The 72,089-nt window shown below is 34.4% G+C and overlaps 4 protein-coding genes across 5 annotated transcripts; 3 read left to right on the forward strand and 1 right to left on the reverse strand.

The window, feature by feature from the left end:
- Nucleotides 1-16,666: 16,666 nt before the first annotated feature.
- LOC139858341 (protein SPIRAL1-like 1) lies at nucleotides 16,667-18,010 on the forward strand. The gene is made up of 2 exons (XM_071847197.1): nucleotides 16,667-16,983; nucleotides 17,930-18,010. The coding sequence occupies exons 1-2, from the start codon at nucleotides 16,720-16,722 to the stop codon at nucleotides 18,008-18,010; spliced, it is 345 nt and encodes a 114-aa protein (XP_071703298.1). The 5' UTR covers nucleotides 16,667-16,719.
- A 3,799-nt stretch (nucleotides 18,011-21,809) lies between these two features.
- LOC139858405 (RHOMBOID-like protein 12, mitochondrial) lies at nucleotides 21,810-25,101 on the forward strand. The gene is made up of 8 exons (XM_071847259.1): nucleotides 21,810-22,210; nucleotides 22,594-22,717; nucleotides 23,045-23,164; nucleotides 23,580-23,684; nucleotides 23,781-23,825; nucleotides 23,914-24,018; nucleotides 24,112-24,153; nucleotides 24,843-25,101. The coding sequence occupies exons 1-8, from the start codon at nucleotides 21,849-21,851 to the stop codon at nucleotides 24,930-24,932; spliced, it is 993 nt and encodes a 330-aa protein (XP_071703360.1). The 5' UTR covers nucleotides 21,810-21,848; the 3' UTR covers nucleotides 24,933-25,101.
- Nucleotides 25,102-25,723: 622 nt separating this feature from the next.
- Nucleotides 25,724-29,616, reverse strand: LOC139857657 (psbP-like protein 1, chloroplastic). Of its 2 annotated transcripts, none has more exons than XM_071846479.1 (9): nucleotides 29,512-29,616; nucleotides 28,877-28,975; nucleotides 28,683-28,773; nucleotides 28,443-28,526; nucleotides 27,662-27,744; nucleotides 27,426-27,548; nucleotides 26,589-26,660; nucleotides 26,410-26,506; nucleotides 25,724-25,986 (listed from the first exon to the last, which is right to left on the reverse strand). In XM_071846479.1, exons 2-9 carry the CDS (start codon nucleotides 28,916-28,918, stop codon nucleotides 25,883-25,885), a joined length of 696 nt encoding a protein of 231 aa, XP_071702580.1. In that variant the 5' UTR covers nucleotides 28,919-28,975; nucleotides 29,512-29,616; the 3' UTR covers nucleotides 25,724-25,882. The 2 variants fall into 2 exon arrangements, with proteins under 2 accessions (XP_071702580.1, XP_071702578.1); XM_071846477.1 differs by having other exon boundaries at nucleotides 28,443-28,541.
- A 246-nt stretch (nucleotides 29,617-29,862) lies between these two features.
- Nucleotides 29,863-31,688, forward strand: LOC139857664 (small ribosomal subunit protein mL104 (rPPR9)). Its single transcript, XM_071846488.1, has one exon. It carries the CDS (start codon nucleotides 29,872-29,874, stop codon nucleotides 31,417-31,419), a length of 1,548 nt encoding a protein of 515 aa, XP_071702589.1. The 5' UTR covers nucleotides 29,863-29,871; the 3' UTR covers nucleotides 31,420-31,688.
- The last annotated feature ends 40,401 nt before the right edge of the window (nucleotides 31,689-72,089 follow it).

The following is a 72,089-nucleotide window of genomic DNA, read 5'->3' on the forward strand; positions in this document are numbered from 1 at the left end:
AGTGTCCTCGTCAAATTACCCTTATACTCGAAGTCAAATATTCCAACTGATTAAGGATTTAAACTGTGACGCAGTTATCACTTCTGTCAACAATTACACCAGTTATCACTGTATGTAATCCACTCCTATTTTAATTAGTTTATGAATATTAATTCATCCACTTCATCAGAATGAATAATCAATTACCCAACCCAATTGATTAATTAAATGATTATAACAGATTCCATATGAACATCACTAAATAGGACAACCATAATCATTATTAATTATTAGGTTAATTAATTTGAAGATAGGTTCGACAGACTCCAATGAGTTGTCACTCAATTAGACAATACCCCCCATCTATTAATTGTCAATAGTCCAATTTTCACAAGTGTCGGTCTTTTGTCCAAACCCCAATTATGGTACAAAATCCAATAACCCCATCTTAATATTTAGTCCAACATCACGATTACTTCGGCTCAAATAAGCATAATAATAACTTAGTTACGATACATTAATTTAAAAAGGAAGAACATAGCTTACAGTAGTGATTAATCGCGTAGCGTTACACGGACAGAGTTACGACTTTAAAACCCGTAAAACATTTCTTACAATAACTCAATTATTATTAAACTTAAATTAAAATTATAATTATAAATATATATAAATTATATATATAGAGAAAGAAGATTGGAAAAAGGTGTGTCTTTCTTCATTCTCCGTAGTCTCATTTTATAGGCAAATGTTAATTTGAAATTTTCACTTATGACCCCTTAACTATGCTCAATTAACAACTTTTTATTATTTATTATTATTCTTATTATGAATTATTTAAGTATTATATTATATTCTTGTGCATAGTTGACTTGTACTTTCAGCTCCGTTGTGTCGAGCGTTGAAAGTTGGTTCATGTCTCGGTTCCGGATTTTCGAATGCCTTTTCGTGTAATTTAATATCTTGTACTTTGCATTTTGCGGCTTGTACGTTTGTAATTTTTAGACGTTTCTCATCAATATATTGAACCACTTGGATTGTACTTTGTACTTTTTAGCTTTTTGGTCATTTGCGTCTTCAAATCATCGAATCTGCCTTTTGTCTTCACCTTTTATTATTTAAACGAATATCACTTGTAAATAGAACAATTGCAACTAAAATCTTGTCTTTCTTGAGGGATAATGCTATGAAATATGTGTTCATTTTTAGCATTATTAGAAAGGTAATGGAAAATGATCCTTCCAGGTTGCATCGTTTAGTTTACGATAGTCTATGCAAACCCTCCAACCGGTGACTTCCCGGGTTGGAATAAGCTCATTATTTTCATTTTGAAATACGGTCGTCCCTCCCTTTTTGGGTACCACTTGAACAGGACTAACCCATGGTAAATCAGAGATGGGATAAATCAGACCGGCATCCAGAAGTTTGATTACTTCTTTCTTGACGACTTCTTGAATCATAGGGTTGACCCTTCTTTGCCTCTGAACTGATGGTTTGAAATCATCTTCCATGAAGATCTTGTGGTTGCAATAGTTGGGGCTGATCCCTTTGATGTAGGAGATCTTTCAAGTAATTGCCTTCTTATGTGATTTCAAAACTTGAATCAAATTCGCCTTCTCTTGTGGCGTGAGGTCTTTCGATATGATCACAGGGAGTTGCGATTCTCCTTCCAAGAATGCATACTCCAGATTGTCGGGTAACTTCTTCAATTCCAATTCCGGAGGTTCCTCGATAGATGGCTTCATCCTAGCTATCTCTTTTCGGTCTAACGAGTCGTACTTCTCCTGGAATTTTGATTCTTCAGTAGCGGTCACTGATGCTATCTGTTCTTCATTTCTGTAAATTGTCCTTCTTAATGCTTCCTCTTCAGAAACTTCTTCTTTAGTTTCGAAGGTAGGTTCGGAAAATTCCTCACAGTTTTCCCTTGACTGGGGTTCCTAAAATACCGGAATGTAGTCTGTTTCTTCATTCGATCTTCTCCTTAATAGAGGTAAAGGAATGCCTTGTCCTAGTGGTGCTATTTGAATAGTATTGCCAAGAAAGTTACTTTCAGAGAGGGGAGATTCGTGTTGACTAAGGTCTATGGCGGAATGGTTGTCCAGATTTCCTTCAGGAGGTGTAAAGAACATATCCTTAGAAATTTGATCTTGACTGCATATAACCATAGTCTCTTCCAGGTATTCGTTGACGAGTTCTTGAAAAGAATCAGAGAGATTTACATCTTCTTCCTTAGGATGGTTCATGAGGCGATCAACATTGAATGTGATTTCTTCTCCTCCAACCCTTAACTTCAGAGATTTCTCGTGAACGTCAATTACGGCCTTGGCAGCATTTAAGAATGGTTTGCCAAGAATGAGTGGGACCTTCGTGTCTTCCTCAATATCCATAATGATGAAATCGATGGGAAACGCGAACTTATCTACTCTAACTAGGACATCTTCAGCTATTCCCCGAGGAATCTTAACTGATATGTCCGCGAGTTGGATAGTCATTCTGGTTGGCCTTAAGTCATTTAATCCCAGCTTCTTAAATAATGAATAGGGAATTATGTTTACACTGGCTCCTAAGTCTGCTAACGCATTGCTAATTTGAACATCTTGCAGGTAGCAAGGTACCGTAAATCTTCCTGTATCTCCTAACTTAGGGGGAATTCTATGTTGTAACACTAACGAGCATTCTTCACTTAAGGGCAAGCTAACTATCTCTCTTAATCTCTCTTTGTTTAAAGCAGTTTTTTTAAAAAATTTAGCGCAGTTTGGCATCTCTACTAAAGCATCTACTAGACGTACATTCAAATGCAAATTCTTAATAATATCTCAATACTTAGCAAATTGTGTTTCTTGTTTTTCCTTCCTAAGCCTACCTGGGAAAGGTATGCGGGCGCGCGGAATAATTTTCGGGGCCTTAGGAGAGATAGGGTCCGGTGGATTGATGACTGGGTCAATTGACACAGGTTCCTTATCGGAAAAATCTTGTATGGGTATATTGACAGTTGTTTCTTTCCATCCTCTAGTAATTACTAGGGCATCAAACTCACTACAATCTATATCAATTTTAGTGGTTAATCGTTTAAGCGTAAGCTGAAAATTAGTGATTAATTCTTCAAAAGTCTTTATCAAAGTGTCGAACTTGTTCTGGCATTCTATGACTTGAAGGTTTATCATATATTGCTTTTTCATAAATTCAGCTAAAATTTCCTTAGAGTGGAGAGTAGGTTTGTGCAATGGGAAAATTATATTATGATCCGAGCTATTTTGCTATTTGTGCGTCCATCTAGGGTAAGGATACCTTAGATTGGTTCTAGTAGCATCGGAGTTTTTAGGAATTGGTAAACTTTGAAGAGTGAGGGTGAGATCTTGTAACCTGGTTTTCATCATTTTTACCATATGATCTGTGATGACCCGGAAATTTCCGATCAAATTTAAACTTTAATCTTTATATGTTTTCGATACGATAAGCAAAATCTGTAATATTGAGTCTCGAAAGTTTTGAAATCTTTATTCATGTAGTCAATTACCCTTTGACTATGCTCAACGATTCACGAACATTTATGTGTATACTGATATGTATATATAATATATACTTATTAATTGAAAACATTAACAAAGTATTAGATATAAAATACTTTACATAAAAGTATTTGTTTCAATATGTTTATCGATGGAATTAAAAGATAATATCATATGATTAAATTATCAGATACATTGAATTATGATTACGAGTCTCTGTTATGAGGTCCAAGTTGATTTGAGAAATCATTTCTTTTTGACGGTATTCGGAATATTTGGTAACGTGATTTACAAGTAAGAACAAAAGTTCCATTAACGAGAATTAGACAAAAGTTAGTGGAGATTCCTGCTTAACTTTCAATGCATGCTTTACAATGATTGTCTCGTGTCTTTTGGTAAGATAATGATTAGTTTTCATAATATTGAAAACGTTTTACGATATAGATAAAACCTTTTTAAAGAATGATTTGGAATATAATTAATTTTGGAAAACCAAATTTATAAGTACTCGATTTAGTTTCAAGCGTACAAAAACGTTTTCAGTTTAAAAAGAACTTTATTATTAAAACATATATAACTTTGATAAATATCTAGAAACACTTTTGACAACTCATTACTTAACCAGTATGATAAAGATAACGATATTTATATTTTATTTTATTAAATATATATAATGATTTAAATTAATACGCGTATTATACGTACATAGTTTTATACTTTTACTATACTTTAACTTTACCTTTACTTTACTTTTACTTTACTTTAACTTTAATAATTCATACTTTAATAATTCACTTTAATAATTCATACTTTAATAATTCACTTTAATAATTCACTTTAATAATTCAAAAATCTATTATAAATAGAATTCAATAGGTTTCATTATTTCATAGAAACTTGAAAATATATTTCTCTAAACTCTCTCAATCGAATTACATATATATATTTACTTAGTATTATTTCAAGATATTATTAGTATACATAAAATACTACGACGGAGTTATATTCAGACGATTTTAAAATAAGTTTTCAAACGGGATAGAGCTAAGGAAATTATGGGTTATAGCTATGGAGGTTATGGGTATTGTTCGAGGGTATTGCTCGTCAGGTCAACCTAACGTTTATCATTTTCGTTGCGTCTACGTACTTTCCTGCAATATTGAATCACAATATTGATATGTTCGTGAATCCGAGACAAACCCTGCACTTGTTCAGTGCCGTCATATACATAATTGCTACGAAATACAATATTGTGAGTTTCATTTGCTCCCTTTGTAATTGCTTTTGCAATATATATTTTTGGGCTGAGAATACATGCGCTGTTTTATAAATGTTTTACGAAATAGGCACAAGTACTAAAACAAATTCTACGTGGGTTTAAACCAGAAATATACCCTTAGCTTGGTAACATTAAACTACTTGTCTATGTACGGTAGGCGCGAATCCTAAAGATAGATCTATTGGGCCTGACAAACCCCATCCTGACTATGGGATGCTTTAGTACTTCGAAGTTATATTAAACACACCTGGTCTGGTGTACTTCAGAGGGTAAAATATGAACGTTAAGGCTTGTTACCGGGTGCCTACAACTTATAGAATACTTTTATACACTTGCGAGTATACGGATATTTATGGAAACTGAAATCTTGTAGTCTATTACTATTACGGAAATGATTGATTATGATAAACTAATGAACTCACCAACCTTTTGGTTGACACTTTAAAGTATGTTTATTCTCAGGTATTAAAGAAATCTTCGGCTGTACATTAGCTCATTTTAAGGATATTACTTGGAGTCATTCATGACATACTTTGAAAGACGTTGCATTCGAGTCGTTGAGTTCATCAAGATTAATATTAAGTCAATTATAGTTGGATGTAATATGAGGCCGTCAATTTTTTATGTAAAGAAAGTTTGTCTTTTAAAAACGAATTCAATGTTTGTAAAATGTATCATATAGAGGTCAAATACCTTGCGATGTAATCAACAATTGTGAATCATTTATAATGTATATGAATGGGTCCTTTCATGAGCGAAGACGTCATCCTTATCAGCAGCTTCATTGTTCCAATCTTCCTGCTGTGCAGCTATTGTGTCCAAGAGATCCCATGCTTCGTCTGCTGTTCGAGAAATGAAATTGCCTTGCGAGGCCGTGTCTAGGAGAGACATATCATCCTTGGTCAAACCATTGTAAAGCGTACAGATTATATCTGACCGACTTAACGAATGATTCGGACATCTTTTAAGCATCATCTTTACTCTATTCCATGCTAGACACAATGACTCATTTTCTTTTTGAGAAAAGTTAGTGATGTCATTCCTTAAACAGGTTTGTAGGGAGGGTGGATAAAATTTGTTTAGAAATTTAGTGGCTAAATCCTCCCATTTATGGATTGAATTCGGGTTAAGTGCGTCAAACCATGCTGAAGCATGTGTAGAAAGTGAATATTGAAAAAGATGAAGTTTTAAAATGTTTTTCTATTTTAATTCCTTCTTAAAAGAGTCAACCAGACTGATAAATTTGTTTATATGAAAGTTAGGATCGTCAGTTAGTAATCCTTGAAATTTACAGATCATACTAACTAATTTAATCATGTGTGAACTAATTTCAGGAATTCCTTCTGTTCCTAAGGTGATTGGTCCTCCTCTTTCCTCTAAGCATGACTTATGCATAGAAGCAAGGGTGTCTTGTTGTTCCATTTTTAGATTTTCTGTTTAAAAAGACTTAAAAGTAACTTTTAGAAAATATTAATTTACTAAAAGGATCGATAATTTAATAAAAACAATTATTCTTGAAATTCGGTCGCTAACCAGATCGGATATCTTAACTGATAGGACTTTTCACAGATTACTTGTATCGAGGTGGCCAGGTCGACTACGGAGAGGCAGGATCTTTTTGGTACCAATATAATTGGAGACTGTTCGAAAAATCCAATAACCAATTCCGTGTATAATTGTCTTTCTTAGACACCACCAAACAATACTTTGTCTGTTTAAAATCTTTCTCGATCAAAGCCAGAAAACTAGTTACTACTATGATATGGCCGAAACGGACGGTTTTATTCGTGCGGTGTTGTTAGGCCGCAGGACGTCTGATTCAGTTGATCAAGGTAGCACACAGTGGTTTTGTTTATTTATATTTTGCGGGGCCTAAATTTACTTTTACTTTTTAAGGTGTTGAAGGTGTAAGTTAACCTATTGTCGAATTTTATGCTGATTAACGAATTGAAGATCAAGGGGATAATTGTCTTTTAGTTAAATTACCTGGATAAAAGATAGTAGTTGATTTTAGCTAAGGTCCTAAATGCAGAAAAGTAAATAAAGTGGAAGGATATCCGGAGTATGCAGATCATGGAAATGTTGACCAAGATATCAGTATTGGGTTAGGGAAAGGTAATTATGCTTATGTTAAGACTATGCTTTGATTGATGCAGATCTGATTGGATGAGCCAATAACATAGACCTACTTATCGCTGAACTCTCGGAGTTCTCTTTGAGTAGTGAGAAGTATGTCACTTGGTCGTATAACTGAAGTGTAACAGTACCTCGGAGGTTATCCTCAGTAGAGTACTAGGTTTATTAGTAAGTTAAGCACTAATCCTAACCCTCGTTATCAGTTTAGGTAACTGAATAACAACGTGCCGTGTTGATTGAACACTGATCACAAACGGAAGGAGTTCGTCGGTTTAAGTTGGCAAAACCTTAGGTGAAAACTAACAACCATTCCATCATACTAATGAGATCACAACAAATCAAACATTATACAGCATTACAGTTAACATACTGATAGTAAAGCAGATAGAAACCTAATGAATACCTAAACAGTTGATATGACTAAGACCTAAGGCAACAATCAGACAAGAACATGCAACAGGCTTGGGTCATACAGTAAAGGCACTAACTAAATCTTAACAGCTCCTAAGAGGTCTCTTCGGAACAGTCAATAGGCATACTAGGTCATTCATGTCTCAATTCCTAGGTTCCGTGTCCTAAAAGTGCATTAGATGCCTCTCGGGAACTCCGGCCATACCGAGTTCATAGAATCTTCAGATAAAGTATAACCAGGGGTCTTAATTCTATGAAGTAGCTAATTTCATATAGGTGGACAAGTCCTAATCACAACCTAAGTTGGTCAATCCTTAAGATGCTAGCATACAAATCTATCAGACTTCCTAGTTCAGTGTTATAACAGTAATCGCACTAAATTAACATAATTACGCTAACCCAAACTTCTATCATGGCAACATATTGATAAATTAAGCTATCATGGAAATATCCGAACACAGTATTAAACATAAAAGGTAAGAATACATGTTTAATACAAAAGTCAAGCGTTTCGGATAAAAACCTGAAAAGGCCGAACAAATATGCCCGAGATCGCAGGGACTCGCCGGGATATCCTCCGAAAAATAAAAGCTAAGCTAACTACTACTAAAAACTAACTAAAAGATTGAAAATATAAATTGAATTGCAAGTTGAGTGTGTTTTGGAATGGATGGAGAGGGCCCTTTAAATAGACCAGGTTTTTGCCAAAATACGGCTGGCAGGCCGTATGGCAGCCCGTTTGGTGGCCCGTATTTGGCAGGCTGTTTGACTGGCAGGCCATTTCTTGGAGGCGTTTGCTGGGCCGTTTGGCAGGCCGTACTCCATACTGGCAGGTCGTATGGCAGGCCGTATGGTAGGTCGTATCTGGTGCTGGTCAGCCTTGATTCACTGGATCGTAACTTGATTTCTTGTATTTCACCGTTTTCGCTCTAGAGTCTTCGTTTCAGCTCCGTTTTACTTGATTCTTTTTGCATCGCCTTTGTAATTACTTAATCTACAAAATCAACCGAAAAAGCGATAATTTTTCCACAAATTTTTAATCTTTATTGTTTTAGGGCTTAATAAAGGGGGTAAAAATGTGACTTTTTGCCCGATATCAGTGGCATCCCAATACTAGTATGGTAACTATTATTGTACGAGAATTACACCAATGGTAAGTGCTCATCCCAACTACCCCCAAAATCAATAATGCACGCCCGTAACATATCCTCCAAGGTTTGATTCGTACGTTCGGTTTGGCCGTCCGTTTGAGGATGGTACGCCGTGCTCATTCTCAATTGTGTGCGCATATCTTCATGAAATTTATTCCAAAACCGAGATGTGAAATGAGTGTCTCGATCCAAAATAATAGATATAGGAACCCCATGCCTCGATATCACCTCCTTGATAAATAATTTAGCCAAAGTCTTCGATGATATCATTTCCCGAATGGGAAGAAACAAGGCACTTTTCGTTAATCGATCAACTATTACCCAAATCAAATCAAATTGCGTCCTCGCCGTCCTTGGTAACTTTGTGATGAAATCCATGGTAATGTGCTCCCATTTCCATTTCGGTATTTCTAACGGTTGTAACATACCATACAGCTTTTGGTGTTCGGCTTTAACTTGCAAGCATGTGACGCATTGTTCCACATATTTAACAACATCACGTTACATGCCCAGCCACCAATACTCTTTTCTCAAATCAAGATACATTTTCGTCGTGCCCGGATGAATGGAATACTTTGACTTAAGTGCTTCATCAAGTAGCACTCGTCGGAAATCTCCCATTCTAGGCACCCACACTCGTCCATGAAAAGACAACAAACCATGCGGACCTAAAGTAATAGACTTCGTTTGTCCCACGATTCGTTCCACATGCTTATTGTTAATAAAAGCTTCTATTTGAGTCTCGCCAAGCTTTACAAGAAAATCGTTAGTAATAATCATGCGTAACGATCCTACTCGTATCGCCGGATGTTGACTATATCGACTTAACGCATCCGCGACCACATTCGCCTTACCCGTATGATAAAGTATTTCACAATCATAGTCTTTCACCACATCCATCCATCTACGTTGACGATAATCAAATCTCGTTGATCAAAAATATGTCTTAAGCTCTTGTGATCCGAATAAATCGTACACTTGACACCATACAAGTAATGGCGCCAAATTTTCAACGCATGAACAACCGCCGCCAACTCAAAATCATGAGTCGGATATCTCGTTTCGTGTTCCTTTAATTGTCGAGAGGCATAAGCGACGACTTTACCTCTTTGCATTAGAACACAACTGATCCCATTTAAAGAAGCATCACAATAAACCGTCATGTCTTCTACACCTTCCGGCAACACTAGAACCGGAGGTTGACATAACTTCTCTTTTAGCAATTGGAAAGCAATTTCTTGCTCGTTTTCCCAATTAAATCTCGCGTTTTTTCTCGTTAACTTTGTCAATGGAGAGGCGAACTTAGAAAAGTCTTGGATAAACCGACGATAATAACTGGTCAATCCGAGAAAACTTCGGATTTTCGTAGGCATAGTCTGTCGTCCCCAACTCTTTACCGTCTCAATCTTCCCCTGATCTACTTGAATACCATCTTTGTTAACAATATGGCCAAGGAATTGAACTTCCCTTATCCAAAATTCGCATTTGGAGAATTTTGCATACAACTTCTCCTTCTGCAACGTCTTCAACACACCACGCAAATGATGTTCATGTTCCTTCATACTCTTTGAATAGACAAGTATGTCATCGATGAACACTATCACCGACTTGTCTAACATAGGTGGGCACACTCGATTCATAAGATCCATGAATGTCGCCGGTGCATTTGTAAGACCAAAAGGCATAACTACGAATTCAAAATGCCCGTAACGCGTTCGAAAAGCCGTTTTCTCAATATCTTCCTCACGGACCGCATTTGGTGATAGCCGGACCGTAGGTCAATCTTAGAGAAATACGTTGCACCTTGGAGTTGGTCAAACAAATCGTCAATCCGAGGCAATGGATAATGATTCTTTATCGTCACTTTATTCAACTCCCGATAGTCGATGCACATCCGCATACTACTATCCTTCTTTTTCACGAATAAAATCGGAGCGCCCTATGGCGAAGCACTCGGTCGAATAAAACCCTTCTCGAGCAACTCTCGGGTTTGATTTAACAATTCTTGCATTTCGGTCGGTGCTAAATGATAAGGAGTTTTAGCAATGGGAGTAGCACCCGTAACCAACTCAATGCGAAATTCAACTTGTCTTTCCGCCAGAACACCCGGTAATTCGTCCGGAAAAACGTCTTCGAATTCACTAACCACCGTAATTTCACGAATGGATGGTGGATCTTCACGAGTATCAACTACATGCGCAAGAAAAGCCATACCACCTCTATTAAGAAAATGACGTGCCCGTGCAAGAGTGCATAACAGCACAAGTCTTCTTCGTCTCTCGCCATGAATAATTAGTTCTCCCCCACTTGGGGTCTTTACCCTAATAGACTTTTCATGGCATGCAATATCGGCTCTATAATGATCGAGCCAATCCATACCAACGACAACATCAAACTCACCCAAAGTCATCGGAATGAGATCGATTTTAAACGCTTCGAAACTGAACACAATATCACAATCATTACAAACATCAACCCCTAGCACCGTCTTACCATCTGCTATTTCGACTTCTACCAGATGACTTAACTTAGCTAGCGGCTTATTAAGTTTAGGCACAAATTTTGGAGAAACAAAGGATAAATTAGCACCGCTATCAAATAAGATCCTTGCCGGATTAGAGTTAACCATGAAAGTATCTGAGACAACTTCGTTTGATTGCTTGGCCTCATCATGGGTCATCAAATAATTACATCCTCGAGCCGTACCTGCCGCCTTCTCCAACTTCTTAACATGATCGGTGTTCAAATCGGGACACTCCGTCATTCGGTGCCCTTCTTTACCACAATTATAACAAGTGAGTTTGCTCGGCGCCTTGGTACAATCACGGGCCAAGTGCCCCCTTTGATTACAATTAAAACACGTGGGTCCATAACTCAAAGAACCACCCTTCTTCACCCTATTAGCACTTTCGGAACCCTTCTTGCCCTTTTTGTTCGAAAAGTTAGAATGACTCGAACCTTCAAATTTTCTCTTAGAGAAAGAGAAATCGCTTTGCTTTGGGACTTCCGGTTCGAAGCCCCGGGCTAACTCAAACAATTCCTCAAAAGACTTAGCCATTCCTCGACTAATCTTACGCTTTAACTCATCGCTTAGTGTACGATAAAAATTTAGCATCAACTTGTGATCATCTCCAACATACTCCGGGCAAAAACGAGTCTTTGCCAAAAAGGTCGACTTGAGGGTAACCAAGTCCATTGAACCTTGTCGCAAATTGTGCAACTCGTCCCAGATTTTATCAAGGTCGGAAGGAGTTCGGTATTCTTTGAAAAATTCCTTTTTGAACTCTTCCCACGTCAAGCTCATGCATTGCTCTTCACCATAAAACTTAATTTTATCGTCCCACCACAACTTGGCCTCTTCACGTAACATGCTAGAATCGTATCTCGTCTTCTTCTCGGGAGGACATTCGGCGGTACGGAAAGCCCCCTCGATGTCGGAGATCCAACTTGTGCTTTTCAATGGATCTCTCACTCCATTAAACATAGGAGGTTGAGCATCCTTAAAATTTTTGTAATGGAAGTCTCGCCTCCCATATCCACCATTACCATCACCCCCTTCGCCCCGAGGATGAATATCTCTAGCTTCTAATGCCTCTTCGATCGCGGCATTCATTCGCTCGTTTATTAACTCGGTTACTTGCCCATCAACCAATTCTTGGAAAACCTTTCGGACATCCTCAAGGAATTCCGCTCTTTGCTTTTTAATGATGGCCTCGACCTTGGCCGTGAATTCGGAGTCCACGCTCGGGCCTCCATGTTCGGTATCACGACCATTTCTCATCTTCATTCTACAAAACGGAATAGGTTAAACAACGAAACGAAGGACAAGTCATAAATATACCACACCGCTCCATCTTGCTCAACAATCGTCGTACATCGCTTGCTTGACACGACTTGAACCCGTAACAATGGTAGATAATCCTTGTTACGCCGCATTAACTTGCTAGGACAACGTCTATCTCGCTTGATGATTTCAAGACACAACACAAAACAATTAGTACAAGGTTAGATCACATAACCTAGGCACTAACCACACCCGGTCTGACCCGTCTCCTACAAGTCCCGCATAAAACGCATACACAATAAAGTCTAAGTCTAGGCACCTATCTCAAGTCGCCTAAATCCCTTAGACCATGCTCTGATGCCACTTGTAACAACCCAACATCGAGTACCGAGACTCGACACATATATATATTTTTAAAACGGATAAGTAAACTGGCCAGGCCAGGCGCGCGGTGCGCGCAGACATGCGCGGCGCGCATTAAAGCATGAAACCAGGCCAGAAGTAAAACATTGGGTCAGGCACCTGCACTCCCCATTTTGCGCGGCGCGCCCCAGTATGCGGCGCGTTACTACATAAAACGGGCTGTTTGCCAAATTTTTCACATAGAAGGCCAAAACCTCCAAACCCAAAACCACATAACATAAACTCGGTCACAACCCATAGTAGTTTACATATTTCGAAGATTAGAGTTTACAAAAGGGCACAATGACCCGTACAATCACCAAAGTATTTTCGACCCACGAGTTTAAGTGCCAAACAAAAGACGAGCATGTTGTTTGGATTAAACTACTCAAAACCTAAGTCAAAACGCAAAAGCCTCCACTATCGAATCCAAAGAGGTGAAATCTCTAACCCAAACGTATACCTTTGCCCTTATCCACGCCGGAGTCTAAAAAGGTAAACAACGAGAGGGTAATCTAAAGCTTAGTGAGTGCAATAGTTACACATATACATACATAACCTACTTACTTGCAACACTTACACAATACCGTATACAAACTTGTATTTCAATTAGCATGTCATCATACTCGTAATACTAACAAGTTGTACAACATCACAAAACCGCATTAGCATATATTCAACACAATATATATATATATATATATATATATATATATATATATATATATATATATATATATATATATATATATATATATATATATATAATAATAATATACTAAACAATCAACAAACCCCCCATATGGTTAACCATAAACGCTATGGTGCTACCGGCTCGATGGTTCACACCATATGCATTTGAGTCATACTCTTTTATAGTGCTACCGGCTCGTGGTTCACACTTTGTTTTATAGTGCTACCGGCTCAATGGTTCACACTTGATGCTACCGGCTCGATGGTTCACATCATGATTTTATAGTGCTACCGGCTCTTTGGTTCACACTTCGGCGCTACCGGCTCGATGGTTCACGCCTCATTTTATAGTGCTACCGGCTCGATGGTTCACACTTTGACACTCGTCACGTACATGTTATGGCACTACCGGCTCGATGGTTCATACCATAACATTCACAAATAAATACGTCAAATACACATACGTATAATTACTCCACTCACCTTATAGTCTTTTGTGAAAGTTAGCCGAACTTGCAACCTTCAACGTAACGTACCTATTACATTAGGCACATAATCAAACACACAATCAAGTTGGTCAACCAACTCACTCACCAACCTAGCGTCATTTCGACCCTTGGTGCAATTCCGACCCATTTGCACACTTAACCCTAAAATTGGGTCAACTTCGATAAAACCCTATCGCTAGCCAATTATGGTCTTAATACCCATATAATCACAAGTTTAATGTGTTAACATACTTATTTAACAACTTAGGGCATCAACGACCCGTTTGACCCATTCCAAGGTTTACACACCCATTCGGGTCACCACATACCCAAATAACACCCACTCACATAACATCTAGGCTTGCTAGTAGTTAACTAACCAATTTAAGGTTCATAAACACATTTAACATTTCAAAACCCTAAGTTAGTCATCTTTGAGTCCTCAAGACTCAACTTACCCAAAAAACCCCCAAATTACTAACAAATGGGTTTTATGTTCATTACTAACTCAAACCCTAACACTTAAACAATTAAAACAAGGAAATCAAGGTTAAGACTTACCGCTACAATCAAAATGTAGCTAGGGATTAGATGAACAACTTTAAAATTCGAGCTTCGACCCGAAATGAGCTTCTTCCTCCTTTGCTTGAGCTTTCTCACACTAGAACTTCCTCTCTCTCTAGAATTGATGTGGGAGTGATAAAGTGGATGAAAATGAAGTTATGAAATCCACCAAACTGATCTTGGGGCCTTAAACTCGTCCCTTAAGTGAAAGTACCAAATTGCCCCTTTAAAATATCTAATAAGGTGGAAGTGAGCTGTCAGCTCGATATGCGCGCTGCGCATCCAAGTGCGCACCGCACACTTCCACTTTTACAGATTCCAGACTTTATTTTTATATATAAAAAGTACAATTTGTATTCGGGTCTTACACTACCCCTACATATTAGCCATCACAACTTAAAGTGTGAGGATACCACCATTGAAAGTGATCGACAATCGATGAATAGAAAACATGCAAAGCAAATAGAAAAAACGGATGTCAAATCCATGAAGAAGAGAAGCAACAAATTGGGCAAAGACGCATAAGTAGTGCAAATAAACTTAGTAGATGCGAGAAAGATTAGGGGAGAAAACCACATGCCATGACGAAGTGAAACTCCAGTGAACATTCCAAAATGACGACTGAAAAGAAAAGATAAACCGTACGCCATAAATAAACAAGTTAACAAATCATCTCGTAAATGATTAAAAAATTAAATTAAATTTAAATTCGCCTGTCGTGTATGTGTAACTATTTTATTTTAATATATACTAACTTGCTTTTTAAAAACATTTAACATTTAGTAATTTAACAATTTACTTGAAATTCAAGGGATCAAAAAAAGCGCGACAATCACTTGTTATCACATGTAGTCAAAACTACTCAATCACATGTGATTGACTTTTTTAACTCTCAACCCTAAACTCTAAACCCTAAACTCTAAACCCTAAACTAACCCTTAACACTATATCCAGTGTTTAGGTTTAGAAATTGGGGTTTAGGGTTTTATTTTTAGGATTTAGATTTCGTTTTTAACACAAAATTTTTGAAAAAAAATTGTAATAAAAGATTGAATTTTTTTTTCCAATCACATGTGATTATCACGTCAGATATCGCGTTCTCCTTAAATTATTGAATCCAAAGATGACTCTTAACTAATCTTAATTTAATTTATGCTATCCTCGTTCTAACGCCGGGGACATTCCCTAAATTCCCATCCCCATTAAATTTAAATTAACGGATCTCATCTCAAAAGATTTAAATTGAAAATTAAAATTAGAATTAAAAAATTTTAAATGAAAAAATAAATTTAAAATAAAAATAAAAAATATACTACTCCAGTACTCCGTATATGGTAATGTAACGATATATGTATCGTTGTCTAGACCAAATTTTAGGGTCTCACTACACCGCCGCTTCCCAGTCTTCTTGGTAAACTCATTTTCTAACCCCTTTCTCACTAAATTTCAATCCGATCTGTGTTTTATATCAATATAAAAATCAGTGATAAATGTAGTTTCATTTGTTCTGATTATTTCGCTTATTATGATTGATGATTGATGATTTTTGTTAATTTCTTATACTAACAGCTAATCTTTGCTGATATATAGATGAATTGATTGATACAGTCAGTGTTTAGGAGCCCTATTTTCCCCCTAATTTCGCTCGTCTTTCAGATCTGATCTCAGATCCACACTCCAGGTAAAATCTATCTTTAAAATTAAACATTTGCCGTTTAATTTAGTAGAATAACATAAAATAATAATTGTAACGTACCGATGGTTTTTTTTTTTTTTTTTTTTTTTTTTTTTTTTTTGTTATGCGTAGTATTTGAGCTGTTAATTCATCCGTATACACGAGATCTGATACGTTTACTATACGATCCGTCATCTATATGCATGATTGAATTTTGTATTTAATATATTTATTTCTTGGATTTAAAATAAAGCCATATTATAACTGTTTAGGTTGAAGGTCGTTTTAAGTATTTATGTACCAAGTATACAAGGGAAGTTATATAAACTTACTGAATTTTGTTGAACTAGCTTTGGAGGTTGAGTGATTAAAGCATTGAGCTTAAACACATGAATTAAATTACATATTTAGGCCTCGTTTTACAGTGTATTTTAGACAGGGTCTATTTTCACAAATATAAATGATCCAGGTGTTAGCAAAATATAGATCAATACGTTTCAATAATGAGTGTTAATTATCATTAAAAGACATCATTATCCTTGAACTCTATTATTTTTTCTTGAATCACATTCGTGTTTGTTAATTGCTAAACTTACAATGGTTTTTTGCATTATGATCAAGGTAAGCTTTTAGAAGTTTAAAGTAGAGATTATGGGTCGTGGTGTCAGCAGTGGTGGAGGACAGAGTTCACTTGATTATCTTTTTGGTAGTGGAGATGAGCCAAAGCCCGCCACAGTGTCTGCAGCGGCTCCTGCTGCACCAAGCGAGGCCCATGTTGCGGCTACTGCTGAGCCAGCTTCTAAACCTGCAGCGGCAATAACACCCCCCGAAAAACAGATTCCAGCTGGCGTTCAGAGTAGCAAGCTTAACAACTATGTTCGAGCTGATGGTCAGAATACTGGCAACTTTCTCACGGTATGATATTATTATTTATAGAAGTTACTTTGCACTGGTTATGACTCTAAGAAAATATTTAGGTTTTACTGTCTCAGATTTTATTGTGAAGTTTTTGTGTGATACAAAATAGTAACATTCCATAATCTGCTATAAGGAAATGAGTTGTTCAAGGTAGTGTTTTGATGCAGTCTCTACTTTCGGGTAGACGTGTTTGTGTCTACATCTTACCGGGTATTAATCTTGTTTTTTTGGACAACAGTTAGTTGGGGATCACCCAGGGGGGACTTAACCACCCACGTGATCATCTTCCGCAGTTGCTATACCCACCCCCAACTGCGTGCACCAATCCCATACGGGGAATGGACGGTAACCCCCCCCCCCCCCCCCCCCCCCCCCACCCAACCACCCAAAAAAAAAAACCCTCCCAAACGCGAGGCAGGGATGAAATTGCGTGGTTAATATGTAGCCAACGAGGGTTCAGGGTTGAACTCCTGACATCCCCTAAAGGAGGCAGGCCACCAACCGCTGGACCACATCACAACTTCATTAATGTTGTTGTGTCTGGTTGTGCTTTCGTTTTGTGGGCTTAAAATTTACAAATATTTAGTAGTTTTTGGAAAACTGTGATTTTCATTAAACTAGTTACAGATAGGATGACCATAAAGGGGTGCATGTAAAAAAACGATAGGCGTGTTGTGAAAAGGGGTTACATGGTGATTTTCTTTTACGACATATATTGTTCCATATCCAGATTTTTTTTTTTTTAAACCCAAGGAAACTTACTATTGCGATTTTATCGCAAGAATTGTGATAATTAGTACCCAGATGACAAACATACATGCAAAACAATATTTACCTGAAAAAGATAACAAAATTGTTGCTTTTGGTTTATTGCATACGTTGTATTTTGAATATTTGAAGAAGGTTTTTTTGCACGTTGGTTTACATTCGTGATCATGTGCAGGATCGTCCTTCAACCAAAGTTCATGCTGCTCCAGGTGGAGGGTCTTCGTTGGGTTACCTGTTTGGTGATGGAGGCAAGTGATATTGCTGTGTAAAATATATATAAGTATCAAGTATTGTTTGCTATCAGTTTGAATCTGGGTGTGGTTTGGTTTGAAGAAACCGTTGTCTTTTTGGTAACTTTTAACATTAAGAGTTGTAAGAAATGTTTGATCCTAATATCCCAGAATGATGGTTCAATGGATGTTGTCTCATACTCGTGTTTCAAGATGTTTGCAGGGGGTCAAAATTATAATCTTCCAAACCTTATATAATTATATCGTGCAAGAAACAAGTAAAATATAGCATGGAGATTTTTTTTTTTGAATTGAAATTGTAAACTAAAAGGTTACATGAGTGGTTGGCTGATAAAATTAGACCATCAAGTACACAAAGTATATCTTAGAGTTCGAGTCTACGCAAAATATGTCTTACAGCACTATCTAATGGACGACAGTTTAAGTCAAGTAATGAAAAGTTACCGATTACAAGATGCAAAAAAATTGACAATGTACTTGGTATTTAGTTGACTTCAGTTATGGTTTATGCTTTAAAAAGAGGTAATTGATTAAAAATTATGTAAAACTGGAATGGGTCATGTGGGTCAAAAGCTGCCCAAATTGTATTTGCTGAAGCATACAACTGCCTCGTCTTGCTACAAAGCTAATAGTAGTATTGTATTAATGATATTTTCGCAAATGATATTTTCGCAATCACAATTCACTACTCTATTTGTTTACAGAAAAACAAGCTCTATTACCCAACCCAACCCGGACACTTCATCCTAGACCAAACTGATCAACCCATTTTAATTTGTTACCCTACCTGCCCATTTGTCCACTTCTACTCAAGACTACTGAACACAAGTCAACCCAGCATAGAATTTAATATTAGTGAGGCATGAAAGTATCTAGGTCAAGACTTGAGCCTGACTACACAGGAGAAATCAATATAGACCGACAATAAGAAACAAACTACAAGTCGAAAACCAACTAATATGAGGTTTCCTGCATATTATGATCATATAAACTAGTCAATTTGAAGCATATAATGATCACATATGATGACGTGATAATAGGAAGTTAGTGGTGATAGTTATGTTAAGTAGCGTTTAGTTATGAGTATGTGATACCGAGTACATTGTTATAGAGAGGTAACGTTTATGTGAAGTGTGGCGATTCATAAAATTATTAATGATAGTAGTCAAAGAGCACTTTCAATCATCTTTCTTTCAATATAAAATAATATTATTATTGCTTTTTCTAGATTTCTTTTAATAAAATTTAGATGTGACGATGTAAAATCGTCCATTGATTCACTTGATGCATTGTTAGGTGATCATCACACGCTTTTTTTAATCCATATACCCTAAAAATTGGTCGCAACAAATATATCGTAAAACAACATATACAATTAGCATTCTCGTTCTTCTCCCTTATTTCTAAAGTCAGTAATAGAAAGTTAGATCATCTTTATCCCTGAAGGGCGTGTTGGCGTGTTGCTGGGTAGGGGTGGGGTGCTTGATGAACGTGCTGCCAGACTGCTGTATAATGGGTGGCGTGCTGATTGGCGTGTTAGGGGTATTTTTTTATTTCTTTTTCATTTTTCTTTCATTTATATTGATTTTAATTGCTCTTATTATATTACATCTATAGTTTCTATTATATTGCTAAAATGATGATGTCATTATTAGACTAATTCCTTTGTTAAGAAAAAATCAAAAAGAAAAAGAAAAAAATATAAGCATGGTGGGTGATGTCATTAATCTAAATAATTTTGAATTAAAATTAAATCTTATTAATTAATTATTATTATTAAATCTTATTAATAATTATTTTAATTATTAAAATTAAATAATTTTAAATTATTGTAATTAATTATTTTGAATTGAGTACGAGAATGTATAAAAGTTAGGTAGAAGGAAACCAATTTTATATTTATATTTTTAATTTACACTTTTAAAATAAAATGACAACAAATATTATCTCTTATGATTGGATGTGGATTATTTAATATGCATTTTATGTGTTTGATGAAATGTACAGCTGACGAGTTTCTTAGTCGGACTATGTGGTTTCACGGGTCATTAAACTAAATAAGTTTAGCATTTACGTTTATTTAATAACTAAAACATATCATTAAACTGTTTCGTTTAAACAAACCCGTGGTTCCACGGGTCATTTCACTAGTATTTATTAATAATTATAATAATTATATTATATATGTATAATTATAGATACAGTCGTATGTATAATTTTTAATACAAAATAAATTTTCATTTACTAGTTTTGTCATCTACTATACAAGTTTTTAAAGTCTAATTGATAAGCCCGTATTCATATATGGACAAGCCCATATTTTAACACTACCCAATATATATTTTTACAAAACTAGGTTTATTATTTTATCTCTGTAGTCGTCTTTCCCCAAACTCAACTGTACGTTTTTCTTCTCTATTTCTTCTATATTCTTAATTTCTATATTTCTTCTATGTAAATTATTTAAAATATGAATATATGTATATATCCATTGCAAAATTGAAAGGTATATAACCTCCCACGTCACCAATTGAACCAACACGCAGCAAAATGTTCATGTTGGGTTGAAACACGCCAGCCTCCCACCACCGCAACACGCCGCGATAACCCGTACCCGGCGGCGTGTTGGTTCCAAAACCAGCCCAGCACGCCGGCGTTAAAGACGGTCTTAGAAACAATATACTTGGTGTTGGTTGATATTCCTTCTTTCACCATTGTTTTACCTTAATCATCACCATAAAAAGTTGAAACTCACTTGTCTTCTTTCATTTCCTTATTATTATTCTTCTTCATTTCTCCAACCAGTCAATACTCTCACCAAAAATCGATATTGTTCTTAAATCTTATTCATCATCTAAATATATGTTTGCGATTTCACACTTTTGATCGAGTGATTATAAGAATTATTGTGGGTTAATATTAGTTACTACAGAGTTCTTCAGTCTTACTTTAATTTTATAAAACCGAATAGCATTTTTAAAACTCTAAATTTATATATATTACATGAAGGTTAATATTGTGCCTTTAGGATCTTAAAGACCAGGGTGAAGACTGTTTACCTGTGAAATATGCAATACAAAGTGAAAATTTTTTTTTGGGCTTTTAATTTAACTAGTGATACCACTTAACAATTTAAACTTTTTTTGAGTGATAATGTTAGATAATATAATTTTTTTGAATTTTTAACTACTGACACTCGTGACTATACCTAAATCTGCAACTGAATATACATTAACTTGTATTCAACAAACTCATAATCAGAAATTGTAATGATACATTATAAAAATAAAAATAGTAATTATTAGATTAAATTAATGAGTATAACTACAAGTCTACAGAGTGGTTTCCAAGCCTTAGTAAGGGGACTCGCGATTAGTTGCCAATCAACCTTGGTTCAATTCCGATAAGAGGGAGGTTTTCTCCAAGATTTTTTCGCGATTAGCTGCCAAGCAACCCGGGTCAATCCTTGAAGTTTCCTACCTAGCTTGTGTGGGTCGCAAATGAGAGTATTCGATGGAGAAATTTGCCGTTAAAAAAAATATTCAATCAAATTTTAAGTGCACTAAAACCATCTTAACATATATGACGGGTCATAGTAATTTACATATTGTTTCCTTTTTGTGTGTATAGAATAATACGTAGTACTCCGTAATAAATAAGGGGGAGTTTAGGTCACATGCCTCTCAGTTGCAAATTTGCCAATTTCATGATTTATCAAACACTCCAATGCAATTTTAGTGTCAGTGTTTTACCCAAAAGATCTTCGTATTCATTTGGGAATTAGGGTTTGAATCATCTTCATCTTCATTTTTACTACAATTCGTTTGCTTAAATCGTCAAACAATGCAGAAGCTATTCTCCCTTAAACTAATCACCAAAAACCCAAGAAAATTTGCCTCACAATCCATACGATCAAACCCAATTTCCCACCACCAGGCCCCCAATGTGCCCCACCACCACCACCACAACCATGGAATCTATCACTACACCACTTGTTCAAAGCCGTTGCAGCAAACGCCCACCAACTGTTTGATGAAAGTCCTTTCAAATCCACTTCTTTTGAGGCATTTTTTGCCTAATGGGCTTTCGAAACTGAAAAGTTCAAGCAAGTTATTTGTGAGTGATGGAGGGTTTGGGTCTCTAACAGCTCAATTTCAAAGACATGGTTTTCAAATCAATCAACCGATTAGTTACCAAAAAACTTGGTAATTTGTTCTGTTTTACTGTTAACTACTCCTTGATCATTTGAGGATGTAATTAGGGTTTGTGGTCTCATTTTTAGAGCGATAAAAGTTGCAAACTTTGTATTAGAACATATTACTTGTTAGGTTTACACATTATTTTTGGGCTAAAGAAAGGTTTCATGCTGTTGATATAGATTAGACTTCCATGAACAATTTTTTTATTCTTTTTTAACTTTCTGCATAAGTACAAAAAGTTTATGTTTGGTTAAAGCACCAATTATCTAGTTTGAGCTAGTGAAATCACACACACACATGCTATATTATACATACATATATAAAACTTTGAGCTGGGTGAGATCAATTGAAGCACGTTTATGATGGTGAATTTGTTTTTGTGTTTGCAGGTTGTCACAGTTTAGAAGGAGACTCACAGTTGATAATACAGTAATAGGATTGATTGTAGCAAATGTGGCTGTGTTTCTGTTGTGGAGAGTTGCTGACCGTAGGTTCATGGTGCAGAATTTCATGGTCAGTTTGTTGTTGGCTATTCTGTTTGTTTTCAATTGACATAATCAAATATAGTATTTTTTGTGTAGTAGAGGGTGCAATTTCGACTCTTTACTTGTGAACGTGCTGAGTAGCATTATGTATTATCTCAAATGGGTCAAATTTCAAAAATCTAGTCATAAGGGAAATATGTTGAATGGCAACCAAAGATTATTCTTAATGCACAAATATCTATTAAATATAATAGTAGCATATGATTGTAGTAAATTAGCTTTGACAAGTTATTTAATCCGCCCATTTTGCCACCTCTTGAAGTTAATTTCTTTTTCAAATATTTCATATGCACAGGTACAAGTTGACAACTTTAAAAGTGGACGGATCCATACTATGATAACTGCTGCTTTCAGTCATAATGAAGTTGGCCATATTGTCTCCAACATGATTGGGCTATATTTTTTCGGTAAAAGTGTAAGTTCACTTCAGTGTTGAAAGTCCTTAATGACATAACTTTATTGATGTTTTAATCTATAAATTGTTGCTCAGACAATTAATTATGTACGTCCTTGCCTCGTTTGGCGACATAGTATTCCTATAAGCCTGTTTGTAAACATGATTTGTAATTCTTGTTTTGAACAAATCAAAACACATTTAACAAGACTGTATTCTTTTCAGAAATAAGGATACAATATATACAGACACAATGTTAAACTGGGTTGAATTAAAGTTAAATAGTCAACAAATGTCTTTTTATAGTAATAGTAAACCATGATTATATTATAATCAATTTACTTTTTTTATAAATACCATTTAGAAGACACATTATAATTACATCAACGTCATAATGTTCATTGCGTATGCTTTTTTATGCTAATTATTTGGACAGATTGGACACCAATTTGGGCCTGAATTTCTGATTAAGTTGTACCTAGCTGGGGCCTTTGTTGGTTCAGCCTTTTATTTGGTGCACCATGCTTTTCTGTCCTTACAGGTACAAAAGTTATTCACTACATTAACCTTGTTACTAATACCACATTAAGGTACCAAATATTGACTAAATATATTATTATATATTTGCTTACTGCAGAATAAGCGAATGTTTGAACGGGACCCTTCAAAAGTTCCGGGTCTGGTACGTTTAACGTTTCTGTGCGTTTCAAACTTTTGGTCATGTGTAGGAAATCATATATATGACTTGCAACAACGATTTCACTTTTTAGGGGGCAAGTGGTGCAGTAAATGCTATTTTGTTGCTTGATATATTCCTTAACCCAACAAAAACTATATATCTCGAGTTCATACTACCAGTCCCTGCTATCTTACTGGTAAATTAACATTTTTTTTACTGCAGTGATTATTCATTCTTATAGTTTTTGTGTATCTGGTAAATGTTTTTTTTTTTCATGTGGTCATTTTAGGGGATATTTTTTATTGGACATGATATGATGAGAATATTAGAGGTATGATCCTAAATCTAATGTCAACAATCTATTTTCTTTCTTTTTTTGACTGTAGCTGTTTTGAGTTTTTTTTTTTTTTTTTTTCTTTTTTATTTTTTATTTTTCTTTTTTATTTTTATTTTTTATCCTAGCGTTCAAATATGATATCACCAATCTATTTTTGCTATGAGATGACAAAAGTACTCTCAGGTGCAACTGTGCAAGGCGGCACATAACTGAGTTTAGCCAGAGGCGAAGCCAGGATTTGAAGATGGGGGTGGCTTACTCGATAACAAATATTATATTTATGATTTTTAATTAATAATAATGTAAAACAAACTAATTTTTGAAGTGATAATTGGCTAGTTGAAAATTATACGAGTCTCGGGCAATTTGACCAATTAAATTACAATTATTTGAACATAATAATACAAATGAAACTTGGTTGTTAAGGGAGGCTTATATTTTTCTGGGCATAAATTACAATTGAAATTTGGACTTTATTTGGACCTTGGGGGAGGCTGAGCACCCCTCAGTCCCCCTTGTCTCCGCCTCTGAGTTTAACAGAAAAAACTAACATCCGTTAGGCTGAGGGACCAACCGCGTCAATAAAAAACATAAATGGCTCTCGCGCAATATTTTGCAAACATTGGGGACCAACCACGTAATATTTTCTATTTAAATTTAACTATGAGCTTTTAAATTTTCAGGGAAACAGTCAAGTTTCGGGATCGGCTCATTTGGGCGGTGCTGCAGTTGCTGTCATTGCTTGGGCGCGAATGAGGAAGGGACGTTTCTAAATTATCTTCATCATACTAACAATTATTTGACTTGAAAATGTAGATTCAGTTATTGTTTGTCGCTTATTTATCAACTTACGCCCCTTTTTGAGTCGATTCAGGACTCCATATCCTATGTAGTTAAACTGCCCCATCAACCCTTTTGCTATTACAATTGGGCTTAAAATCTTGCAGTTTGTAAATGATCTAGAGTCATAGTGAATGAATGAATGAATGAATGAATGAATCTGAATAGCCTCTCAGCTGGTCGGGTCAAAATGTTGACTAATAATAATTTCATTATATGATTAGAAAATAGAAAAGAAATGATATATATAACCATAATTTCAGTCTTAATGTTGAACTTGTAACATATTTCATGTTTTAGACAGTCGATTATGTATCGATACATGATAATAAGATTGCATACCATTATAAACATTAATCGTGTAACATTTGTTAAAAATCACGAAATTGATGGTTACTTTTATGGTCAACGTTTCATCCTGTACATAAATTTATAAAAGGAATTGTGACTAGATTCATCCGGTACCAGGTCTCGCGCTCGAGGGCTTGATTACCCGAGGTTTTACCTTCTATGGGGGAGTTAATGTGTTCATAGGAGGGTTTCCTTGCTTACCCAAAAAATTTGTAAAGGAATTATTTCTTGGGTCGATTATCATCCGATCAACCATGCATCTACAAGAAAGACATCTAGATACTGAAAAGTCGATGTTGTTTTGCTTTCTTGGATTTTGATTTTGATACATCAAAAGCAAATCAAAACTTTACCTTCACATAATCATACCACAGAATACAAGGTTTCTTGATATATTTAATAAAATTGGAGCGAAAAAGTTGCTTAAACATGATTGTTATTGAGTATATAGTAGGAAAAATACTTATACTTACTCAACTATATATGGAAATTGTATAGCCTGTAGAGTTTAGCTAAAAGTTGAATGAATTCTTTAGACATTAAAGAGTTTGAAGGAATCAACGACAACGTTTAATTTGTCTTTCATCTTTCCCCATCGTCTCTCGTTTGCCCCAGTTGTCAAAGTGTAGAATTTCCCTGAAATTATTTAAAAATATGATTCAACAATATAAAAGGGTCTATTTGGGTTGGATTTCATCTCCAACAGGTGACAGTACGACAATGATGAAGATGAAAGTTCTGGAAATGGCAATCTTGGCTCATTTACTTATTTTAAAGGGTCTATTTGGATCATATTTCATCTCCAACAGGTGCAACACGTCAAGGATCACCCAACGAGCTTTCAAATGATTAAAACATTCTAAAACGCTTAATAAGATTATCGGTTAAAAGCTCAGCATTTATAATCAATTTAAAACGTTCAGAAAAAAGAAAAATATATTCTTGCGATTTGGGTCGGGCCCGCATTTAATATTACCTGTTATGACCCATAACCAAACCTGTCTAACCCACTCAATTTGCCACCTCAAGGAGAAATTAATGATTGACAACTGTTTATACCGTTGCCAATGGCGATTGTGCTGAGAGCATGGCGAGTGAAGTTTGGGGCTTGAGCAACAAACTCAAACGTATAATAAGTTTTTCCGTCGACATCATGCTGTGTCATAAAACAAGTACTAACACTCAGTTTTATCCACACACGCATACTGTCTCAATGTTGATAAAATTACAAATCTAACCTCTGTTGCTGTAAGTAATTTTGTTTTCTGTGAAGGGGGAGCAAGAACCTTTTTTATTAAAGCTTCTGCAACCTGAAATTATAGTGCAAAAGCATAAAAAGCTGTCACATATCCTTTTTCTCCGATGTTTAAAAAAAGCTGCATCGTTCTTTTTGAATTTCTTTTGTTATAACGAAGTTAATGGTATTAATTTTGGCTAACAATAGTTGCAACAATCCAAGACAAGGATATAGGCGTGCCCATTTCAACAAAATTACTTATTAATGAGTCGATTTGGATTTTAATTCATCTCCAACGACCCAAATGGGTCAAATAAACAGATTAACCTAAATGGGAAACATGTTCAAATGAGTCCAACAGTGTAACAGGTTGAAAGTTGCCAAAAACTGCCTTTTCTCCTAATAAATAACTTATTTCAAAAGTAAATCATTATTGAAAATGCATAGTTTTCCCAAAAAAATTGAACCTTTTCAATTGTTTATAGAAAATGAACATGCAACGTCTTCAGCCATTACCCAAACTGCCCATATTGACCTTGGTCGCCCTAACGTGTGGGTCATCAGATCACCCAAGTAGGTATTCAGTGGCAGAACCTGAATTCGACCTGAGATAATGAAAGGGGGGTAAACACAAAAAAAAAAACCCTTATTTTTTAGTATTTTTTTTTTAGTGTAAAAATTTTTTCTCCCGAAATCGAGTCGGGGCGGATACCCTCTTTTGCCTCCACAATGTTCCGCCTCTGTGGGTATTTGACCCGTATCATGATGCATGAAGCAACTAATCTTTACAACAGAAGTAATAAAGATTAAAGATGCATATATTGATAGATGATCAAACCTCTTTTGGAGAACCAAGGTCTCGAATGTCCTCTTTGTTTGTAGGAAAAACAGTAACGCTGACATTTTCTAAGGGTTCAATAACGTCTTTAAAAACTTTGTCTTGGCCTTCAATAACAACTTCCTGACCCGAAATAAGTGAAATAGCAACATGGTCAAAGAGACAAAGACTAACATCAGGAAAGCGTGTAACGACATTTGACTAACGGTCAAACAATAAAAAAACATCAAACACACCTGCCAACCAAAGGGATAGATGAACGAATACCCATCTTTTTTGTCAGTCACTGGTAAAAACCCTTTCGCATTTTCTGCAGCAACTGATCCATATCAAAAGTTTACTCTTAGAAAGCCGTTTATATTAAAAATGTAAATTAGAAGCCGACACATTAACTATTATCAAGGACACAGAGGAAACGTAAACCCGATAATAGAAACCGCAAGGGTGGTGAAAATGGCAGGATCATAAACGGGTTGGGTAACTGGTCAAAACGAGTAATTTTTTGTATAAGTCAAGTTTATTGACCTAAAACACGTGTAAGTTAACTATTTTTATTATAATGATTTTTCTAACGACAACCCTTAGGGCTGTCATTAATGCGCAGAAAAGACATGTACATTTCAAAAACCACCATATAAAAGTCAACATAAACCGTTCTGTATGATACAGTAACTCACCTTAACGACAACCTTAAGGCTCTCGTTAGAAATAACCGTATTATAAATATAATTACATAAATAGTAATTGCATCAAATATGTGTGCGGAATTTTTTTTATTATCATATAATGGTGATATAAATAATGCTTTGAATTAAAATTATTTAGCAGGTTTTTTGCAGCAAAAGTACACTTTGGGCAAGTTTTAACCTGTCTGACCCGTCTCTGAATAAGCTACTCTTTATTTGACACATTATAAGTACCAGGTTGAAAAAGCCACCTCCAAGAACAAATAATAATAAACATACCTTACGTAATATTTTACCAGAACAAAATAAATCAGCGTGAAAAAGTACATACATGCAGTTGATTGCTGATATGACAAAAGGAGCCAAGGAGCAACTGTTATCCCAGTAGCAAGCAATTGGCGTCTCCCTGTTTTATCTGTAAACCGAGAAACTTTGTTTTTGTTAACAAAGTGAAAACATTTCTTTAGATCAAAATAACATAAACTACATAAGTTACAAAATGTATGTATAACATATAACATTAACGTAATATATAATATATAATATAAATGATAATGATACTTATGTTTACCTTGTAGAGAGGTTGAAGGACCCGATATTTGCTTTGCTCTAACGATGAAGCGGACTCCTTTAGGGAACCGGCCATTAGTACACAGCCCTAGCTGATACATAAAGTCAACTTACATCAATGTTTGGGTGTGATGTTGACTTTGTTTCCCGAAGTCAACTTTCAAGAAATGGGCCAAAAGAAGAGATGATATAAACCTGAGTCTGATGAATACAAGGTAACTGTTGCAGAGACAACATTTCTTTTCTTGGTTCTGCACAAGGGCACTGATTATGCAATGTCTAATTGCAATCACTCTGACAAAATAGTTTTAAAATTCTTAGAAATGTAATTTAGATTATAAGAACCCAAAAAACTAACATCCAATACAAGGATATTATATTATAATTGTCATAACATAAATAGGGGAAATGCAGTTTCATATAGTTATCTAACTAAAAACGAGTAAGGTTTTCCCTGTTCAGCTTGGAAAATGATACTGTAGTATTTTTATTCAGATATACGCAGCCTAATCTTGTTATCATTTGGCCATTTTGGATCAATTATCTAATCAATTGATTGATTGATAAGAAAAGTCATATTACTTATGGCATCATTAGTCACTAAACAAAAACAAAGCTTCACCTTTTTAGCCATAATTGAAAAATGCATTCTCCCCAAATCATTTAATTCAGTATTCTAAGCAAATTTGGAGCCATAGTTAATAATTTAGACTTTAGAACCAGACCCTATTGCATGGACAACAATAACACACAAGAACACACATACATATATACATACATACATTAATCAATATAGTTACATAAAAACATATATTAAGAACAAAATATACCTTGTTTTGGATATTAAAGCTTACAAAAGTTAGAATTACGACGAAATGATGTGAGTTCTTCACTTTGTCGTTCGAGTTTATGGCAACCACATCATCATACATACGTATATCATATATCTCTATCTTATTCTATCCACTTCCTTATATGCCTCTCATATTCCTTCATTGTTAAAAAGACCATTTTACCCTCTAGGTATAGATACAAAATCAGACCACGATTTGGGTACAATAGTCTTTCTACGTAAGCTACAACCACGATCCGAATTTCATTTTCCGGACCGGGTCAACTCATTTTTAGGTTTTCATTAACAATCTTGTTAAAAATCTTGAATTACAAACCCCTCGACCAAAACCAAAAAAATGCTTAAACCATTACCGCCGTCTGCCCACCTCCGGTCACTCCTCCGCCGTCATTTCTTATCTCCACCACTACCATCGCCACCGTCAATCCACCGTCACTACCATGTTCTCCACCCCCAAAACCCTGCACTCCCCAACCCAAAACCCTACTATTTTTTCACACCATTTTTCCCTAAATTCTTTTCTTCACAAACCCCAATTCAAGATTCACAAGAAATTGCTGAATCAATATCATATGAACTCACGAAAGACCAAAATGATCAAACAACCACTCTCCCAAAACGTCTTGATTTAAGCTTTTCACACATTACTCTCACATCAAACATCATTCAAAACACACTAAATCTTTCCCCAAAATCAGGCCGTACGGTTCTTGATTTTTTCAATTGGGTGTCAACAAGATCTGATTTTAAGCTAAATGATGAATCTTTATCATATTTTATTGAATATTTTGGCAGGAGAAAAGATTTCAAGGCTACCCATGAAGTTCTCATTGCGAATAAAGAGGTTTCGGGTAATAAATGTTTTGAATCTTTAATTGATCGTTTGGTTAGAGCTGGTAGAGCAACACAAGTGGTTGCAACCTTTGAAAAAATGGAACTTGATTATGGGTTTGTAAGAAATTTAGAATCTTTAAAGTATGTTGTTTCGAAATTGTGTGATTATGGGTTTGCTAGTAATGCCGAAAAACTGGTTACTGATGTTGCTAATGAGTTCTTCCCAGATGAGTTTATTTGTGATACTTTGATTAAAGGTTGGTGTGTTGATGGGAAACTTGATGAAGCTAGGAGATTAAGCCAAGAGATGTATCGAGGTGGGTTTGAAATCGGTCCAGTTGGATATAACGCTATTCTTGATTGTGTTTGTAAGCTTTGTAGAAAGAAAGATCCATTTCGGCTTCAATCTGAAGCTGAAAAAGTGTTGATCGATATGGACGTGGCTGGTGTTCCAAGAAATGTGGAAACTTTTAATGTTTTGATTAGTAATCTGTGTAAGATTAGGAAGACAGAGGAAGCTATGAATTTGTTTGATCGAATGGGGGAATGGGGGTGTCATCCGAATGAAGAAACGTTTCTTGTTTTGATCAAGAGTTTGTATCAAGCTGCTAGAATTGGTGAAGGGGATGAAATGATTGATAAGATGAAATCAAGCGGATTTGGGGATAAACTTGATAAGAAAGCATATTATGAATTTCTCACGATTTTGTGTGGAATCGAGAGGATTGATCATGCGCTAATGGTTTTTGCAAAAATGAAGAAAGATTGTGAACCTGGTGTTAAAACTTATGATCTGTTAATGGGTAAGTTGTGTGCTCATGGGCGGGTTGATAAGGCGAATGCTTTATTTAAAGAAGCCGAAAAGAAAGGATTACCAGTTGAAGTTAAAGCTTATAAAGTTGATCCGAGGTTCATGAAGAAGGCGGTGGTGGTGAAGGAGAAGAAGCGGGAAACGTTGCCGGAGAAAATGGCGAGGAAAAGGAGTCGTCTTAAGAAGATTCGGTTGAGCTTTGTGAAGAAGCCAAAGAAAGCGCAAAGGCGGGCTTATTAAGCATTTTGAAGGTGTGTTATGAAACTTCTTTTATCGGTATAATGATGTTATTAGCATCACTTGAGAATTTTACAATGCTTTTATCGGTATCATGTTGTTTGACAAACATTACAAGACTTCGTTTTTCGTTAGAAATAAACTTTTAAATAGGTTGGAGCTGCTGTTATAAACTTCGAGATTTAGTGTTTTAACTTCGTTTTGGCGTTGGAAGCACATCTGAGTTGTTGCAAGGACTAATGCGAAAGGCTATCAAATTTTTTTATATGTTACTCGTGTTCAATTTTTTAAATTTCCGTCTTGTTTATCATGGCGATTAACTGTTGGCGACTTTAAAGTTTGCAGTGAGTGACTGTCATTTTGCATTTAAATTGGTGTCTTGCGTGTATACGGGAAGGAAACCAATTATTAGAGATGTAAATCGTTTTCTTCATCACTTTGAAGATAGGTTGTGTTCATGCAATAATGATATTATTGGTAATCCATACGCGATTATGGTTTTCAAATGTGAGAGTCATCATCATGTAGAGGATGTGTGTTTTAAATAGGTCAAACGGGTCGGGTCGAGACCCATTTTTGTCTTTCAAAGAACTTTTTACAGTTAACATTAATGAAGTAAATTTACCTTATACAAAACAGGTAACACTAATCCATCCAAACATGAAACAAACAATTTGTGCACAAAGATTTTACCATATAATAATAACCTACAAGCATAATAAATGGCATGGTTAGGTGGACAAAGATTACCATAACATTATTATTATAGTTTCTTCAAGAAACATTTGGGTCAATCACCGGTCCCATAATCAGTTCGGTTCCACCGGGCCACCGGGGTATCATCTTTTATCAAAATCTACAGTTGTATTGATGCATGCAGCATCTACACAGTTCTCATTTACATCAACAAAAGACATGGAGTACATACAACGAACACTTGAAGAAACATACATATAGAGGTCTTGAACTGTGCGGGAGTCAACCATTTGAGTCAGATTTTCTTCTCCACCAATAAGAGGTCCTAATCCCTTTTAACATGTCAGCACCGACCGGATTGACCCCAAAGTTGTGATTCTTAAAAGTTGTTTTTTGATTTACTACCTACCCAGATTAGTTCCTTATTATTTTCAAGTTTTACAGTACTACTTCGGAGTAATTTTTTTTTAACTTTTTCAACAATGAGGTTATGTAATACAATTATCATAGCTATGTAAACCAAGGTGAACTCTTTTAAAGATCCCTTTCCAAACAAATAAGGTTTAACATCAACTTAAAGAAAGTCAAAAGTCAAATCCACATTATTTGTAACATGGTAAAGGTACAAAGATGACAAAAAAAAAATTCCATAGATAGAATTATTATAGAAGAGGCTGCAATGAGCCATCCAATACTAAAACAACAAATGACTAATGGAAGAAACTAATTTAAAAAAAAAAAAATAAAAAAAAAATGGAAGAAACTAATATGTTCATACAACAATTAAGTGCTACTGCAAAACAGATTTGTAATAAGCAAAATGATAATAAAGCACCACAGAATAATGTGCATCAACTACAATAGTAGACTTTGGCGTCTACAAGATAGTTCAAGCCGCAGAAACGAAAAACTTTGGCGTATTCATCAAGGATATTTGAGTTCGTATTCTATTAGTTTTATGTTTCATAGCGTACTTTTGGATTCATGGATCGTTTTTTTGTATTGTTTAGTTTTTGGTTTAGTTAGTGTTTCGATGTAGTTAGATGAGGCTCGGTATAGATAATTCATATGATAGCCGTTTTCTACGTACGAGCCTCATCAGATTTCTCTCTTGTATCTCTAGTTGAATTTGTTTTCTTTTCGAAAACGTTTTCCCTTTTTATTAAAGTTTTTGTTATTTTGCCAAAAAAAAAAAAAAAAAAGAAAAAAAAAATACAATAGTAGACTTGTAAAAATCCAATCTAAATATTTCCATCCTAAAAGCACCTAGATTGCAATAACCTGATCGATCGATCAAGAAGCACTTGGGTCAACCACCTTCCCCACAAACAAGAAGAACGGTTCCACACGTATCTTCTCTTATTACAAATAACAACAAGTGACTTGCCACAAACTCCGTTCCCAGGAGGAAACGGTCATTTACCACATCACATCAACTGTAGTCAGGGTCGTCTCAACAATTTAATAGGCCCTGGGCGAAAATAAACATGGGCCCTCGTTATATTTTTTAATACATATGAAAAGATAACAGTAAAATTTATCTATTTTATTACATACAATGCATTTAACATTAACAATTTATAATTGTAGTTTTACAACTTTAACCGACAATTTTTGATTTAGTTTAATTGACTACTGAAAACAATTCTCTCTCTATATATTCAAAATGTTGAGCCCTTACAAAATTTGGGCCCTGTGCGGTTGCCTATCTTAGCCCTGTTCGAAGACGCCTCTGAATGTAGCCTAAACAAGGTTTCCATTAGAATGAGCGTGGACATCATCATCAATACTCGATTTGTGCTTTCAGATAATATAGCAACAACTGCTCGAGTGTTTCTCCAGTCGCACCAACCACAATTGAGCTCGATCAGGAGGACTGTATCGATTGAGAAAACAACGTTTCATGATGTGTTGTTGGAAACAAGGTGGGCTGCTAGCTAGTGATTTTTTCGAGGTAACAGTAGTAGTAGCAGTATGCATAAGAAACATGAAACATAAACTGAAGAAGAAAAAACTATACAAATAGATAGAGACATATAAACAAGAATTGAACCCAATTAATATTTCTTCCTATCAGCTCGTGTATCAGAATTTGATCCACATCTGATCACCATCACCATAGTGTGTAGTTTTGCAGAAAAACCTCAAAACAACGCAAAAATAGCTTGTGTTAGTTTTTCTGCTGATCGATGCATGCTAAAAGTTTAAACGTGTTATAAATATATTTACGGATAAATATATAATAGTAATATTAGTATTTGCCAGAACTATTTTTGGAGTATTACAATTCATGAAGTGATAGGTTATGAACGATATATTATATAGTCTAAACAAATATTTGCCAGAACGATTTTAGGAATATTACAATTAATCGTTAATACGAGTAATATTAACTAGTTATCGAACTCTCGCTTCACGCCGGGGGTTCGATTTTCAACGTATTTTATTGTGTTTAGTTTGTAAAATTATTTCGTGGCTAACGATCATGTCGTTGAAGCACAACTCGAGTCGAACTAAAAGGTATAACTCGTCAAAGATTTAAATGTTATTTTACATCTCCGCGTTTCGCTATGGAATTGTCGATTTTTAAAAATTTAACGCAAAGTCAACGTGTAAAGTACCTCAAATATTTATCGTGTTTTAAAAAACGTCCGTTTTGCCTATAGTTAGTGACATTGTGTTCCTAAAAATTTAACTCATTGCGAGCGAGAAGATATGACCCGTTGGATATTTGGGTAGAGTTTAGTTAAGATTTTTTTTTATGAAAATGGTTATTTGACACTTTACCCCTATGTTGAGGGGCCGGTTTTAATTTTTGAACAAAGGTTGGGGGGCTTTACTTGCGAGAAGGGGAAAAAAGTGAAAAAAAGGGAAAGAAAAAAAAATGTGAAAGGACGAAAATGACTCTGGTTACTATTCATCATTTTTGTCTAATAGTTAATATAGTAATATCTATCTATAGTCTAAACAGATCAGAAAACAGTAGCCAAACACCGGATAATTACCCAAGAGAAAAAAAACATACATACCACAATTAAAGTGTTGTAACAAAACGTCACAATCAAAGCATAAATAACTATACTACTCACCAAGCAAGAAGCAAATAAGGGTGCTCCCAATGTGATGACCCGGAAATTTTCGACTAAATTTAAACTTAATCTTTATATGATTTCGATACGATAAACAAAGTATGTAATGTTGAGTCTAGGAAAAAAAATTTGGAACGATGTTCATATATTCAATTGACCTTCGACTGCTCTCGACGATTCACGAACAATTAATTGTAAATAGATATGTGTGTATGTATATATAAATAATAATTCGAAATATAATTTGAAGTATTATATGTTGTTGTTATTAAAAAAAATAATAAAATAAAAATAGAATATTATAATAATTATTATTTAAAATATATCTCTATATATAAATAAAGTATATTAAAAATAAATATTAAATGATTGTAATACTCGTTTGATGTTTCGATTGATATTAAGCTAGTTAAATTTAAACTTATATGATTTTAAAATAAACGGTGATCCGAAAATGAGTTTTATAAATTTTAGGCTTATTAATAATATATTTAGAAGTTGTTTGTCAAATTTTAAAAGTTTTTATATTTTACTTGGGGGTTGGGAGTGAATAATTAATGTAATTTTTATTTAATAATTTATGATTGAATTTTATACCATAATGACCAAAATAAATAAATATAGTTAATTTAAAAATAGGGAATTTTTCTGAACACTTTTATCCGCCACTGATTTCTCACGATACACAGTCCGTAAAAACTGTCGGTAGATAAAAGCCAAAGGAAAGGCTGCTTTGCTGTTGATTGTGCACATTCATGAATCAATTGAAATATAATAGTATTATTAAATATTTTACTGTGCATAATTGTAACCCGATTACTGTTTTTGATCATAACCATCTTAACTTTATTCTATAGATAAACATATACATATTCATGCATACGGGAGTATTCATCACACACAACCAAACACTTTCTTCTCCTTCTACACCACAACACCGGCTCACCTCCCTTCACCAAATATTAAGTAGAAAACCATCATCAAACTCTTTTTCTCTTTTCAACATCAACCATTTAAACTTATTCATATCCCGTGCACTACTACTCGTCCTTTGTTGCAACCCAAAACACCACAACTAACCATCGTGATTTACTGTCAAGAAAACCACTTCGTTTACTGTGAACCAAGAACAAAACCCAACACCTTGAACTATTACTAGTTCGATTGTTGCAACTATATTAAAACAAAAACCACGTACGTCACCTACAATTATTGTTTCCTTGTTAGTCGATACTCCCCAAGACAACCCACCATTCTCATCACTCGATTTCTAGTGAACACCCTTATTGCCACCTTGTCACCCCAACCATCGTGAACCCTACAAACACCATATACCATCACTTGACCACCTTCGGTTGATTTGAGCCGAAGAACCACCACAACTACCATGATCAACCACCTTCTCCACCACAATTTCTATTCTCGTTTTGTTTCTGTAACACGTCAAACTACACGGCCACTTCCATCTCCATCGTGAGTTAACTACTGCCTCAGCCTTCTTTTCTAAGTTTGATTTGCAAATTTACCAAGTGAACCCACGATGAACCTTAACCAAACCCATTTATTTATTTATTTTTTCTTCTTTCTTCTCTTTATTTCATATTCAATGCTACAGTGGCTGTCTTTTTTTTTCCTGCCTCCAAACAGTAATGAAGTAGGAATGATTTTATGATGATGATTTCGTTTCCTTTTTCTTGTTTCTATACGATTGAAAGTAATAGCCAAACTAAATCAAGTGTCACTTTATGATATTTTTTTGTTTGTTTTCTTCCGTCGCCAATAATCCTAACACTAAAACTGAGTTTACGTATTGTTGCTTGGGCCGTATAATTTAAACCTCAAATTGGGCTCATGAACTTGTTGGGCCATAATCCTTTTTGTGGATGGGCCATGACATGTCTAATACTAATTAATATTGGGCCGATCTTTAACCTGTTGCTATATTCGATCCTCTCATCCATGTTGTTACAACTGTTTTTTTTCTGCTTTCCTTTCAAACACCATAACAACCAATTCGACTTCCTTATATTTTTACGTGAGCTGTACATGTTCCTGTTACAATTCGAACAACCCCACGTTGACGACCACCTTCGATTAGCTCGAAACTATTATTGTTATTTTCATGATCAATCGAGCTAAAACCAAAACCATTGAACCCATACAACTGTCGCTATGATCCTGTTTCATTCGAAAATTGCTGATGCTACAGCTTTTTGTTGTTGTTGTTGCTGTGATTGATTCAAACGGGAGATGAAAAAGATGTTGGTGACCAACGGTTAAAACGATTATGATAAAGATTATAATAATGATAATGGCGAGATTTAAAAGCTAGCAATGATGGTGAGGTCAATCGTTGTCAAGGATACAATGAATACTTACCTGCTATATAAGTGAAAATGAATTGGGTTTATAAAGGAGGAAAAAGATAACAGAAAGAACGGGTTTAATAAAATTAAATCTTGAATTAGAACAGAAAAACAATAAGCAGTGTAGTGGTAAGATGGAGTGTTGGGTTAATAGGATGTCACAGGTTCAATCCCTGCCTGTGGCAATTATTTTTTAGAAAAGGAACATGAAGTAGAACAGACAGTTTAATGGGATGAATAAAATTAATATGGGGAATAAATTAGAAAAGAAGACGCAAAGCAACTGGTTTGGGTGTATTGTTGGTGAGCGAGAGGTCTTGGGTTCGAGCCCGGTTCGGGGCATTTTTTTTTAGGAAAAGCTTCTAAAGGTAGTCTTATTATTATTATTATTATTATTATTATTATTATTATTATTATTATTATTATTATTATTATTATTATTATTATTATTATTATTATTATTATTATTATTATTAAGTATTAAGTATTAAGTATTATTATCAAAATTATTATTTTCATTATCATTATTATTAAACTTATCATTTTTATTAAAAACTACTATTATTATTAAAAGTATATTTTTATCACCATATCATTATTATTATTAATATTATTATTATTATTATTATTAATAGTACTATTATTATCATTATTATTATTATTATAAGTATTATTATTATTAGTATCATTAGTATTTTCGTTATTGGTAAAAGTATTATTAGTATATATATTATAGTTATTATTATTACTATTTTCATTCTTATTATAAAAAGTATTAAAATTATCATTTTTAATAAGATTACCTTTATTATTAAAACTATCATTTTATTCATTATTATTAGTATTATGATTATTTTTATCACTAACATGATTTTTATTATTATTATTATTATTATTATTATTATTATTATTATTATTATTATTATTATTATTATTATTATTATTATTATTAACATTATTTTATCAAATAAATATTAAATACATAAAAACATATTTGATACATAATTTTATTAATATTACATAAAATCTTGGAATAAACATATTAACATCAATTATATAAATACTACATATAACAAATTATTGATTTCCTATATACCCATATTAATATAACTATATAAATAAATATTAATATATATTGAGATTTAGTAAAACTTCTATATAAACTACAAACAATAAATATATAAATATTATATAATTAATAGGTGAAATTATTTGATTACAATTACATGTGTTTTAATATATATATATATATATATATATATATATATATATATATATATATATATATATATATATATATATATATATATATATATATATATATATTACTGAAATAGGTTAGTGAATCTGAGGCCAACCCTACATTCGTTCAGTGTCGTCATATGTATTTTTACTACAAAATACAGTATGGTGAGTTTCATTACTCCCTTTTTAAATGCTTTTACAATATATTTTTGGGACTGAGAATACATGCACAACTTTTATAAATGTTTGACGAGATAGACACAAGTACTTAAAAACATTCTATGAATGAGTTGTGAGTACACCGGATATCACCCCTTTTAGTCTGGTAATCTGAGAATTTGGGAACCGAGCCCCAAATTGACGCGAATCCTAAAGATAGATCTATGGGCACTAACAAGCCCCAGTCAGAGAATTTGAACTGCTTTAGTACTTCAAAATAGGTATACAACTGCCAGCTTTAAAAGATATAATCTATTTGTGAGGTGTACACAACCATCATATTTAAAAGAGTGGCCTGATTGTATACTTTTTGCATGACCGTGCGGAATGCCGGTATGCGGGGGATATTCTAGATGCATTTTTTTAAGGTCGATTACCAGGTGTTTGTAGTTCGTATGAATGACTTTTATCTCTATGCCGTGCGAAATGCCTGATATGAGATTAGGTTTATGAAAGATATTACAAATTGCGAGGCAACCTACGGGGGAGAAAAGGATACGAACCTACTCTGCTAAGCATTATGAAATATGGTTTCGTACACGAGATATGTGTACTGTATTTAAATCTTGTGGTCTATCAAAATGAAGAATTTTATTGTTTACGATAAACCTATGAACTCACCAACCTTTTGGTTGACACTTTAAAGTATGTTTATTCTCAGGTATTAAAGAAATCTTCCGCTGTGCATTAGCTCATTTTAAGGATATCATTTGGAGTCATTCATGGCATATTTTGAAAAACGTTACATTCGAGTCGTTGAGTTCATCAAGATTATATTTAAGTCAATTATAGTTGGATGTATTATGAAATGGTATGCATGCCGTCAGCTTTCAATGTAAATAAAGTTTGTCTTTTAAAAACTAATGCAATGTTTGAAAAATATATCATATAGAGGTCAAATACCTCGCGATGTAATCAACTATTGTGAATCGTTTATAATGTATATGAACGGGTCCTTTCAGTTGGTATCAGAGCGGTGGTCTTAGCGAACCAGGTCTTGCATTAGTGTGTCTAACTAATAGTTGTTAGGATGCATTAATGAGTCTGGACTTCTGAAATGTCCCGTTCTTATTGATTAAAAACGTTCCATATTAATTGATTTCGTTGCGAGGTTTTGACCTCTATATGAGACGTTTTTCAAAGACTGCATTCATTTTAAAACAAACCATAACCTTTATTTCATCAATAAAGGTTTAAAAAGCTTTACGTAGATTATCAAATAATGATAATCTAAAATATCCTGTTTACACACGACCATTACATAATGGTTTACAATACAAATATGTTACAACAAAATAAGTTTCTTGAATGCAGTTTTTACACAATATCATACAAGCATGGACTCCAAATCTCGTCCTTATTTAAGTATGCGACAGCGGAAGCTCTTAATAATCACCTGAGAATAAACATGCTTAAAACGTCAACAAAAATGTTGGTGAGTTATAGGTTTAACCTATATATATCAAATCATAATAATAGACAACAAGATTTCATATTTCAATACACATCCCATACACAGAGATAAAAATCATTCATATGGTGAGCACCTGGTAACCGACATTAACAAGATGCATATATAAGAATATCCCCATCATTCCGGGACACCCTTCGGATATGATATAAATTTCGAAGTACTAAAGCATCCGGTACTTTGGATGGGGTTTGTTAGGCCCAATAGATCTATCTTTAGGATTCGCGTCAATTAGGGTGTCTGTTCCCTAATTCTTAGATTACCAGACTTAATAAAAAGGGGCATATTCGATTTCGATAATTCAACCATAGAATGTAGTTTCACGTACTTGTGTCTATTTTGTAAATCATTTATAAAACCTGCATGTATTCTCATCCCAAAAATATTAGATTTTAAAAGTGGGACTATAACTCACTTTCACAGATTTTTACTTGGTCGGGAAGTAAGACTTGGCCACTGGTTGATTCACGAACCTATAACAATATATACATATATATCAAAGTATGTTCAAAATATATTTACAACACTTTTAATATATTTTGATGTTTTAAGTTTATTAAGTCAGCTGTCCTCGTTAGTAACCTACAACTAGTTGTCCACAGTTAGATGTACAGAAATAAATCAATAAATATTATCTTGAATCAATCCACGACCCAGTGTATACGTATCTCAGTATTGATCACAACTCAAACTATATATATTTTGGAATCAACCTCAACCCTGTATAGCTAACTCCAACATTCACATATAGAGTGTCTATGGTTGTTCCGAAATATATATAGATGTGTCGACATGATAGGTCGAAACATTGTATACGTGTCTATGGTATCTCAAGATTACATAATATACAATACAAGTTGATTAAGTTATGGTTGGAATAGATTTGTTACCAATTTTCACGTAGCTAAAATGAGAAAAATTATCCAATCTTGTTTTACCCATAACTTCTTCATTTTAAATCCGTTTTGAGTGAATCAAATTGCTATGGTTTCATATTGAACTCTATTTTATGAATCTAAACAGAAAAGTATAGGTTTATAGTCGGAAAAATAAGTTACAAGTCGTTTTTGTAAAGGTAGTCATTTCAGTCGAAAGAACGACGTCTAGATGACCATTTTAGAAAACATACTTCCACTTTGAGTTTAATCATAATTTTTGGATATAGTTTCATGTTCATAATAAAAATCATTTTCTCATAATAACAACTTTAAAATCAAAGTTTATCATAGTTTTTAATTAACTAACCCAAAACAGCCCGCGGTGTTACTACGACGGCGTAAATCCGGTTTTACGGTGTTTTTCGTGTTTCCAGGTTTTAAATCATTAAGTTAGCATATCATATAGATATAGAACATGTGTTTAGTTTATTTTAAAAGTCAAGTTAGAAGGATTAACTTTTGTTTGCGAACAAGTTTAGAATTAACTAAACTATGTTCTAGTGATTACAAGTTTAAACCTTCGAATAAGATAGCTTTATATGTATGAATCGAATGATGTTATGAACATCATTACTACCTTAAGTTCCTTGGATAAACCTACTGGAAAAGAGAAAAATGGATCTAGCTTCAATGGATCCTTGGATGGCTCGAAGTTCTTGAAGCAGAATCATGACACGAAAACAAGTTCAAGTAAGATCATCACTTGAAATAAGATTGTTATAGTTATAGAAATTGAACCAAAGTTTGAATATGATTATTACCTTGTATTAGAATGATAACCTACTGTAAGAAACAAAGATTTCTTGAGGTTGGATGATCACCTTACAAGATTGGAAGTGAGCTAGCAAACTTGAAAGTATTCTTTATTTTATGAAACTAGAACTTTTGGAATTTATGAAGAACACTTAGAACTTGAAGATAGAACTTGAGAGAGATCAATTAGATGAAGAAAATTGAAGAATGAAAGTGTTTGTAGGTGTTTTTGGTCGTTGGTGTATGGATTAGATATAAAGGATATGAAATTTTGTTTTCATGTAAATAAGTCATGAATGATTACTCATATTTTTGTAATTTTATGAGATATTTCATGCTAGTTGCCAAATGATGGTTCCCACATGTGTTAGGTGACTCACATGGGCTGCTAAGAGCTGATCATTGGAGTGTATATACCAATAGTACATACATCTAAAAGCTGTGTATTGTACGAGTACGAATACGGGTGCATACGAGTAGAATTGTTGATGAAACTGAACGAGGATGTAATTGTAAGCATTTTTGTTAAGTAGAAGTATTTTTATAAGTGTATTGAAGTCTTTAAAAAGTGTATAAATACATATTAAAACACTACATGTATATACATTTTAACTGAGTCGTTAAGTCATCGTTAGTCGTTACATGTAAGTGTTGTTTTGAAACCTTTAGGTTAATGATCTTGTTAAATGTTGTTAACCCAATGTTTATAATATCAAATGAGATTTTAAATTATTATATTATCATGATATTATCATGTATGAATATCTCTTAATATGATATATATACATTAAATGTCTTTACAACGATAATCGTTACATATATGTCTCGTTTAAAAATCATTAAGTTAGTAGTCTTGTTTTTACATATGTAGTTCATTGTTAATATACTTAATGATATGTTTAATTATCATAGTATCATGTTAACTATATATATATCCATATATATGTCATCATATAGTGTTTACAAGTTTTAACGTTCGTGAATCACCGGTCAACTTGGGTGGTCAATTGTCTATATGAAACATATTTCAATTAATCAAGTCTTAACAAGTTTGATTGCTTAACATGTTGGAAACATTTAATCATGTAAATATCAATCTCAATTAATATATATAAACATGGAAAAGTTCGGGTCACTACAGTACCTACCCGTTAAATAAATTTCGTCCCGAAATTTTAAGCTGTTGAAGGTGTTGACGAATCTTCTGGAAAGAGATGCGGGTATTTCTTCTTCATCTGATCTTCATGCTCCCAGGTGAACTCGGGTCCTCTACGAGCATTCCATCGAACCTTAACAATTGGTATCTTGTTTTGCTTAAGTCTTTTAACCTCACAATCCATTATTTCGACGGGTTCTTCGATGAATTGAAGTTTTTCGTTGATTTGGATTTCATCTAACGGAATAGTGAGATCTTCTTTAGCAAAACATTTCTTCAAATTCGAGACGTGGAAAGTGTTATGTACAGCCGCGAGTTGTTGAGGTAACTCAAGTCGGTAAGCTACTGGTCCGACACGATCAATAATCTTGAATGGTCCAATATACCTTGGATTTAATTTCCCTCGTTTACCAAATCGAACAACGCCTTTCCAAGGTGCAACTTTAAGCATGACCATCTCTCCAATTTCAAATTCTATATCTTTTTTTTTAATGTCAGCGTAGCTCTTTTGTCGACTTTGGGCAGTTTTCAACCGTTGTTGAATTTGGATGATCTTCTCGGTAGTTTCTTGTATAATCTCCGGACCCGTAATCTGTCTATCCCCCACTTCACTCCAACAAATCGGAGACCTGCACTTTCTACCATAAAGTGCTTCAAACGGCGCCATCTCAATGCTTGAATGGTAGCTGTTGTTGTAGGAAAATTCTGCTAACGGTAGATGTCGATCCCAACTGTTTCCGAAATCAATAACACATGCTCGTAGCATGTCTTCAAGCGTTTGTATCGTCCTTTCGCTCTGCCCATCGGTTTGTGGATGATAGGCAGTACTCATGTCTAGACGAGTTCCTAATGCTTGCTGTAATGTCTGCCAGAATCTTGAAATAAATCTGCCATCCCTATCAGAGATAATAGAGATTGGTATTCCATGTCTGGAGACGACTTCCTTCAAATACAGTCGTGCTAACTTCTCCATCTTGTCATCTTCTCTTATTGGCAGGAAGTGTGCTGATTTGGTGAGACGATCAACTATTACCCAAATAGTATCAAAACCACTTGCAGTCCTTGGCAATTTAGTGATGAAATCCATGGTAATGTTTTCCCATTTCCATTCCGGGATTTCGGGTTGTTGAAGTAGACCTGATGGTTTCTGATGCTCAGCTTTGACCTTAGAACACGTCAAACATTCTCCTACGTATTTAGCAACATCGGCTTTCATACCCGGCCACCAAAAATGTTTCTTGAGATCCTTGTACATCTTCCCCGTTCCAGGATGTATTGAGTATCTGGTTTTATGAGCTTCTCTAAGTACCATTTCTCTCATATCTCCAAATTTTGGTACCCAAATCCTTTCAGCCCTATACCGGGTTCCGTCTTCCCGAATATTAAGATGCTTCTCCGATCCTTTGGGTATTTCATCCTTTAAATTTCCCTCTTTTAAAACTCCTTGTTGCGCCTCCTTTATTTGAGTAGTAAGGTTATTATGAATCATTATATTCATAGATTTTACTCGAATGGGTTCTCTGTCCTTCCTGCTCAAGGCATCGGCTACCACATTTGCCTTCCCCGGGTGGTAACGAATCTCAAAGTCGTAATCATTCAATAATTCAATCCACCTACGCTGCCTCATATTCAGTTGTTTCTGATTAAATATGTGTTGAAGACTTTTGTGGTCGGTATATATAATACTTTTGACCCCATATAAGTAGTGCCTCCAAGTCTTTAATGCAAAAACAACCGCGCCTAATTCCAAATCATGCGTCGTATAATTTTGTTCGTGAATCTTCAATTGTCTAGACGTATAAGCAATCACCTTCGTTCATTGCATTAATACACAACCGAGACCTTGCTTTGATGCGTCACAATAAATCACAAAATCATCATTCCCTTCAGGCAATGACAATATAGGTGCCGTAGTTAGCTTTTTCTTCAATAACTGAAACGCTTTCTCTTGTTCATCATTCCATTCAAATTTCTTCCCTTTATGCGTTAATGCAGTCAAGGGTTTTGCTATTCTGGAAAGTCTTGGATGAACCTTCTGTAGTAACCAGCTAGTCCTAAAAACTGGCGTATGTGTTTCGGAGTTTTCGGGGTTTCCCACTTTTCAACAGTTTCTATCTTTGCCGGATCCACCTTAATACCTTCTTTGTTCACTCTGTGACCGAGGAATTGAACTTCTTCCAACCAAAATGCACACTTTGAAAACTTAGCGTACAATTCTTCCTTCCTCAATACTTCTAACACCTTTCTCAAATGTTCACCGTGTTCTTGGTCATTCTTTGAGTAAATAAGTATGTCATCAATGAAAACAATGACAAACTTGTCAAGGTATGGTCCACACACTCGGTTCATAAGGTCCATGAACACAGCTGGTGCATTAGTTAAACCAAACGGCATGACCATAAACTCGTAATGACCGTAACGTGTTCTGAAAGCAGTCTTTGGAATATCATCTTCTTTCACCCGCATTTGATGATACCCGGAACGTAAGTCAATCTTTGAATAAACAGACGAGCCTTGTAGTTGATCAAATAAGTCGTCGATTCTCGGTAGTGGGTAGCGGTTCTTGATGGTAAGTTTGTTCAACTCTCGGTAGTCGATACACAACCTGAATGTACCATCTTTCTTCTTGACAAACAAAACAGGAGCTCCCCACGGTGATGTGCTTGGTCGAATGAAACCATGCTCTAAAAGTTCTTGTAATTGGCTTTGTAGTTCTTTCATCTCGCTGGGTGCGAGTCTGTAAGGAGCACGAGCTATTGGTGCAGCTCCTGGTACAAGATCTATTTGAAATTCAACGGATCGATGTGGGGGTAATCCCGGTAATTCTTTCGGAAATACATCGGGAAATTCTTTTGCAATGGGAACATCATTGATGCTCTTTTCTTCAGTTTGTACTTTCTCGACGTGTGCTAGAACAGCATAGCAACCTTTTCTTATTAGTTTTTGTGCCTTCAAATTACTAATAAGATGTAGCTTCGTGTTGCCCTTTTCTCCGTACACCATTAAGGGTTTTCCTTTTTCTCGTATAATGCGAATTGCATTTTTGTAACAGACGATCTCTGCTTTCACTTCTTTCAACCAGTCCATACCGATTATCACATCAAAACTCCCTAACTCTACTGGTATCAAGTCAATCTTAAATGTTTCGCTAACCAGTTTAATTTCTCGATTCCGACATATATTATCTGCTGAAATTAATTTACCATTTGCTAATTCGAGTAAAAATTTACTATCCAAAGGCGTCAATGGACAACTTAATTTAGCACAAAAATCTCTACTCATATAGCTTCTATCCGCACCCGAATCAAATAAAACGTAAGCAGATTTATTGTCAATAAGAAACGTACCCGTAACAAGCTCCGGGTCTTCCTGTGCCTCTGCCGCATTAATATTGAAAACTCTTCCGCGGCCTTGTCCATTCGTGTTCTCCTGGTTTGGGCAATTTCTAATAATGTGGCCCGGTTTTCCACATTTATAACAAACTACATTGGCATAACTTGCTCCGACACTACTTGCTCCGCCATTACTCGTTCCGACACCATTTGTTCCTTTCGTTCTATTAACTCCTGATCCGTAGACCTCACACTTCGCCGCGCTATGACCATTTCTTTTACACTTGTTGCAAAATTTGGTGCAGAACCCCGAGTGATTCTTTTCACACCTTTGGCATAGCTGCTTCTGATTGTTGTTGTTGTTGTGGTTATTATTGTTGTTGGGATGATTGTTGTAGTTGCTGTTGTTGTTGTTGTTGTTGGGCTGTTTGTTGTAGTTGCAATTGATGTTGCGATTGTTGGGATAATTGTTGCGATTATTGTTGTAATTGCTGTTGTTGTTGTATTGGTGATTCTTATCACCGTTTTCCTCCCACTTTCTTTTGACTTGCTTCACATTGGCCTCTTCAGCAGTCTGTTCTTTAATTCTTTCTTCAATTTGGTTCACGAGTTTGTGAGCCATTCTACATGCCTGTTGTATGGAGGCGGGCTCGTGTGAACTTATATCTTCTTGGATTCTTTCCGGTAATCCTTTCACAAACGCGTCGATCTTCTCTTCCTCATCTTCGAATGCTCCCGGACACAATAGGCACAATTCTGTGAATCGTCTTTCGTACGTGGTAATATCAAATCCTTGGGTTCGTAACCCTCTAAGTTCTGTCTTGAGCTTATTGACCTCGGTTCTGGGACGGTACTTCTCGTTCATCAAGGGCTTGAATGCTGACCACGGTAGTGCGTACGCATCGTCTTGTCCCACTTGCTCTAGATAGGTATTCCACCATGTTAACGCAGAACCTGTGAAGGTATGCGTAGCATACTTTACTTTGTCCTCTTCAGTACACTTACTTATGGCAAACACCGATTCGACCTTCTCGGTCCACCGTTTCAATCCGATCGGTCCTTCGGTTCCATCAAATTCCAAAGGTTTGCAGGCAGTGAATTCTTTGTAGGTGCATCCTACACGATTTCCTGTACTGCTAGATCCAAGGTTATTGTTGGTATGTAGCGCAGCCTGTACTGCGGCTATGTTTGAAGCTAGAAAAGTACGGAATTCCTCTTCATTCATATTCACGGTGTGTCGAGTAGTCGGTGCCATTTCCTTCAAAATAGTCAAATGGAACAAGTTAATCATACAGAATATTAAGAGTAGTTAATAGTATTTCATAGCATAATATGAACTCATTTATAAAAGCTTTTTCTTCATATTAGCGTTTTATAAGTTTAAATTCGGGTAGTACCTACCCGTTAAGTTCATACTTAGTAGCTAATATACAATTCAACTACTACAATTCTATATGAAAAACTGATTATAATAATATTTCGCGTTCAAACTTTTATACAATATTTTACAAACTTACAATACCGCTTATTTTATATAAAGCATGAAATATAGCACACAATAACTTTGATACAAGATAGTTGTGAAGATAATTCTAGCTAGTACACAAGTCGTTCAGCAAAGGCAATAAAGACACGTAATTCATACGTCCAGAAACAAGTCATGCATTCTGGTTTTACTAGGACTACTTCCCATCCTTGGTCTTGTGCAACATAACCGTTATGGCCGTTGATAAGACAGCGTGTTGTAACGTCGTCAAAGGGACGAGGGTTACGTAATGTCCAACAGTCCCGTAATAATCTAAAAACCTCATTTCTTACCCCAATTACCGACTCCGTCACTTGTGGAAACGTTTTGTTTAATAGTTGTAGCCCGATGTTCTTGTTCTCACTTTGGTGAGAAGCGAACATTACTAATCCGTAAGCATAACATGCTTCTTTATGTTGCATGTTAGCCGCTTTTTCTAAATCACGAAGTCCAATATTCGGATATATTGAGTCAAAATAATTTCTTAACCCGTTGCGTAAAATAGCATTTGGAAACATTTGACCGTGTCTTAACAAGTTTGATTGCTTAACATGTTGGAAACATTTAATCATGTAAATATCAATCTCAATTAATATATATAAACATGGAAAAGTTCGGGTCACTACAACTTCGACCGTGTCTGCATGTCAAAAGTTTTGCTTATCATTTCTAGTCGGAAATCATCTGCTTATCATCCTTAGGAGATTACCTGCTTATCATTCTTAGTCTAGACACGTTTTACTGCATTGACTGCATGAATAGTGTATAGACAAAATTCATATCTTAGCACATCTGTTACTATAGACTTGCCTGACATATGCCGTAAATTCCTCCGTAGTCTACGAAATCTTTAGTACTATATATATAGATATTTTATGTAGTTAGAATATCATCCAATATTCGAAAATTATTTTATATCAAAAAATCCTTTATTCACTCGTAAGAAATGGAACTCGCCATTAGTTCAAGTTCCTCAGATTCCGACAGCTATTCCGATATGGATTTCCACTCGAGCTCTGAAAGTAGTGTAACCGAAATGGATCAACCAATCAACCATCATCAATTCTGGATGAATTAGGGCTGAGTTCGTAGTCTACTTAATCAATGGAGAAGCGAAAAAGACGATCCTTTCCACCAACCGAATTCACCTCTTGACGAAGAACCTGAAGCACTTACCGGCGAACCTATCTGAAACACCATTTTCAGCCTCATTTCTAGAGTAGCTCGTCGCAATTATATTCTATGCATAATTCTAAATCTTAATCATCCGCTTGTTCCAACCGACAATCATCCTGGAGTAATGGAAGAAGTCAACGAGCTTCACGCTCGAGTAATCAATTTGGAAAACGTGATGCAAAACCTACCAGCTTCAGCAACATCACCGAAAACATCAGTACCACCACCAACAACATCCGCAGCACAAGCCTCAATACTACACGCCTCAACATCACAATATGTACCTCGAGTATAATCATCGTTCTACATATAGTTCTACATCAATTATCTTCGTTCTTTATGGCGATTATGTAATCTCTAATGTTTTAGAGATTATGTATTCTAGTTCTAACGGTAAATCAAATGAGTTTAACATTATATTGACTCATTAAATCCATGATTACATCTGAAGAAAATATATATGTATATATATTTTCATAAAGATTGTAATTAAAATTCTTTTGTACAAACTGTTAATGGTGAAGATATTTTAACGGGTAGGTAATACCCGAGGAATATTTAGATTTCACATTAATAAGTTACACTGTACATTCTTTGAATCTGATTCAATGGTCATTTACTATCCTACTTACATCCACAAGATATACGAATCCGATCATCACAAAATAACCATTTTCATTCAATTTCATATTTGAATTTTGACTTATCAGAATTCAACAAGTGGCATAATGAAGAAAACATTGGACAAAAATAAAATTTGTTAGAAACAAACAAATTAACTATGAGAAATTTTGTTAAGAATCCACGCTAACAAAATCCTAGCTAACTGTTCCTAGCTAACTGTTAATTCCTTATTACATTTATTTATCGCAATGTATATTCTCGCAATTTTATTTATCGTCATTTAATTTCTGTTATTTATTTTACGCACTTTAAATATCGGGACACGTATACAAAGTTTTGACATATCATATCGACGCATCTATATATATTATTTGGAATAACCATAGACACTCTATATGCAGTAATGTTTGAGTTAGCTATACAGGGTTGAGGTTGATTCTATAATAATATATATACTTTGAGTTGTGATCGAGTCTGAGACATGTATACAATGGGTCACGAATACGTATTAATTAATTCGAATATTATATATTAAACTATATATGAATTGTTGAATTACTAACTGTGGACTACCAACTGTGGACTACCAACATTGGACAATTAAAATAAATTAAAATATTGATTATAACATATGAAACTAAACATCTCTTCAAGTTTGCCACTTGATTTCATCTTAAACCTCATTTGTATCTTGACGATTACAATATGCATTCAAACCTTTCATGATTCTTGAAAACACCTCAATCGAGAGGATAAACCAACCGCACTTCATCTACGGAAGAAAAGATTGATGCATATAATTATGGACCTGAAAACACTCGGAACCTGAATCTTTTAAGCACGTATCTATGCTAGCTCTTTTGGCGTTGTTATTACCGAAAATAACTTTAAAATTGCTTTCCAAATTAGCCAATTTTGTCACAGCTCCAGCAAATCAACATCGATCTTTCATTCAAATAAGTCTTAATATAACTTTGGTATATACGTTTGCCCCTTCATCATCGTTACCGGAGAACTGTTTATATTCCACCACATTATCAGTAAACTTACCAGCAACTTCATTACTCATTGGCTTAAGTCTCTCCGAAGAACTATTATAATTTTTCGTTAAAACCCTATCATATACTCATCCGCACCTTGTAACGAGAATTGCCATACCAATTATCGGGAATTAGCAATCAATATTTTGAAATCTCGCAGCATGTCTACATCAACGGTTATATGTATACATATAACATTTATCTCTTAGAATTATGATCTTCCATTCCGAAACTCTGAAAAACACCCAGTCTACGAATTAATACTCGTAATGTTAAAAAAGCTGAATGAAGCAGCAAAAACTGTAAACGACCTTAATAGCCTAAAGTTTGATGATAAAGAATAGTATGTTGGCAAAGCTCAGAAATGTTAGAACTGGAATACGGATTGAGCAAATCATGAAGGAGGCTATGAACAAATCACAAAGACTAAACATGCCTTCAAAGAATCTAAATGATTCAGTGGATCTGGTAATCTAAAGCCTTGCTTCTCCTGGTCAGCTCGTATTAGCCTGTGCTTTATTACAGGTAGTCATTCCTGTGTGTAAACCCAGTCAAACATAACTGTTCTAGGCGAGGTGCGCCGCCCACCTTCGAATGGTGTTGGTCCTATGGACTGTGAACGGATTCGCCTCTGGCCTCTGGGCACGTCGGAACCGCATGAGTTCACCGGGGTGGGTCTCTACAAGTCAGTCTATATATTCTTTTATTTCGTTCCCCCCGTAAGATCAATATCACAACCAATGAGGTCCGCACTGCTGAAGTCTTTAGCGAGTACCCTGCTCCTGACTCTAAATCTTTATGGACAAATCTTCTTTAATATCATTCGATATTAGAAATTATAAGATATCATCATATCTTTCATTATAAATATCCTCGATATTTCTAAAGATATTCTCATAACTATTCTTATGTAAAATCATTTATCTCCTCGCGTTATCTGTATTACATCATAAAGGAAACTGTTCTAGTTTCTAAATCTCTGAAAACTTAGAGTTTGAATTATGAATGTTTTTGAAGTAGTGTTGGGAACTGAAGCATGAGTTAGTATAATATAATGACACTTGATCAACGTGATTATATTACAGTAAGTCATGCTGAGTTTCTAATGGGACGTGATGATTCACAGATCATAATGTCATCATGTGCCATGTTACATAACTCTTTCATTCTGCTTAACTTCTGAACATATCAAGAAAGTATATTCTGGATAGTTCTATTCTCAGTGATTCTGGTAATTTGACAAATCAAATCGTGCTACTACGTTCTTTCTGGTTTATAACATTAAGTTCATTCGAACCTCCATACTTACGAATTCTGGACCATTACTCGCTTTACTAGAGGTCGAGAAGAAAATAAAAAGGCAAAGAGTTCCAAAATATAAGAAAAAAATATAAAGCCCAATAACAACATGGAGGTCACAAACCGTGGATATTAATACGAATAGCAATATAAAGACTCGGGAGAACTAAAAAACACTATAAACCCAAGAGTATAGTAGAAGTAGACAGATTCCTCCAGTGGTAGATGAAAAAGGAGAATGACAGATATGAAAGTCAGGAATATGTTCAGAATTAAAACTGGATGAAGCATATTAACTGATGATTTGAAAATATGAATTAAAGTATAGAAAATGGGAGTAGTGAAAAATATTGGAATGGGAAAAGTTTAATTTATAATGGAAATATCAGACAGAGTAATCGAGGCAGATCACCGTATTTAATTATAGAGATCTTAATTTCCTTACTCGCCGAAGAATCAAATCTTTTAGATTTCGAAGATTTTCTTTAAATCCTTTGATTTCCGGAAATCAACCGTAACTACGTCACCGGTTGAGACAAATCTACATTTATTCATTACACTCTTTTGTGACAGCTTTACTCGTACGCTTCACAAAAAAATCAAATTGTTTTGTCTATATTACTGAATGATGATAAAACTCTAATTTTTAGCACGTATGCGTCATGAAAACATACTTATTGTCTGCCATGACCATCTCAATCAAATTTCGGGATGAAATTTATTTAACGGGTAGGTACTGTGACGACCCAGAAATTTTCGACTAAATTTAAACTTAATCTTTATATGATTTCGATACGATAAGCAAAGTATGTAATGTTGAGTCTAGAAAAAAAAAATTGGAACGATGTTCATATATTCAATTGACCTTCGACTGCTCTCGATGATTCACAAACAATTAATTGTAAATAGATATGTGTGTATGTATATATAAATAATAATTCGAAATATAATTTGAAGTATTATATGTTGTTGTTATTAAAAAAAATTAATAAAATAAAAATAGGATATTATAATAATTATTATTTAAAATATATCTATATATATAAATAAAGTATATTAAAAATAAATATTAAATGATTGTAATACTCGTTTGATGTTTCGATTGATATTAAGCAAGTTAAATTTAAACTTATATGATTTTAAAATAAACGGTGATCCGAAAATGAGTTTTATAAATTTTAGGCTTATTAATAATATATTTAGAAGTTGTTTGTCAAATTTAAAAACTTTTTATATTTTACTTGGGGGTTGGGAGTGAATAATTAATGTAATTTTTATTTAATAATTTATGATTGAATTTTATACTATAATGACCAAAATAAATAAATATAGTTAATTTAAAAATATGAGATTTTTCTGAACATTTTTATATGCCACTGATTTAGCACGATACACAATCCGTAAAAACTGTCGGTAGATAAAAGCCAAAGGAAAGGCTGCTTTGTTGTTGATTGTGCACATTCATGAATCAATTGAAATATAATAGTATTATTAAATATTTTACTTTGCATAATTGTAACCCGATTACTGTTTTTGATCATAACCATCTTAACTTTATTATATATATATAAACATATACATATTCATGCATATGGGAGTATTCATCACACACAACCAAACACTTTCTTCTCCTTCTACACCACAACACCGGCTCACCTCCCTTCACCAAATATTAAGTAGAAAACCATCATTAAAATCTTCTTCTCTTTTCAACATCAACCATTTAAACTTATTCATATCCCGTGCACTACTACTCCTCCTTTGTTGCAACCCAAAACACCACAACTAACCATCATGATTTACTGTCAAGAAAACCACTTCGTTTACTGTGAACCAAGAACAAAACCCAACACCTTGAACTATTACTAGTTCGATTGTTGCAACTATATTAAAAAAAACCACGTTCGTCACCTACAATTATTGTTTCCTTGTTAGTTGATACTCCCCAAGACAACCCACCATTCTCATCACTCGATTTCTAGTGAACACCCTTATTGCCACCTTGTCACCCCAACCATCGTGAACCCTACAAACACCATATACCATCACTTGACCACCTTCGGTTGATTTGAGCCGAAGAACCACCACAACTACCATGATCAACCACCTTCTCCACCACAATTGATATTCTTGTTTTGTTTCTGTAACACGTCAAATTACACGACCACTTCTATCTCCATCGTGAGTTAACTACTGCTGCTCAGCCTTCTTTTCTAAGTTTGATTCACAAATTTACCAAGTGAACCCACGATGAACCTTGACCAAACCCATTTATTTATTTTTTCTTCTTTCTTCTCTTTATTTCATATTCAATGCTATAGTGGCTGTCTTTTTTTTCCTGTCTCCAAACAGTAACGAAGTAGGAATGATTTCATGATGATGATTTTGTTTCCTTTTTCTTGTTTCTATACGATTGAAAGTAACAGCCAAACTAAATCAAGTGTCACTTTATGATATTTTTGTTTGTTTGTTTTCTTCTGTCGCCAATGATCCTAACACCAAAACTGAGTTTACGTATTTGTTGGTCCCTTGATAACAACAGGAGTATTGTAGAGGGGGGGGGGTGAATACAATTTCTTTTAATTAACTTAACAGTTAAACACGATTAGTATTCTAACATGAAGATTAAATAGAGTCACAGGTAATTTTCAACGGTTATTCTTTATTGATTGAATCACAAATAATTACAACTATCCTTGGCGGAATGATAGTTGGTTGATACAGATTACCTAGAATATAGCTAAGAGGTAAACTAAAAGCTATTACACGTTTTTGACTCTAAATAAATAAACCCACACCACTAGTTGTTACAATAGTGGATACAACAATTTATAGTAGTCCTATTAACCGTGTAATGGTTCTATTATCCATTGGTAGATAGCTAGTCTGTACTTGTGGGGACAACTGCATCAGAGAGCATGCTCTCCTCTTTTCTCTTTGGTAGCTATTTGCAGGAACACCCCAATTTGGTTTGGCACCACTATTTAATTAAACAAATAGAATGTTGTGTTCCCTAGGTGTTGACAAAGTATAACCCATGTCTGCACATGCATTAAACTTCTGCATTTCCACGTGGTCTTGTAAGGTCACTTGTCAGCCGCCGATGCGTGTCCTTTTCTGTTCAACTTTGTCTTTGACTTCTGTTGAATAGTACCATTGATGTAGACAAGTCGGAAAAACTACTATGCTTATAATGGAGCATAGCTGTCTTGTGTAGAAAGCTGCATTCCAGCTGTGCTGGTTCTTCATTGCTGAGTCACTTGATATTCTTGAATTGCTGAGTACACATCTTGTGCTGATTGAAGAACACTGTCTACCTTGTGCTGGTAGACTGAGCAGCAAACTAAACACTCGATACAACAATATCTACTGTCTATACATAAACAAACTTGTGTTGACTGCACATAACATTTTAGTGCAAATAAATTACAGTTTTGTCATAATTAAATCCTTAATTATTTTGGGGACTCAACAATCTCCCCCTATTTGATGATGACAAAACCTATGACATATAGAGAAAACACTAAATCCAGCACCGAGGGACCTAATGAAAAATAGGCAGTAAATTTGTCCCTTTTTAAGTTTGTTTTTGGGATCTTTTGCTAAGTTATCCATATCTTATAATTTGATATGATTTTGAAGATAAACTCATTTCACTTTCATTACAACAGAGTATATACAGTAATTACAAGAACATCATAATGAAAAATGAAATAAACAAAAGATACAATTTAAGTACTAGAGGGCTATCTATCTTTATCTTTATCTAATTCCTCTTCAGATAGCTCCTCTTGTTTGATTCTCCAGGCTTCAGGAAACAGGATAGGTATATCAGCAGGATCAAATACAGGAATATGAGGAGGTAGAATGATGCGATCTCTTCTTTGTGGGCCTTCACCAGTAGATTTCTTTCCTTTAGGTTTTTGAGAAAGTACTTCTTCTACGTTTACCACTGGTGCATTCCCAAATTTTGTAGCTTTGTTGAAGAGATCTTGGAGTTCTGGCTTCAATGACTTTTTAATACCACTTTCAGCTTTACCAATGAAATACTCCAATATCTCCATCCATTCACTGAAACCTAAAGATCGTAACTCATCATAATTTATCCTTTCTTGAACATTATTCTCCATGCTGATATTGAAAGCTCTTTTTGAGCCTCTGTGCACCTTGATGATCTTGCTGGGATTTGATCTTCTGTTCATCACATCACCATACTTGCTCCTATAATAATGATCAGATAGTTCTATGGTTCGGGCAGTTTCCATAGGAGCAATAGCAGGTGCTTTCTCAGCACCTTCTAGTTCATCAAGGGCCTTATCCTATTCCTTGACAATGGCTTTAGCTAATTTGAGGGACTCGGCCTCTAGCTTTCTATCAGCAGCCAATTTGTCTTCTATCTCATGAAGCCTTACCCTCTCAGCGAGTTCAGCATCAGCAGCCTCCCTTCTTTGCATTTCGGCTTGTAAGCCCAACAAATAATCATCGACAGTAATTTTCAGGGACTTTGCTATTTCAATCATCTTTCTACCCTCTTCAGTTCTAAGGGCAGCACGATACTCCCTTAGATCCATACCCAGCTGGCGAGCCTCTTGAAATTGAGCTTTCTCCTCATCAGTAGAGAGCCTTTGACCAATGTTGTTTAAGTATACACCAATTTCAATGCCATAAGTCAAGGCAGTGATGTAGAGTGGCTGATCAAGAGGATGATGCAGCAATCTAACTTGGCGTATCCTTTCATTAATAGCAGCTTGTCTTTGCTCAAGCAATTCTGGTATAGTGATCTCCAGCCTGTAAGCATCTCTTTCATCTGGATTCATTTTAAATAGATCTGGCTCACCACGGGCAACTGAATCATCTTCCCAAGTTCTGTGTTTACCATAACGTTTTGGGGAAGATGGAGGATACATGATTGATTCACCGATGCCAGATGAACTCACTGGAAACTAATTAACACGATTATCCTGTGTTCTGTTAAAATAAGTGAGGGTCCGGGGAGAGATAGGTGATTGAACAAATAAGTGATCTCCACTACCCCAGACTATAAAGTCAGCAGGATTAACCGTATCATCATCCTGATTATCACCCAGAACATCTACCTTTACTGGGTCTTCAACACTTGTTTCACCCAGCAGCACACTACTGGCTGGGTCTTCATTCACAGCACTCCTTGCTGTGTCTTCAGTACCAGCTGACTGATTAGTATCAGCTGGCACAACTGCCTCAGTATCTTCATCAGCTGCCTCAAATAGGGGTCCTTTCCTTAGGGGCTGGTTGTCCCTAGGAGCAGATTTCACCCTTTATTTGTCAATTGGCATGGGTTCAGCTGATGGTTCTTGTGTTGATACTGGTTCTTGTGGTGGCAGATAGGGAACAATAGCAAGATGCTCCCCCTGGATATCAACATCTGCTGGCTGTTGTTGTGTAGCTGGCTGAGTAGATGATACTGGTCGAGAAGATGAGCTGGTTTCTAACATTGCACCCATCCATTTCATAAATACATCAGCTTTAACTCCTCCTGACCTAGTAGAAGCTAAGTAATCTTTCATCTCTTCAGGAGTCATCTTCTTTATTCTATCTGCTCGCTCAGCATACAGCATGGCTTTCTTTTTATCATACTTGATCATGAACTTAGCATTTCTTTTCAGTGTATTCCTTTTATATTCTTCAATGCTGATCAGATCATCATCAATTTCACGCTTATCAGGAATGAGGGTTCGCCTACGCTCCATTTTAAGTCTTTTTAGAGCAGCATAGGCCCCAAACTTAGCGTTGAAAGCAGCATCTAATTCCTGCTGTCTCTTTTGATGTCTCTCCATTTTTCTTTTCAATTTACGTTCAATGGTTTGAGAGACAGCGTATGATTTAGCAACAGCTAATTCAGAAACGTCACTGGCTTACTGCCAGAACTAATATCATCCACTGATGTGGCAGACACACTGGGTTGAGATTCACCAGCTGTCTATACACCAGCTTCAGTATGAGCGTTGCTGGGCTTAGTGCCAGTACCATCACCACCATCATCACCATCTCTCCTTTGCTGTTTAGGAGCCTTTTCATGCTCATGTTCCCCCTCAGATTGTTTTCTCTTTTTAGACTTTTTCTTAGACTTCTTCTCCCCCTTTTTGTCATCAGCAGGGGCAGAAGGGTGAACAGGGGAGACCTGTGCATCAAGGTCACTATCTGACTGAAGAACAGAGAAAGCAAAATTGTTCCAGTCAACATCAGCAGGAGAAAGATGGGCACCAGGATCTACGCCATATTATCTTAGGCAGAGGTTGGAAGTACGAACTTCATTTCGAGCAACACCCATGGCCATGTTTTGGACATCAGCCCTAACACCAGCTTGAAGATCAGCCATGCATTTCATTACCTCCACCATTTGAACATAAGCTGAGGCAGGAATCATATTAGCCATTTGCTGTTCCTGCGAATCCAGTCTCTCTTCTAACACCCTGTTTTCTTCATCAAGGAAAATAATTCTATGATTAGCAGCATCCAAATCAGCTTTAAGACAGGCAATGTCCTCAGTATACTCATTGTGAGAGATGATTCGCTTCTTTAAATCCTCCTCCTCTTCATGTTGTTTGACAATGGCTTCCACAGCTAGATCTGCAAAGGCACACACTTGTCTGAGCTTGTTCTCAATAGAAGAAGTGGTAACCACCCCACCTGTGTGTACTGCTTCAGACACTCTATCAACAATAGCAGATCGAATGGTGTTCTGTAGATCCGATGTGACTTCAGCTAATGTCTTATAGACAGCCAAAGTTGAGATGGCAGCCACCTCATCAGCATTAAACTTAGTATAGCTGGTTGAGGGGCGATCGCTAGCAGCTAACACAAGAGTACCTCCGTGGGGTGGTGGAGGTGGAAGGTCAGAGTCTGACTGTGACGACCCGGGAATTTCTGACCAAATTTAAACTTAATCTCATTATGGTTTCAACACGATAAGCAAAGTGTGTTAGGTTGAGTCTCAATAAATTTTTAACTGTTCAATTGACCTTTGACTGCTCTCGATGATTCACGAACAATTAAGTATAAATAGATATGTGTGTATGTATATATAAATAATAATTCGAAATATAATTTGAAGTATTATATGTTGTTGTTATTAAAAATTTAATAAAATAAAAATAGGATATTATAATATTATTATTTAAAATATATCTCTATATATAAGTAAAGTATATTAAAAATAAATATTAAATAATTGTAATACTCGTTTGATGTTCCGATTGATATTAAATAATTTAAATTCAAACTTAAGAAATTTTAAAATAAACGGTGATACGAAAATGAGTTCTATAAATTTTAGGCTTATTAAAAATGTATTTAGGAACTATTTGTTAAGTTTTAACACTTTTTATATTTTACCCAGAAATGAGAGGGACGGTTGATGTAATTTTTATTTAATAAATTAATGATCGAATTTTATACCATAATGACCAAAATAAATAAATATAGTTAATTTAAAAATATGAGATTTTTCTGAACACTTTTATCCGCCACTGGTTTCGCACGATACATAGTCCGTGAAAACTGTCGGTAGATGAAGTTAAGAAGCAGGCTGCGGAACTGTTTCTGATTGATCAATCCCCACGTTTTATTCTAATGATATATGTAATTATTAACTTTATGACTTTATTATTTCAATTAGGAAACTGCTTTTGTTTTCATCAACCCACCATATACTCCTTATAATATATGCACCACACAATCAATAACCCATCAACTCTTATTCACTTCTTGTTTCCTGTCCAAATCAACCATGCACCTCACCTTCCATGCTTGACACCACAATCACCATCTTCACTCTTACTACAACCATTATCACCTTAACACCATTTTCCTTGTTTCATTTGTGAACCACTTTCACCCACGAACAACTCACCATTCAACCACCATCGATCACTATATATAACCATTAATAAGAACCACTCAATTCACCACCCACTTTAAACTCGTTAAACCACAACCACCCTACAATCAAACCTCCACCACTTAACACCACCATATAATGTTTTCTATATTTATTTTTCCACAGAACCCTATATATATATATATATATATATATATATATATATATATATATATATATATATATATATATATATATATATATATATATATATATATATATATATATATATATATATATATATATATATATATATATATATATATATATAATCTTACATATAGATTGAATTATCACACCACTTTCGATCACATTTCTTTTCGGTAACTCAGCCTCATCTCCATCGACCTCCTAACACCACCTCTATTCGCTTTGATTCTGTTTCGAATTCGCAACCAACATAACCCACCATCGTGAGCCATCTACACCTATCACCACCTTCTTTCATTTTTTTCCTTCTTTTCTTCTTTTAATCGATAACTAGTCACCACCACCTTAAAGCACCAAACCCACAACCACACCAACCATTCGCCATCTACTTCATCACCATTATCAAAAACCGGTTGCAACCGAGAATGAACCACCATCTTTCAAACCATGGAACCCATAACTATTGCTATCTGTTTTATTTCGTTCATAACCATCATCATTGATTATCATAAAAACCATATGCACCCTGTTGCACATATGGTACCTATTTTCTGTTTACAACCGTGATTTTTTTGTGGGATATCGATGCTAGATAATAATGATATCAAGGTAGCAAGATGATGTATGTGATGACACTTATCTTACGAAAATGGTTGATTTATAATGATAGTTGTTGATGCTGTTACCCTTTTCCCTGACAAGAACCCACCACAAAGAGAGAAAAAAAAGCTATTCGTTTTTTTTCTCAAACATTCACGATTCATAAAGGACTTTACACTTTGAGCCGTAAATTTTATTTGGTGATTGGGCTGTGATTCGGTTGTCCCTGTTGGGCCGTGACCTTTTGATGGGCTTGTGTTTTATTTTTGGCCCAAGAAGTTTATTGAGGAGATGAGGTTGTCAAATTATAATAGTTACGATTACTATGATTGAATAAATGATGATAATTAATGGCGATGCATAAAGAATGACGATGAGAGGAAATAAGGATGATTATAATTAACAAAATTGAGTGAGGGTGAGAATACAGCGAAATTTCAGTGATAAACCGAAACCATTTTAGGTTACATAAACATTGTTGGGCTTGATTTCGATGTTTGGGCTGTGAAAATGTTTTTAGTATTGGGCCGAAACCCAGATTTCGTTTGGGCCGAGAAGCATGATGACATATAGATTTCGGGTACAAAAAAATTTGAAAAAAGTGACAAACGGTTAAATGGTTGGGCGTGTAGTCGTTAAATGAGAGGTCGTGAGTTCAAGCCCGAGCATGGGCGTTTATTTTTTTTAAAGCTTGATACATGGATGTAGCATTCCTATTATCTTGTTATTATTATTATTATTATTATTATTATTATTATTATTATTATTATTATTATTATTATTATTATTATAAGTATTAAGTATTATTATTTTTATTATTATCATTAACACATTATTATTAATAATATTATTATCATTATTATAATTATTAACATTATTATTATTTTTATGATAACAAACAAATGATATTTAGATACAAATAATATCATGAAAATGATTAAGTTACAATGAATTATTATTATTATCATTATTTTAGTATTATTATAATTTTAACAAATAAATGATATTTATATAAAAATATATTTTTTACATGTATCATAACTATATTAATATTACATATTGTTTTTAAATGAAATATTATTATTATAATATATTAATTAAATTACATATGATGGATAAACATATTTTAATATAATCATATATGTAAATATTAATTATTTATCTAAAGTATATAAAATAGTTATAACTCATTTATTTATTAATATCACATACAAATTATTAAGTATATTAATATTAATATATATATATATATACTTGCTTAATTGTTATTATAGGTTTTAAAATATACACAAATAATATAGGTTCGTGAATCCGAGGCAAACCCTGCACTTGTTCAGTGCCTTCATATGCATAATTGCTACTAAATATCGTATAGTGAGTTCATTTGATTCCCTTTTACTCTTTACATTTTTAGGACTGAGAATACATGCGCTGTTTTTTTATAACTGCTTTATTAAATGCTTTTGAAATATATTTTGAACTGCAAATACATGAAATGCTTTTATAAATGTTTTACGAGATAGACACAAGCAAAACATTCTTCGAATGAATTATGTGGACGTGATAATTGCCACCATTGAATTATGTGGACGTGATAATTGCCACAATTGATATGAATATTTTTCCCCTGATTATTATTGCTTGGTAACCTAAGAATTAGGGAACATCACTAATTTTAAGAATTAGTGCATGCCTAATTGACACGAATCTTAAAGGTAGCTACCGGGTTTAACACCCCCACCCAGAATGTTCACTAGACGGAAGGGCTAGTGGGCTTGGTGTTTAGTACTTCGAAGTTTATATGATTATTATACAGACGAGATGTTCTATTTTTAGGGATATTATTTATGCGCATTATATGTTAAGGTCAGTTACCAAGCCAAGAAATGAATGAAAAGTGAATGTTATGTATCGAGAGAATGATTTTATACACAGGTTATGTGTATGTTATTTTTGTGCACAAGATATGTGTACGGTTACTAAGATTTATGAAAAAGGATTTCGTACAAGAGAAAGGTGTAATGTATTTAAAAGATATCGCATGTACATTACAGGTGGGTATACGATTCGGGCCCATTTATACCATGCATCATTTAAATCTTGTGGTCTATCAAAATGATGAATTTGATTGTTTTATAATAAACCTATGAACTCACCAACCTTTTGGTTGACACTTGAAAGCATGTTTATTCTCAGGTATGAAAGAAATCTTCCGCTGTGCATTTACTCAATTTAACGACATTATTTGGAGTCGATCATCGCAATGGGACCAGATGTTGGTGACTTCATCCAGATGGATTAAGACGGGGTATGACATGTGGTATCAGAGAGGTGGTCTTAGCGAACCAGGTCTTGCATTAGTGTGTCTAACTGATAGTTGCTTAGATGCATTAGTGAGTCTGGACTACGACCGTGTCTGCATGTCAAAAGTTTTGCTTATCATTTCGTGTCGAAAATTACCTACTTATCATCCTTAGGAAATTACCTGCTTATCATTCTTAGTCTAGACACATCTTACTGCATTGATTGCATGAATAGTGTATAGACAAATTCATATCCCATCATATTAAATCTTGTCTGACACGTTTCCTTAATTCCCTCCGTAATCTACGGGATCTTCTATACTATATTTAGATAATCTATGTGTGACGACCCTGAAATTTTTGACCAAATTTAAGCTTAATCTTTATATGGTTTCGACACGATAAGCAAAGTCTATTAAACTGAACCTCGATTTTTTTTAATTGTTAACCTTTGACTGTTCTCGACGATTCACGAACAACTTTTTGTAAATAGATACATATATATTTAAAAATGTATATATGTACATTTTAATATAATTTGAAATATTATATTTTGTAGTTATTAGAATTAATTTTGTAAAATAAAATGATATAAGTAATAATAAAAGTTATTATTAAAATAAACATATATAAAGTATATTCAATATATATTTTGTGATTTCGAATCTATTTAGTGAACGACAGTAGCACTCAATCGCCATTCGATGGATATTACACAAGTTAAATTCAAACTTATATAATTTTAAAATAAACAGTGATCCGAAAACAAGATATAAATTTTAGGCATATTAAAAATGTATTTATGAGCTAATTGTTAAATTTGAACACTTTTCATATTTTACCTGAAATCGAGCGCGGACAGTGATGTAATTTTTATTTAATAGTTAATAATCAAATTTTATACCATAATGAACAAAATAAATAAATATACTTAATTTAAAAATATGGGATTTTTCTGTGTACTTTTATCCGTCACTAATTTATCAACGGACCACGAAATAACACCCTAAAACTTATGACGACAAGGTAATGAAATTGTTGTGGCTGCTGAACTGTAGCACTAACACATTTACTCATTTTATCTTATTTTATTCTATCAATTTGCTTAAATTATGGGATTAGACATAGGATGCTTGCATATGAAAATAATTCACAGGCCATCTTATTCAATTACTGTTTTTGCACAATCAAAGACTTAACTTAATGTTATTATAATTCATTCCTATCTATACTTCTTCACATATATATTTATACATAGCATATATATTCCTAGATTTCATATTTAGCAACCGAGCCTTCATCATCGATTACCTTGTTGACACCACCATTTTTCTCCACCACCACTATCCCGGCCACAATAACAACTCTTCAATCACCGACAATCAAACCACCACCCTTAAACCACCAATCCATGTTGATCCATCACCCTTAACATTTCAAACTACCATCGGCCACCATGCCCAAGTTTCACCCTCATCTACAACCGCCACACCACTACTACCCGTCACCTCCTATCACCATCTTCATCATTCAAACACACCAACTTAAAAACCAACGAGCACTCTTGAGACCACTACCCTTTAGCCACCCATCGAACCACCATCACCTAGTTCATGAATCATCACCCTTCTCTGCTACTATCCTAAACCCATTTGGAAACACCACCTCTCAACCATCGGATATCATAATCCACCAAAATAACCACATCGTGAAAACCACTAGATGATCATCACATCATCTCAATCGTCCTTTAAAAATGTTAAGCAACTCGTCTGTTTTTGTATTGTTGTAAACCATCCTTCGGGCATTGTTGTAGGCCGAAACTCCACCACCTGGAGGAAGGGTTAAGAGTGTTTGTGAGGGAGCGGAAGGTCGTAGGTTCGAGCCTAGGCAACAACAGTTTATTTTCTTTTAAAACTTGTCTCCTTTAAAGGTAGTTTTCTTATCTTATTATTATTATTATTATTATTATTATTATTATTATTATTATTATTATTATTATTATTATTATTATTATTATTATTATTATTATTATTATTATTATTATTATTAAAAGAATCATTATTTTTAAAATTTTCATTATATTAAAATTTTCATTTTTATTAAAATTATTAGTATTATCATTTTTATTATCATTATCATATTTATTAAAAGTATCATTATTATTAAAATTTTCATTATTAATAAAACTACCTTTTTATTAAAAATTTCATTATCATTATTATTATAACAAATAAAATATTTTGTATATAAAAATATACTTGTACTATAATTATATTAATCTTACTTATATACTAAAAATATTAACATTTTTATTATATATATACAAAATAGATACATATATAACATGTAATTTAAGATATATATTATATAAACAAAATATACATTAGAATTTAGTACAAATTCTATATAAACTACAACACTAAATATATAAATACTATATAATAAATAGATGGAATTGTTTGATTTTCATTATATGCTTTAATATATATAACTGATATAGGTTCGTAAATCCGAGATCAACCCTACAATTGTTAAATGACGTCATATGTATTTTTACTACAAAATACAGTATGGTGAGTTTCATTTGCTCCCTTTTTAATTGCTTTTGCAATATATATTTTTGGGCTGAGAATACATGAGCTGCTTTTATAACTGTTTGACGAAATAGACATAAGTACTTAAAATATATTCTACGTTGAGTTGTACCACCTTGCATATCCTCCCTAATAGCTTGGTAACTAATATTTACATGTTGGAAGAACATGTAAGCGCGAATCCTATTGATAGATCTATCGGGTTTGACCACCCCAACAGGGCTAGTCACTCTAGTATCGTAAACGGTTGCATAGTACTTTGTTTTTACTACACTTGGTACAGTGTAGGGAGATTTCATAATAAAGGGAATATGCAACATTAAATGTTAAGTATGGTTACCGAAGCGCTCAACAACTTATAGAATACTTTTATACACTTGCGAGTGTACAAATATTTATAAACGAAAATCTTGTGGTCTATTAATATATTGAAACGATTGTTATGATAAACCTATGAACTCACTAACCTTTTGGTTGACACTTTTAAGCATGTTTATTCTCAGGTATGAAAGAATTCTTCCGCTGTGCACTTGCTCATCTTAAAGATATTATATGGAGTAGTACATGGCATATTTAGGTCAGTACCTCGCAATGGGACCAAATTTTGATGATTTCGTCCGGATGGATTAGGACGGGTCGTCACACTGTGTAATTAGAATATCATCTGGTATCCAAAAATCATTTCATATCGAAAAATCCGTTATTCAATCGTACTAAATGGAACTCGCCACTAGTTCAAGTTCTTCAGAATCCGACAGCTATTCCGACATGGATGTTTACCTAAGCTCCGAAAGCAGCGTCACCAGAATGAATCAACCAATCATCCATCCCCAATTCATCTGATGGGTTCATAGTCAACCTAATCAATGGAGACGAGTAGAAGGCGATCCTTTCCACCAACCGAATTCACCTCTTGGTGAAGAACCTGAAACACTTACCGGCGAACCTATCCAAAACACCATATCCACCTTCATTCCCATGATATCTCGCAATGATTATATGATATCCCAAATTTTGAACCTTATTCATCCGCTTGTTCTAACCGACAATCATCCCGGTGTAATAGAAGAAGTCAACGAGCTTCGCACCCGAGTTGTAGCCTCGGAAAATATGGTGCAAAACGTACCAGCTTCAGCAACATCACCGGCACCAACAGTACCATCAGTAACAGCACCCGTACCATCAGCAATTCATGCCTCAACATCTCATTTTGTACCTCGAGTATAATCATCATTCTACATATCGTTCTACATCAATTATCCTCGTTCTTCATGGCGATTATGTAATCTCTAAAGTTTTTGATATTATATATTCTTGTTCCAACAGTAAATCAAATGAGTTTAATATCACATTAACTCATTAAATCCATGATTACCTCTGAAGAAAATGTATATGTATATATGTTTTCACAAATATTGTAATTAAAAATTCTTTCGTACAAACTATTAATGGTGAAAATATTTTAACGGGTAGGTAATACCCGAGAAAATATTTAACTTTCATATTAACATGTTATACTGTACGTTCTTCTAATCTGATTTAACAGTCATTTACTATCCTACTTACATCCACCAATATACGTATTCGTTCACCGCAGAATAACCATTTTCATTCAATTTCATATTTGGATTTTGACCTATCAGAATCTAACAAGTGGCATAATGAAGAAAACATTGGACAAAAATAAAATTTCTTAGAAACAAACTAATTAACTATGAGAAATTTTGTTAAGAATCCACGCTAACAAAATCCTAGCTAACTGTTCCTAGCTAACTGTTAATTCCCTATTACATTATCGCAATTTATTTATCGCAATTTATTATCGCAATTTTTATTCTCGCAATTTTATTTATCGTCATTTAATTTCTGTTATTTATTTTACGCACTTTAAATATCGGGACACGTATACAAGGTTTTGACATATCATATCGACGCATCTATATATATTATTTTGAATAACCATAGACACTCTATATGCAGTAATGCGAGAGTTAGCTATACTGGGTTGAGGTTGATTCTACAATAATATATATACTTTGAATTGTAATCAAGTCTGAGACATGTATACGGGTCACGATACGTATTAATTAATTCGAATATTATATATTAAACTATATATGAATTATTGGACTGTTACGGTGGACTATCGACTGTGGACTAATAACATTGGACAATTAAAATGAATTAAAATATTGATTATAACATATGAAACTAAATATTTCTTCAAGTTTGCCACTTGATCTCATCTTAAACCTCCTTTGTATCTTGACGATTACAATCTGCGTTCAAACCTTTCATGATTCTTGAAAACACCTCAATCGAAAGGATGAACCAACCACACTTTACCTATGGAAGAAAAGATTGATGCATATAGTTATGCACCTGAAAAACTCTCGGAAACTGAGTAAACATTTAACACGTAGCTGTGTTAATTCCTTTAACGTTGTTATTGCCGAAAATAACTTTGCAATCTCTTTCCAAATTAGCAAATTTTGTCACAGCTCCAGCAAGTCATCTTCGACTTTCATTCGGATTAGCCTTATTATAGCCTTGATATATAAGTCTGCCTTTCGTCATCGTTGTCAGGGAACCTTTTATATTCTGCCACATTAGCAGTAAACTTACTAGCAACTTCATTACTTATTGGCTTAAGTCTCTCCGAAGAATCAATATATTTGTTCATTAAAACCCTATCATATACCCATCCGCACCTTGTAACGAGAGTTTCCATACCAATTACCAGAAATCAGCAATCCGTATTTTGAATCTCGCAGCGTTTCTACATCAACCGATATATATAACATTTACCTCTTAGAATTATGATTTTCCATTCTGAAAAGCACGCAGTCTACGAATCAACACTCGAAATGCTGAAAAAGTTGAATGAAACAACAAAAACGTAAACGACCTTAACAGTCAAAAGTTTGACGATAAAGAATAGTATGTTGGCAAGCTCAGAAATGTTGGAACTGGAAAACGGATTGAGCTAACCACGAAGGAGTCTCTGAACAAATCACAAGGACTAAACTTGTACATTAAGAATCCTGATGATTTTGTTTCTGATGAAATCTTTAGAGAATACCTTGCTTCTGACTCCAAACTCTTGCGGACAAATTTTCTTCACCATCCTTCGATATTAGAAATTCCAAGATATCATCGTATCTTTCATTATAAATATCCTCCATATTTCTGAAGATATTTTTATAACTATTCTTATCTGAAATCATTAATCTCTTCGTGCTATCAGTGTTACATCATATAGAAACTGTTAGTTTCTATATTCTGTAAACTTTCGAGCTTAAAATATGAATGTTATTGAAGTAATGTTGGGAACTGATGCATGATTTAGTATAATATAATGACACTTGATCAACGTGATTATATTACAGTAAGTCATGTTGAGTTTCTAAATGGAACATGATAATTCACAGATTATAACGTCATCATGTGTCATGTTACATAACTCTTTCATTCTGATTAACTTCTGAACATATCAAGAAACTATATTCGATAGTTCTATTCTCAGTGATTCAGGTAATTTGACAAATCAAATCGTGCTATTACGTTCTTTCTTGTTTAGAACATTAAGTTCATTCGAAGCTCCATACTTACGAATTCTGGACTGTTACTCGCTTTACTAGAGGTCGAGAAGAGAATAAAAAGGCAAAGAGCTCCAAAATATAAGAGAAAATATAGAGCTCAATAACAACATGGAGGTTACAAACCGCGGATATTAATACGAATAGCAATATAAATACACGATATAATTAAGAATAGTATCACCCCAGGGTAATAGTAGAAGTAAACAAATCTTTCTGGTAAAAGATTGAAAAGAAGGATGACAGAAATGATAATTAGGAAAATATCAAGGACTAGAACTGAATTAAGCATTTTCGCAATCTTTTAGATGTATGAACTAAGAAAGAAAGTATAGGAAAGATGAGAATAATGGAACGGAAGAGTTTAATTTATAATGGAAATATCAGACAGAGTAAATCGAGGTAGATCATCATATTTAATTATAGAGATCTTAATTTCCTTACTCGCCGAAGAATCAAATCTTTTAGATTTCGAAGATTTTCTTTAAATCCCATGAATTCCGGAATTCAACCAAGACAACGTCAAAAGTTAAGACGAAACTTTATTTCTTCAATTCTCTCTTTTGTGATAATTTCACTCATACGCTTCGAATAATTGAATTGTTTTATCTGTATTAATCATTAATGATAAAACTCTATTTATCAACTCATATTCGTCATGAAAATATTTTTATTGTTAGCCATGACGACTACACTCAAATTTCGGGACGAAATTTCTTTAACGGGTAGGTACTGTGATGACCCGGGAATTTCCGACCAAATTTAAACTTAATCTTGTTATGGTTTCGACACGATAAGCAAACTCTGTTAGGCTGAGTCTCAATAAATTTTTAACTGTTCAATTGACCTCGACTGCTCTCGACGATTCACGAACAATTAAGTATAAATAGATATGTGTGTATGTATATATAAATAATAATTCGAAATATAATTTGAAGTATTATATGTTGTTGTTATTAAAAATTTAATAAAATAAAAATAAGATATTATAATATTATTATTTAAAATATATCTCTATATATAAGTAAAGTATATTAAAAATAAATATTAAATAATTGTAATACTCGTTTGATGTTCCGATTGATATTAAACAAGTTAAATTCAAACTTAAGAAATTTTAAAATAAACGGTGATACGAAAATGAGTTCTATAAATTTTAGGCTTATTAAAAATGTATTTAGGAACTATTTGTTAAGTTTTAACACTTTTTATATTTTACCCAGAAATGAGAGGGACAGTTGATGTAATTTTTATTTAATAAATTAATGATCGAATTTTATACCATAATGACCAAAATAAATAAATATAGTTAATTTAAAAATATGGGATTTTTCTGAACACTTTAGCCGCCTCTGGTTTCGCACGATACATATTTCGTGAAAACTGTCGGTAGATGAAGTTAAGAAGCAGGCTGCGGAACTGTTTCTGATTGATCAATCCCCACGTTTTATTCTAATGATATATGTAATTATTAACTTTATGACTTTATGATTTCAATTTGGAAACTGCTTTTGTTTTCATCAACCCACCATATACTCCTTATAATATATGCACTACACAATCAAGAACCCATCAACTCTTATTCACTTCTTGTTTCCTGTCCAAATCAACCATGCACCTCACCTTTCATGCTTGACACCACAATCACCATCTTCACTCTTACTACAACCATTATCACCTTAACACCATTTTCCTTGTTTCATTTGTGAACCACTTTCACCCATGAACAACTCACCATTCAACCACCATCGATCACTATATATAACCATTAATAAGAACCACTCAATTCACCACCCACTTTAAACTCGTTAAACCACAACCACCCTACAATCAAACCTCCACCACTTAACACCACCATATAATGTTTTCTATATTTATTTTTCCACAGAACCCTATATATCTATATCCATATTTTTATATATATAAGCTTACATATAGATTAAATTATCACACCACTTTCGATCACATTTCTTTTCGGTAACCCAGCCTCATCTCCATCGACCTCCTAACACCACCTCTATTCGCTTTGATTCTGTTTCGAATTCGCAACCAACATAACCCACCATCGTGAGCCATCTACACCTATCACCACCTTCTTTCATTTTTTTTCTTCTTTTCTTCTTTTAATCGATAACTAGTCACCACCACCTTAAAGCACCAAACCCACAACCACACCAACCATTCGCCATCTACTTCATCACCATTATCAAAAACCGGTTGCAACCGAGAATGAACCACCATCTTTCAAACCATGGAACCCATAACTATTGCTATCTGTTTTATTTCGTTCATAACCATCATCATTGATTATCATAAAAACCATATGCACCCTGTTGCACATATGGTACCTATTTTCTGTTTACAACCGTGATTTTTTTGTGGGATATCGATGCTAGATAATAATGATATCAAGGTAGCAAGATGATGTATGTGATGACACTTATCTTACGAAAATGGTTGATTTATAATGATAGTTGTTGATGCTGTTACCCTTTTCCCTGACAAGAACCCACCACAAAGAGAGAAAAAAAAGCTATTCGTTTTTTTTCTCAAACATTCACGATTCATAAAGGACTT

The sequence above is a fragment of the Rutidosis leptorrhynchoides genome, chromosome 7 (assembly GCF_046630445.1).
Source record: "Rutidosis leptorrhynchoides isolate AG116_Rl617_1_P2 chromosome 7, CSIRO_AGI_Rlap_v1, whole genome shotgun sequence".
Lineage (NCBI taxonomy): Eukaryota > Viridiplantae > Streptophyta > Magnoliopsida > Asterales > Asteraceae > Rutidosis > Rutidosis leptorrhynchoides.

Bases quoted from the DNA above. Each gene is read 5' to 3' on its own strand.
- LOC139858341 (XM_071847197.1), top strand. From the start codon at position 16,720: ATGGGTCGTGGTGTCAGCAGTGGTGGAGGACAGAGTTCACTTGATTAT. The intron at 16,984-17,929 runs GTATGATATTAT...GATCATGTGCAG, and splicing joins ATACTGGCAACTTTCTCACG to GATCGTCCTTCAACCAAAGT.
- LOC139857657 (XM_071846477.1), bottom strand. From the start codon at position 28,918: ATGTTGTCTCTGCAACAGTTACCTTGTATTCATCAGACTCAG. The intron at 27,745-28,442 runs GTATGTACTTTT...GATATGGATCAG, and splicing joins ATATCAGCAATCAACTGCAT to TTGCTGCAGAAAATGCGAAA. The intron at 26,507-26,588 runs GTTAGATTTGTA...TTTATGACACAG, and splicing joins AATTACTTACAGCAACAGAG to CATGATGTCGACGGAAAAAC.
- LOC139858405 (XM_071847259.1), top strand. From the start codon at position 21,849: ATGCAGAAGCTATTCTCCCTTAAACTAATCACCAAAAACCCAAGAAAA. The intron at 22,211-22,593 runs GTAATTTGTTCT...TTGTGTTTGCAG, and splicing joins ATTAGTTACCAAAAAACTTG to GTTGTCACAGTTTAGAAGGA. The intron at 24,019-24,111 runs GTAAATTAACAT...TGGTCATTTTAG, and splicing joins CAGTCCCTGCTATCTTACTG to GGGATATTTTTTATTGGACA.
- LOC139857664 (XM_071846488.1), top strand. From the start codon at position 29,872: ATGCTTAAACCATTACCGCCGTCTGCCCACCTCCGGTCACTCCTCCGC.